At 38.5% G+C, this 72,089-nt stretch overlaps 1 protein-coding gene and 1 pseudogene across 4 annotated transcripts; one reads left to right on the top strand and one right to left on the bottom strand.

The window, feature by feature from the left end:
* Positions 1-13,655: 13,655 nt before the first annotated feature.
* Positions 13,656-14,240, bottom strand: LOC132430226 (small COPII coat GTPase SAR1B pseudogene; annotated as a pseudogene).
* Positions 14,241-33,182: 18,942 nt separating this feature from the next.
* Positions 33,183-49,954, top strand: BIRC3 (baculoviral IAP repeat containing 3). Of its 4 annotated transcripts, XM_060018049.1 has the most exons (10): positions 33,183-33,332; positions 34,107-34,209; positions 37,725-40,860; positions 40,972-41,071; positions 42,745-42,823; positions 43,616-43,664; positions 45,252-45,494; positions 48,616-48,870; positions 49,139-49,180; positions 49,297-49,954. In XM_060018049.1, exons 3-10 carry the CDS (start codon positions 40,008-40,010, stop codon positions 49,488-49,490), a joined length of 1,815 nt encoding a protein of 604 aa, XP_059874032.1. In that variant the 5' UTR covers positions 33,183-33,332; positions 34,107-34,209; positions 37,725-40,007; the 3' UTR covers positions 49,491-49,954. The 4 variants fall into 4 exon arrangements, with proteins under 4 accessions (XP_059874032.1, XP_059874031.1, XP_059874034.1 ...); XM_060018048.1 differs by lacking the exon at positions 34,107-34,209; XM_060018051.1 differs by lacking the exon at positions 34,107-34,209 and having other exon boundaries at positions 33,183-33,711.
* The last annotated feature ends 22,135 nt before the right edge of the window (positions 49,955-72,089 follow it).

Below are 72,089 nucleotides of genomic sequence, written 5' to 3'. Positions count from 1 at the left end.
GTCTCACTCTGTTGTTTCAGGTCTCAGCTCAAATGTCAGACATCCTCAGAGGGGCTTCCCTGACTATTTCTCTAGAATAATCACTGCAGTCTACCTCCCCTTCTGTCCTCTTTTCTTTCTGAGCACATCCACTACCTGTTTATTTGTGCATTGTCTGTCTCCCCAACTATAGTGTAAGTTCACTGAGGGCAGGACTTTGTCTGTCTTTTCATGGTAGCATCACCAGTCCTTAAAATAGAGCCCTTTGTAAACACTGTTGAATGAATAGATGAATATATGAGTTCCAGGACACAGAGAAAGGTACACAATACCAGTTATAAAAGTGAGCAACCTCTGCACAGCAACGACTGTCCTCTCTATCAAAAGCTCCTTCTAGAAAGGCAGGGGAAGATTGTACAGTCTCCTCCCGTACATGTAGCTGCCATGTTCTCTGCTGTGAAGGGCAGGTTTTGAGCCAACCATAGATGAACTTCTTATGTGTCCCACGGTAACTCTCACTGCCTCTCTGTGGTGTCAAGAAGAATGAGAGAGGTTGCTTGAGCTTCTGGTGGGGAGGAATGTGCTGGAAACAGAAAGGACACAGCTAGAGGCAGTTACAATTTATCTCATACTCAAATCACTCATGGTCATTGTCCTACTATAGTCTCAGATCCAGTTCTCAGAACAATAAAACCCTCTTATGACATTTTTAATATCCTAAGCAACGAGAAAAACTTAGGAAAATTTCCCATATGAGGGAAACGTTGGATTAATTATGTCCAGAGTTCTGAACCACGTCAAAAAGAAAATCTTCATAAATGGCATTTAAACTGTCTCACCATAATGCAAGGACAGACCTGCAGTGCTGTCCAGTGCAGGAAATGCTGTTGGGAGAAGCAGGAGAATTCTTCTTCAGTGCTTTTCAGTGTTAATAAGGGCAGATTTTCTTTCTTTTGTTACTAAATGTGCAATGCCACATCTTCTATTCTTGTTGCCAGATGGATGTGGTTTAGCACAATACTATCCCATCAGCATTTCTTTTCAAACATAAGTCAGTATAATGCTGAGCTGGAGGCTATATAAAAGTAATTAACCACAAAGACAAATACAGTTTAAGTAGCTGTTCAGAAATCTGAGACATTGTGAAAAGTTATCATTTAAAAAACAAAAACACCTAAAATTTCCTGAAACATCTTGACCTTTTATACCTAACCTACAATACATGATTTCACACTTATGATGAAATTATGTCCTGAATTGACTTCACACTATTTTAGTTTCTTTTTTTGGAGATTCACAGTCTTCGCAGTTATATGAAGAAAAGGAAAGAAAAGTAAAAATACCACGAAGCTATAGATTATGTTTGTGTGTGTGGTTTTTTTTACATTAAAAAAAAAAACCAAACCATCTTGGCCAGGTTTTGCTTTTTTACCACTAGAAGGTGCTAACATTACCATTAAAAAAAGTTCACTGTTTAATGTTCCAAGTGTGACAAACGTGTGTAGAAGCCTGGTGAGCCCACAGAGAAATGTATTATTGTGTTTATTTTTGAAGAATTAACTAATAATAGTTTGATTTGAAAAGACAACATATAAAGGCTTTTGTTTTCTTGTTTGTTTTTTTTTTGCTCAAATGGGAAAACACTTAATCATAAATGTTGTTATTAGTGTTCAATCTAAAAAATAATATAAAGAAGGAATACATACAATAAATAAATAAAATCATCTCTTAGTCTTTCAAATAAAGTAAACTGAAATGTATTCTTGGTATGTTGAGATGACTCAGTGACAATGCTTCTTGAATTTTGTATCAAGGTAAAATATCAGACCAAGTCAACAGAAAATGAATGAATAAGATGTTCATCTCAGAGCAGAAGCAAGAAGAACTACAATCCTGCAACCTGCAGAATGAAAACCACAATCACAGAAAGATAGACAAAATGAAAAGGCAGAGGACTATTTCCCAGATGAAGAAACAAGATAAAACCCTAGAAAAACAACTAGGTGAAGTAGAGATAGGCAACCTTCCAGAAAAAGAATTCAGAATAATGATAGTGAAGATGATCCAGTACCTTGGGAAAAGAATGGAGGCAGGGATCAAGAAGATGCAAGAAAAGTTTAACAAAGACCTAGAAGAACTGAAGAACAAACAAACAGAGATGAACAATACAATAACTGAAATGAAAAATACACTGGAAGGAATCAATAGCAGAATAACTGAGGCAGAGGAATGGTAAGTGACCTAGAAGAGAGAATGGTGGAAATCACTGCTGCGGGACAGAATAAAGAAAAAAAGAATGAAAAGAAATGAAGACAGCTTGAGAGACCTCTGGGACAATATTAAATGCACCAACATTTGAGTTATAGGGGTACCAGAAGGAGAAGAGAGAAAGAAAGGACCTGAGGAAATATTTGAAGAGATTATAATTGAAAACTTCCCTAACGTGGGAAAGGAAATGGCCACCCAAATCCAGGAAGCACAGAGAGTCCCAGGCAGGATAAACCCAAAGAGAACCAGGCCAAGACACATAGTAATCAAACTGACAAAAATTAAAGACAAAGAAAAATTATTAAAAGCAACAAGGGAAAAATGACAAATAACACGCAAGAGAACTCCCATAAGGTTAACAGCTGATTTCTCAGCAGAAACTCTGCGAGCCAGAAGGGAGTGGCACAGTATGTTTAAAGTGATGAAAGGAAAGAATGTACAACCAAGAATACTCTACCCAACAAGGATCTCATTCAGATTCGACGGAGAAATCAAAACCTTTACACACAGGCAAAAGCTAAGAGAATTCAGCACCACCAAACCAGCTCTACAACAAATGCTAAAGGAACTTCTCTAAGTGGGAAATACAAGAGAAGCAAAGGACCTACAAAAACAAACCCCCCAAAATTAAGAAAATAGTAATAGGAACATACATACCGATAATTACCTTAAATGTAAATGGATTAAATGCTCCAACTGAAAGACACAGGCTCGCTGAATGGATACAAAAACAAGACCTGTATATATGCTGTCTACAAGAGACCCACTTCAGACCTCGAGACACATACAGATTGAAAGTGAGGGGATGAAAAACATATTCTGTACAAATGGAAATCAAAAGAAAGCTGGAGTAGCAATACTCATATCAGATAAAATAAACTTTAAAATAAAGAATGTTACAAGAGACAAGGCAGGACACTACATAACACTCAAGGGATCAATCCAAGAAGATATAACAGTTATAAATATATATGCATCCAACATAGGAGCACTTCAATACATAAGGCAACTGCTAACAGCTATAAAAGAGGAAATTGACAGTAACACAATAATAGTGGGGGACTTTAACACCTCACTTACACCAATGGACAGATCAACCACACATAAAATTAATAAGGAAACACAAGCTTTAAATGACACAATAGACCATATAGATTTAATTGATATTTATAGGACTTTCCATCTGAAAACAGCAGATTACACTTTCTTTTCAAGTGCACACTGAACATTCTCCCAGATAGACCACATCTTGGGTCACAAATCAAGCCTTGGAAAACTTAAGAAAATCGAAATCATATCAAGCATCTTTTCTAACCACAATGCTATGAGATTAGAAATAAATTACAGGAAAAAAACTGTAAAAAACACAAACAAACACATATAAGCTAAATAATACGTTACTAAATAACCAAGAGATCACTGAAGAAATCAAAGAGGAAATCAAAAAATACCTGGAGACAAATGACAATGAAAACACGACGATCCAAAACCTATGGGATGCAACAAAAGCAGTTCTAGGAGGGAAGTTTATAACTATACAAACCTACTTCAAGAAACAAGAAAAATCTCAAATAAACAATCTAACCCTACACCTAAAGGAACTAGAGAAAGGGGAACAAACAAAACCCAAAGTTAGTAGAAGGAAAGAAATCATAAAAGAGCAGAAATAAATGAAATAGAAACAAAGAAAACAATAGCAAAGATCAATAAAACTAAAAGCTTGTTCTTTGAGAAGATAAAGAAAACTGATAAATCTTTAGCCAGACTCAACAAGAAAAAGAGGAAGAGGACTCAAAACAATTAGAAATGAAAAAGGAGAAGTTACAATGGACACCGCAGAAATACAGAGCATCATAAGAGACTATTACAAGCAACTCTATGCCAATAAAATGGACAACTTGAAAGAAATGGACAAATTGTTAGAAAGGTATAACCTTCTAAGACTGAGCCAGGAAGAACTAGAAAATATGAACAGACCAATCACAAGAAAAGAAATTGAAACTGTGATTAAAAATCTTCCAACAAACAAAGTCCAGGACCAGATGGCTTCACAGGTGAATTCTATCAAACATTTAAAGAAGAGCTAACACCCATCCTTCTCAAACTCTTCCAAAAAATTGCAGAAGAAGGAACACTCCCAAATTCTTTCTGTGAGGCCACAATCACCCTGATACCAAAACCAGACAAAGATCCTGCAAAAAAAGAAAATTACAGACCAATATCACTGACAAATATAGATGCAAAAATCCTCAACAAAATACTAGCAAACAGAATCCAACGACACATTAAAAGGATCATACACCATGATCAAATGGGATTTATCCCAGGGATGCAAGGATTCTTCAATATACTCAAATCAATCAATGTGATACACCATATTAACAAATTGAAGAATAAAAATCATATGATTGGGACTTCCCTGGTGGTGCAGTGGTTAAGAATCCACTTGCCAAGGCAGGGGACCTGGTTTCAAGCTCTGGTCCTGGAAGATCCCACATGCCACGGAGCAGCGAAGCCCATGCACCACAACTACTGGGCTTGCACTCTAGAGCCTGTGAGCCACAACTACTGAGCCCATGTGCCACGACTACTGAAGCCCGCATGCCTAGAGCCCATGCTCCACAACAAGAGAAGCCACCGCAATGAGAGGCCCGTGCACTACAACAAAGAGTAGCCCCTGCTTGCCACAACTAGAGAAAGCCCACATGCAGCAACAAAGACCCAACACAGCCACAAATACATAAATAAATAAATTTATTTTAAAAAATTTAAACTAACCCATTTGATCATCTTCATAGATGCAGAAAAATCTTTTAACAAAATTCAACACCCATTTATGATAAAAACTCTCCAGAAAGTGGGCATGAGGGAACTTACCTCAACATAATAAAGGCCATATATGACAAATCCACAGCAATAATCATTCTCAATGGTGAAAAACTGAAAGCATTTCCTCTAAAATCAGGAGGAAGACAAGGATGTCCACTCTCACCACTATTATTCAACATAGTTTTGGAAGTCCTAGTCATGGCAATCAGAGAAGAAAAAGAAATAAAAGGAATCCAAATTGGAAAAGAAGTAAAACTGTCACTGTTTGCAGATGACATGATACTACACATAGAAAATCCTAACAATGCCACCAGAAAACTACTAGTGATAAGCAATGAATTTGGTAACGTTGCAGGATACAAAATTAATGCATAGAAATCTCTTGCATTCCTATACACTAACAAGGAAAGATAACAAAGAGAAATTAAGGACTTGATCTCATTCACCACTGCAATGAAAAGAATAAAATACCTAGGAATAAACCTACCTAAGGAGGTAAAAGACCTATACTCAGAAAACTATAAGACACTGATGAAAGAAATCAAAGATGACACAAACAGATGAAGAGATATACCATGTTCTTGGATTGGAAGAATCAATATTGTGAAAATGACTATACTACCCAAAGCAATCTACAGATTCAGTGCAATCCCTATCACATTACCAATGGTATTTTTTACAGAACTCGAACAAAAAATCTTAAAATTTGTATGGAGACACAAAAGATCCCGAATAGCCAAAGCAACCTTGAGAGAAAAAAAAAAAAAAACCGAGCTGGAGAAATCAGACTCCCTGACTTCAGACTATACTACAAAGCTACAGTAATCAAGACAATATGGTACTGGCACAAAAACAGAAACATAGATCAATGGAACAGGATAGAAAGCCCAGAGATAAACCCATGCACATATGGTCAACTAAGCTCTGACAAAGGAGGCAAGGATATACCATGGAGAAAAGACAGCCTCTTCAATAAGTGGTGCTGGGAAAACTGGACAGCTACATGTAAAAGAATGAAATTAGAACACTACTTAACACCATACACAAAAATAAGCTCAGAATGGATTAAAGAACTAAATACAAGACTGGACACTATAAAACTCTTAGAAGAAAACATAGGCAGAACACTCTTTGACATAAATCACAGTAAGATCTTTTTTGATCCACCTCCTAGAGTAATGGAAATATAAACAAAAATAAACAAAGAGGACCTAATGAAATTTAAAAGCTTTTGCACAGCAAAGGAAACTATAAACAAGACGAAAAGACAACCCTCAGAATGTGAGAAAATATTTGCAAACAAATCAACGGACAAAGAATTAATCTCCAAAATATATAAACAGCTCATGCAGCTCAACATGAAATAAACCAAACAACCCAATCTAAAAATGGACGAAAGACCTAAATAGACATTTCTCTAAAGAAGACATACAGATGGCCAAGAGGCACAGGAAAAGCTGCTCAACATCACTAATTATTAGAGAAATGAAAATCAAAACTACAATAAGGAATCACCTCACACTTGTTACAATGGGCATCATCAAAAAATCTACAAACAATAAATGCTGGAGAGGGTGAGGAGAAAAGGGAACACTCTTGCACTGTTGGTGGGAATGTAAATTGATACAGCCACTATGGAGAACAGCATGGAGGTTCCTTAAAAAACTAAAGATAGAATTACCATGTGACCCAACAATCCCACTACTGGGCATATACCCAGAGAAAACCATAATTCAAAAAGACTCATGCACCCCAGTGTTCATTGCAGCACTATTTTCAATTGCCAGGTCATGGAATCAGCCTAAATGTCCATCAACAGACAACTGAATAAAGAAGATATGGTACATATATACAATGGAATATTACTCAGACATAAAAGGGAATGAAATTGGTTGGGTCATTTGTAGAGATGTGGATGGACCTGGAGACTGTCATACAGAGTGAAGTATGTCAGAAAGAGAAAAACAAATATCGTATATTAATGCATATATGTGGAATCTAGAAAAATGGTACAGATGAACTGGTTTGCAAGGCAGAAATAGAGACACAGATGGAGACAACAAACATATGGACACCAAGGGGGAACAGCAGGATGGGGGTGGGATGAACTGGGATATTGAGATTGACATATATACACTAATATGTATAAAATAGATAACTGATAAGAACCTGCTGTATAGCACAGAGAACTCTACTTCACTTCGCTGTACAGTAGAAACTAACACAACATTGTAAAACAACTATACCCCAATAAAAATAAATTAAAGAAAAAATAAATTTAAAAAAATTAAGAATTAAAATTAAAAATTATGAGTTGGACAGTTGTTAGAAAAAAAAGATGTTCATCTCAACGTTGTTTAAAATACTGTATAATGGCTATTTTTTTGTATCGTCACATAGTAGACCTGTGTAATCATAAAAATGGTATAGATGTTTATTGTCTTGGAAAGCTACCATGCAATTTATTAAGTTAAAAATGCATGTTATCACTAATCATTAGAGAAATGCAAATCAAAACCACAATGAGGTATCAGCTTACACCAGTCAGAATGCTCATCATCAAAACATCTACAAACAATAAATGCGGGAGAGGGTGTGGAGAAAAGGGAACCCTCTTGCACTGTTGGTGGGAAGGTAAATTGATACAGCCACTATGGAGAACAGTATAGAGGTTCCTTAAAATACTAAAAATAGAACTACCATATTACCCAGCAATCCTACTACTGGGCATATACCCTGAGAAAACCAAAATTTAAGAAGAGTCATGTACCACAATGTTCATTGCAACTCTGTTTACAATAGCCAGTACATGGAAGCAACCTAAGTGTCCATCAACAAATGAATGGATAAAGAAGATGTGGCACAGATATACAGTGGAATATTACTCAGCCATAAAAAAGCAAAACTGAGTTATTTGTAGTGAGGTTGATGGACCTATATTCTGTCATACAGAGTGAAGTAAGTCAGAAAGAGAAAAACAAACCGTATGCTAACACATATATATGGAATCTAAAAAAAATAAAAGGTTCTGAAGAACCTAGGGGCAGGATAGGAAGATGTAGAAAATGGACTTGAGGACACGGGGAGGGGGAAGGGTGAGCTGGGATGAAGTGAGAGAGTGGCATGGTTATACACTACCAAATGTAAAATAGCTAGTGGGAAGCAGCTGCATAGCACAGGGAGATCAGCTCCGTGCTTTGTGACCACCTAGAGCAGTGGGATAGGGAGGGTGGGAGGGAGGCACAAGAGGGAGGAGATATGGGGTTATATGTATATGTATAGCTGATTCACTTTGTTATACAGCAGAAACTAACACACCATTGTAAAGCAATTATCCTCCAATAAAGATGTTAAAAATGCATGTTAAAGTCGTTATGGGCAATCGGTGATAGGATGGACCCCGGTGATTCTTTAAAGTCTGTGTATTTTGGTTGGTGGAAAATGATGAAAAAGATAGAGTTCATGTCTATGTAGATGCTGGTTGGACAGAGATAGCGTGTGTAGATGCAGAATTTTGGGGTCATAAGGGGTCATGAGACTGCATAAATTTCCAGAAATTAATAGAAATCTTGGATAACCCTCGCCATGAAACTTGGCCTCAAGGCAACCTAGATCTCAAGGGACAAGGGAGTGAGGGCTCCAGGTAGCAGCATCCAGATTACGTAAAGATGTGTGTGTGTGTGTGTGTGTGTGTGTGTGTGTGTGTGTGAGAGAGAGAGAGAGAGAGAGCACCTGTAAGTGAGAGCAAGAGAGGGAGAGAAATTCACATATGGGAAGAGAATTGGGGAATGGAGAGAGAAATCAGTTGTGCTTATGAGAAACCCAACTACAGTTATATCTGTAATCCTGTAATAGTCACATTTCATGCAAATATAGACTCTCTTCTGGTTTCCTCCCTGCTTCTGATTAGAAGTTGAATGTATTGCTCAATATCTCTGACAACTAGATACATCAAGGCTTTTGGGAGAAGTCCTTTCCATTTTGAAAAACGTCTGTGATTAGAAAGTTCTTCGTATAAAACTGAAAATTTCATTCATTCATTCATCTAGCTAATGCTTATTAAGTGTGTACTACGTGCCAGGCATTGTTCTGTTTACTGGGGAGGCAGAGGAACTGTCGGGACAGCGCCCAGGCAGGAGTGGTGGCAACAGCTGCAACCTGCACCCACCAGCAGGGACAGAGGCCACAAGGCAGCCAGATCAGCACCAGCTACTGAGGAGACTTTTAGTGGCCACTGGGAGAAAGGGAAGCCACCCAGAAGCTGCCCGGGGGAAGGGATTTGCATGGGTCTAGAGCTCCAGCAACTACAATAACCAGAGGCTGCTGTTATCATGTCCCACTTTTCAGAAGCTATACACACTCCTTACATCCCATTCTATGCTGGTTTGGTCAGGTTAACACAGGTTACACTACAAATCACATCTCTGCAATTCTATTCTTGAGCTATTTTATGCCATGGTGGGTCAATTAACCTTACAAATCTCACCTGTCAAGATCTGAAGTTCTAAGACTATTATTTGCTGGTGTCAGTCCTAGATTTCTGCCGCTTTTAAAAGTGATGAGCAGTATCTTCATCCAATGTATTTTTCATTATATTCACTAAAATATTGCAAAAGAAGAATTTGAGATCAGACCCCGAGACATCATGAACATGTGCAGGGAGAAAAAAAGTCTGTTTGACAAAATTTGGATTAAACATCAGATACAAATTAACACCACATATGCCATCATCCAGCCAGTTTCATCATCCAGCCAGTTTGTGGCAAATGTGTTCATTTGCCACAAAGATATCATGAGAGACATTGCCAAGGGCTTTGATGAAATTACACATATGCAGTATTACCACCAGTCTCCAAAGCTTATCAAAACAGGAAGTGGGCCGGTCGGGCCCAGATCTTTCCTTGTGATTGCAGACTATCTCATGGTGATCACGTCTTCATTTTCTACAAGCTTACACACCACTCTTTGACTAATTCATAATAGAATTTTGCTTAAGATGGTTATTACATTTATTTACCCTGAACTGTCTGCAGAAGTTTCTTTCTTTTATGAAAATTAGAAATGTTAGCTCATTTTCAGTTCTTCCACTATTCTGTGTGATTTTCAAAAATAATTATGTCAATAGTTAAGTAATATGTTCTGCAAGTTTTTTAAGGTCATATATCTAAGATAAGAAATAAGAATTTAGAGTTGCTACTTGCTTTTTATAGACTCCTCATTATCTTGGCCTCTGTTTTCTTCTTACTAATGTTCAGCCCATCCTATTCCCACCCTCCTCCATGGGATTCAGGCTTGACTGGGAAAAACACTAACCAAGTAGATGCTGCCAGAGGATGGGACCAAAAAGCTGAAGCGAAGGCTTAATTGTCTGATTTAGATGAGAGCAGTGAAGGACAGTGAGATGAGGGCAAGCTAATTAGTGTCCATCAGGAAAGACAGAGCTAATGCATAGCAAATAGAAGGTCAAAGTTGGGGTTCAAAAACAAGCCAGGACTGGACTTCCCTGGCAGTCCAGTGGTTAGGATTCGGCACTTTCACTGCCCTGGGACCCAATTCAATCCCTGGTCGGGGAACTAAGATCCTGCCGCACAGCAGCCGCACAGCATGGTCCCCCCACAGAAAGCAAGCCAGGACCAGGAAAGAATGGTGTAAAGCTATTCTGTCAAATTCAGTGACCACTAATCACGTGGGCTCCTGAGCATTTGAAATGTGGCTAGCACCACTGAGGAACTGAATTGTTGATTTCAGTTTAGTTTAAACTAATTTACTTTGAAATTTAAAAATTGAACCAATGTAAAAATTTTTTCATTAAATACAACTCCATTGTTCTGAGAAGATTACATTGCACCTTAACCATCGAATCATGTAATGTTACTGTAATGGTGCAGTGTGCATGGTGGACCTGTGTCTTTTCTAGTATTACACATAAACACATTACCAATCTAGTTGGTGTCAACAAAATGATTTAAATGTTTTTCCCTACGCATCGATGTAACATTGTAACACAATTATTTGGATGTTTATACAGAAAGCACCAGTTACAGTGATTATGTAAATTGTAATTGGTAATCAAATGGAAATACTTATTATTTCAATTAAAACAGTTATATTATTGTTCTAATTTAAAAATTAAGTATGGACAAAATTTTAAGTTTAAAACTAGGGCATACTAGTGATTAGAATCAAATGGAGATGCAGAAGCCAGTCCTACAACTAGAGCAATAAAGGGAAAAAAAAAGACTAGGGGAAGATGTGTCTCAAATTTCACAAGTCATGGCGATTGCAGTTTTTTGTGGCCGAGCAAAATGAAAAAGCAGTTTGCTTGATGTATAAGTGTTCTTTAAGATAATAAAGCAGACAATATTAGAGACATTATCAGAAAATACATGGTTTATTTGATAAGTTTCCTCTCAACAGTCAAAAAGATTTGAAAAGAATAGACTAAATTAGTTGCCAGAAGTCAGAAATGAATATCCAACAGCAATTTTAAAAATTATGTCTAATAGGGTTTGAGCTTGTAACTTTAGCTAGATATTAAATGACTTAGATTCTTGCACAAAAGAGAAAATCATTTTTAGATGGAAACATGGTAGAAGAAATTATTATTTCATTTCTGGAAATATTATAAAATTATTAGGGAAAGAGTAAAAATCATATTTTATAAAAAATAAAATATCTTCAATGAAGTCACCAAACAATTGCCCATGGAATACAAGCCCTTCTTAAGAATATCAAAGATCGATTGATTCAGAATTGGAAAGACTGCAAGTACTTTTCTTTAACACATTTCAAGTGCTTAGGATGAGTCATGCCTAATTAATACTTTGGTTATGTTTAGTCTCAGAGGACTTCCAAACTTATGAAGAAGTGTTGTCAACTCATAGACTAAAAAGCAAAATCCGTGGCATAGATATATTTGAAATTTTTATGACTGTCAAAGAAGAATTTCAGCTAAATATGAAAAAAAGTTTTTTCTATCATGATGGAGGTGCTTCAGCTGTTACATCAAAAATCTGGATTTATAGGAATTTAAAAATAAGAAATTGATGTTTCCCTTATTGCTTTCTTCCACAAAATGATACATATTGAAAATATTTGTGCTCAGTTTTCTGAATCAGACTCATGGAAAGTGTCATGTATACAGTTATTAAAATTGTTCCATATATATATGCCAATACTATGAATCAGCACCAGTTTATGGCACTGTTGAAAGAAGTAGAAGACCCTGAATTTAATGATCTTGTGTTATTTACCAATGCTTATTGGTTGAGTTGTAAAAGAATTTTACCAAGATTTACTATGCTATTAACCCCAATTCAAGATTTTCTTGAAACAGAAGAATATTTGCCACATTTTCAATAATGACAGACAAAACTTGGCAGTTATGATTTACGTTTTCTCAGTCATATCACGCTGCATGTGAACAGGCAAAACTTTAGGCTCCAAGGAATAGAACAGCTTATTTGTAATCTAGATCTATAGATGTAAGAATTAATGTTGATATTGAAATTTTTCATAATACTAGTTAATAATGATTTTATACATTTTTCTAATATGAATTAATAGGCAGAATATTTTAATTATAACCAAGAGTGTTATGTAAATTGTCTGAAAAAAAATCCAAAAAAAATTGAAGAACATTTTGTTTGCTAATGATAAATTTGGAGTTTCTTTGCTTCCTCTCCCTCCAACTTTATTGAGATATAATTGACGTATAACATTGTGTAAGTTTAAGGTATACAATTTAAGGATTATGCAATGATTACCACAATAAGGTTAGTTAACACATCTATCACTTGACATAATTATCTTTTTTTTTCTTTTTGAGGAGGTGGTGTTGAGAACATTTAAGATCTAGTCTCTTAGCAACTTGCAAGTATACAATACAGTATTGTTAATGATAGTCACCACAATGTACATCAGATCCTCAGAACTTGTTCATTTTATAAGTGGAAGTTTTTACACTTTGACCAACAGAGTTGCTTTCAATTTATGCAGTACCCCCTTTGAATTTGAAATTAACACTGAATTGTCTTGTTAGTGAACTTACTAACCTTTGACATAGTTTTGAAATTGATACGCTTTTAAGGATGTCAAACCTTAGAGTTTGTTTTATTGCGTGATGTTTGTGTAAGAAACATTATTGAAAACTGTAAGACATCATCAATCAGCTAATTATTAACTGTACACTTAAACTAGGTGGACATATAATCTAAAATTTAAAAACTAGTTTCAAAAAGTAGACAAAAATTTAAGATCATGAGCTTTTCAATATGGCTTACATTTGTAGTTTCATATTGTTTAAAAGTGCTTCAAATGTACGGCTGGAAAGTTGCTCTTTATACTGTAAATATTGCTGGGGTAATATCAGATTGCAAACTGTAAAAACTAATTATTTTTAGAAAATGATAAAGTTAACATTGTGATAACCAGTTTTCAATTCTCACTCGAATTGTTGATATAATTTTAATAATCTAAATAATCTGTTTTATAACCAACATCATTTTACTGAATTCAAGTTATGAATGTTGCATGATCAGATCTCTGAGTGGGCCTGAATGGTGAGACCTGGAACCGATTCAGGTTGGTGTTAATGACCTGTACCTGCAGAGGACGCGTTCTCGGTAACCTAGTCTTTTGAGCACACTGCACATGAGAACTTAAAGGTCGGCATTCAGCTCCTTCCTGTTGTCTGACCGTGTAAACCAACATCTCTTGTAACCTCTCTTCACTGATGGCTTCAGGTCTGTTGATCTTATTCCCAAGAATCAGTATAGACACATTAGAAATGGTTTCAACTGTCATTAGTGAATCAAGTTCTTCTTTTGATTCTAACAGCCTTTTATGATCTGCACAATCCACCAGAACTGTAATGCCATTGATAGCAGGAAGGTAGTTTTTCCACACTCTTTGATCTTGAACATGTTTACCCAGATCAAAAGTTGCAAAGGTCATGCCAGTAATGGTTAGTTCTTTTGAAAGGGGAGATAACATTGGGACATGTGTCCAAGTCTGTCATCTTTTAGCATATATAGCAATGTTGTTTTTCCCACATTATCCAATCCAAGAAATACCAATTTGCCAGTTCTCTTATATAATCCTAAAAACTGTAGCATTCTGCTGAAACCACTGTATATCCAATCAAATATGAAGGACCGATCCATACCTTAGAGTCTGCGACTGAAGACAATGCTATTCCTTGCTTGGCATTGGCCCTACAGCCTCTGACACTGAACTGCAAATTGTGATGATTGCTTGATGTGCTTTTGCTTCAAAGTCAAATCAATTCTTCTTGGAAAAGATGAACAAGTTTTGTCAATGTGGATGCAAATTTTAAAAAAAAACTAAATTCTTTCAATTTAGTTATTTGAAAAAATTTAAGTATGTTTGGAACAACTTGGGTATGTGATACTACTTTCTCAACTTTGAATTTTTAAAGATCTTAAAATTTAAAAAAAATTTTTTAATCAGCTCAAGTATTTTGATGTAAATTTACATCTGAATTGAGATGTGTTCTATGTGTAAAATACATATGAAAATGTAGTACAAAATGTAATAAAAAACAGTAAAATATTTCTATATTGACTACATGTTGAAATGTTAATATTCTGGATATATTGAGTTATATAAAATAAGTGACAATTTCACTGCTTTTCACTTTTTAAAAAGTAAAAAAATTTAAATTACATATATGGCTCACATTATATTTCCACTGGACAGCATGAGTCTAAGGCTCTTGTCATGAACAGTGTAGGAGTGTCAAGAACTCACCTTTTCATACATATATGGGGATGTGCAGCTACTTCAAAGGACCAGAAGCAGAGTAGACAATTTTACACGTTTCCAGGTCTGTTGGATTGTCAGCTCAAAAGTGGGGTGCAGTTGGCACATGTTTAACGATTGGTTCTCTGGGGTAAAAAAATCCCTGTTTTTTACCATTATCTAGTTTCCATGGTATAAATACTCCCACCATGGTCCATTTCAAGCTACCAAGTGGACATCGCTGGGAGTTTGGAAGAAATACTGATAATTGGCTCTTGCCAGCAGGTAGCAGCCAGCTTCAGTACACCACTAGCTGGGACTATGTATCATTCTTCATTGTTTCTGCAGTATCTCGCATAGAGATCAACAAAGAGTAAGCCCATTTTAAGTATTTGTTGAATGAACAAATTCTTCTGCTGGCTACAAATCTCCTGTTGTTTCAGTTTTCCCCTGATCCTTTAACTTTTCTGAAATGTACATTCCTAAAGTTGAGGGTAGTTGTATGACTACAATAAGCATTCTCTTATTGAATGTGTTGTGCTGTCCAGATCTCCCTTAGCTCTGAGTCATTCATTATCCCGGCTGTTGGGAGTATTATGTGCTGATGTTGCTCAGCTGAAACTCTCCGAAGGAATTCTACAGATCTGAAAGAAGCTGCCTCCCCCATGGTTTCCCAGGCAGCTCTCTGCATCTAATGCCTTGTTAATGTGGGAGTCCAGGTCTGGCCCCTTCAGTTAGAGACATTTTTGAAGAACCATCCAAGTTTGAGAGTTTCCTGTGAGACCTGCTGCGACCTCTGTTGCAACCGTATTATGACTCAATTTATACCTCTGCTCAGTAGTGCTTCTTTCATTCCTTTGCGCGGGTGGTCTCTGAAAGCACTGCCCCATACCTCACCTGGACACCATCTCCAACTCAGGGTCTGTTTGCCAGAGAATGCAATCTACAACAGTCTTAACAAAAAACATCAAAGACAACTTTGCTCCTTTCACTCAGGGTCAGTGTTATTTTTAACTTAGTCAACCAGTTCTACCATGTTGGTTACAATGAGGGCCAGATCTTACCACTTCCTCTGTCTTATAGAGATGAAATTTACAAGCAAGGTAAGTTAAGAAGTTCTATTTGAGAAGATTTGTAAGAATTTTCATTGTGGATGAGTTTAAAAGCATGAGTTAGCCGTGGGGTGAGGGGGACCTTCAAGATGGCAGAGGAGTAAGACATGGAGGTCACCTTCCTCCCCACAAATACATCAAAAATACATCTACATGTGGAACAACTCCTACAGAACACCTACTGAATGCTGGCAGAAGACCTCAGACTTCTCAAAAGGCAAGAAACTCCCCACATACCTGGGTAGGGCAAAAGAAAAAGAAAAACAGAGACAAAAGAATAGGGACGGGACCTGCACCTCTGGGAGGGAGCTGTGAAGGAGGAAAGGTTTCCACACACTAGGAAGCCCCTTCGCGGGCGGAGACTGCGGGAGGTGGAGGGGGGAGCTTCGGAGCCGCGGAGGAGAGCACAGCAACAGGGGTGTGGAGGGCAAAATGCAGAGATTCCCACGCAGAGGATTGGTGCCGACCAGCACCCACCAGCCTGAGAGGCTTGTCTGCTCACCTGCCAGGGTGGGTGGGGGCTGGGAGCTGAGGCTTGGGCTTCACAGTTCAGATCCCAGGGAGAGAACTGGGGTTGGCTGCGTGAACACAGCCTGAGAGGGCTAGTGTGCCACAGCTAGCTGGGAGGTAGTCTGGGGAAAAGTCTGGAACTGCCTAAGAGGCAAGAGACCATTGTTTTGGGGTGCGCAAGGAGAGGGGATTCCCTCCTGTGTGCCCACAGAAGGCAGAACACCACCTAAGAAAGCTCCAGAGATGGGCGTGAGCCACGGCTGTCAGCTTGGAGCCGAGAGAGGGGCATGAAATGCTAACGCTGCTCCTGCTGCCACCAAGAAGCCTGTGTGCGAGCACAGGTCACTCTCCACACCTCCCCTCCCGGGAGCCTGTGCAGCCCACCACTGCCAGGGTCCTGTGATCCTGGGACGATTTCCCCGGGAGAACACAAGGCGTGCCTCAGGCTGTTGCAATGTCACGCTGGCCTCTGCCACTGCAGGCTCACCCCGCATTCCAATTATGACTACCGTACCCCTCCCTCCCCTGGCCTGAGTGAGCAAGAGTGCCCTAACCAGCCACTGCTTTAACTCCCTCCTGTCTGGGCGGGGAACAGATGCGTGAGGGTGACCTATATGCAGAGGTGGGGCCAAAACCAAAGCTGAACCAAAGGACCTGTGTGAACAAAGAAGAGAAATGGAAATTTCTCCATACAGCAACAGGAGCAGTGGATTAAATCCCCACAATCAACTTGATGAACCCTGCATCTGTGGAATACCTGAACAGAAAATGAATCATCCCAAAATTGAGGTGGTGGACTTTGGGAGCAAATGTAGACTTGGGGTTTCCTGTCTGTGACTGATTTGTTTCTGATTTTTCTGTTTATCTTAGTTTAGTTTTTAGCACTTGTTATAATTGGTGGATTTGTTTATTGGTTTGGTTGCTCTCTTCTTTTTATTATTATTAGTTAAATAATTTTTTTTCTTTCTTTTTTCTCCCTTTTCTTCTGAGCCGTGTGGCTGACAGGGGCTTGGTGCTCTAGCCTTCTATCAGGCCTGACCCTCCAAGGTGGGAGAATGAGTTCAGGATATTGGACTGCCAGAGACCTCCTGGCCCCACATGATATCAATCGGCGAGAGCTCTACCAGAGATCTCTGTCTCAACACTAAGACCCAGCTCCACCTGACAGCCAGCAAGCTCCAGTGCTGGACGCCACATGCCAAACAACTAGCAAGACAGGAGCACAACCCCACCCATTAGCAGAGAGGCTACCTAAAATCACACTAATTTCACAGACACCCCAAAACACACCATTGGACGTGGCCATGCCCCCCAGAAAGACAAGATGCAGCCCCACACACCAGAGCACAGGCACCAGTCCCTCTACCAGGAAGCCAACACAAGCCACTGCACCAACCTCACCCACTGGGGAGAGAACCAAAAACAAAGGGAACTACGAACCTGCAGCCTGTGAAAGTAGACCCCAAACACAGTAAGTTAAATGACATGAGAAGACAGAGAAATATGCAGCAGATGAAGGAGTAAGTTTAAAACCCACTAGATCAAACACATGAAAAGGATTTAGGCAGTCTACCTGAAAAAGAATTCAGAGTAATGATAGTAAACATGATCCAAAATCTTGGAAACAGAATGGAGAAAATACGAGAAACATTTAACATGGACCTAAAAGAACTAAAGAGCAAACAAACAACGATGAACAACACAATATATGAAATTAAAAATTTTCTAGAAGGTATCAATAGCAGAATAACTGAGGCAGAAGAACAGATAAGTGACCTGGAAGATAAAATAGTGGAAATAACTACCACAGAGCAGAAAAAAGAATGAAAAGAATTAAGGACAGTCTCAGAGACCTCTGGAACAACATTAAACTCGCCAACATTTGAATTATAGGGGTCCCAGAAGAAGAAGAGAAAAAGAAAGGGACTGAGAAAATATTTGAAGAGATTATCGTTGAAAACTTCCCTAATATGGGAAAGGAAACAGTTAATCAAGGCCAGGAAGCACAGAGAGCCGCATACAGGATAAATCCAAGGAGAAACACGCCAAGACACTTATTATTCAAAGTATCAAAAATTAAATACACAGAAAAAATATTAAAAGCAGCAAGGGAAAAGCAACAAATAACATACAAGGGAATCCTCATATGATTAACAGTTGATCTTTTAGCAGAAACTCTGCAAGCCAGAAAGAAGTGGCAGGACATATTCAAAGTGATGAAAGGGGAAAAACTACAACCAAGATTACTCTACCCAGCAAGGATCTCATTCAGATTTGATGGAGAAATTAAAACCTTTACAGATAAGCAAAAGTTAAGAAAATTCAGCACCACCAAACCAGCTTTACAACAAATCCCAAAGGAACTTCTCTAGGCAGGAAACACAAGAGAAGGAAAAGACCTACAAAAACAAACTCAAAACAATTAAGAAAGTGGTAATACGAACATACATATTGATAATTACCTTAAATGTAAATGGATTAAATGCTCCAACCAAAAGACACAGATTGGCTGAATGGGTACAAAAACAAGACCCATATATATGCTGTCTACAAGAGACCCACTTCAGACCTAGGGACACATACAGACTGAAAGTGAGGGGATGGAAAAAGATATTCCATGCAAATGGAAATCAAAAGAAAGCTGGAGTAGCAATTCTCATATCAGACAAAATAGACTTTAATAAAGACTGAAAATAAAGAGACAAAGGAGGACACTACACAGTGATCAAGGGATCAATCCAAGAAGAAGATATATCAATTGTAAATATTTATGCACCCAACATAGGAGCACCTCAATACATAAGGCAAAGGCTAACAGCCATAGAAGGGGAAACTGACAGTAACAAAATAATAGTAGGGGACTTTAACACCAGACTTTTACCAATGGACAGATCATCCAAAATGAAAATAAATAAGGAAACACAGCTTTAAATGACACATTAGACACAATGGACTTAATTGATATTTACAGAATGTTCCATCCAAAACCAACAGAATACACTTTCTTCTCAAGAGCTCATGGAACACTCTCCAGGATAGATCATATCTGGGTCACAAATCAAGCTTTGGTAAATTTAAGAAAATTGAAATCATATCAAGTATATTTTCTGACCACAACACTATGAGACTACATATAAATTACAGCAAAAAAACTAAAAAATACAAACACATAAAGCTAAACAATATGCTACTAAATAACTAAGAGACCACTGAAGAAATCAAAGAGGAAATCAAAAAATACTTAGAAACAAATGACACTGAAAACACGACCACCCAAAAGGTATGGGATGCAGCAAAAACAGTTCTAAGAGGGAAGTTTATAGCAATACAATCCTACCTCAGGAAACAAAAAAAATCTCAAATAAACATCATAACCTTACACCTAAAACACCTAGAGAAAGAAGAACAACAACAAAAAAAACCCAAAGTTAGCAGAAGGAAAGAAATCATAAAGGTCAGATCAGAAATAAGTGAAAAAGAAATGAAGGAAATGATAGCAAAGAATAAATCTAAAAGCTCGTACTTTGAGAAGATAAACAAAATTGATAAACCATTAGCCAGACTCATCAAGAAAAAATGGGAGAAGAATCAAATCAACAGAATTAGAAATGAAAAAGGAGAAGCAACAACTGACACTGCAGAAATACAAAGGATCATGAGAGATTACTACAAGCAACTATATGCCAGTACAATGGACAACCTGTAGGAAATGGACAACTTCTTACAAATGCACAACCTTCCGAGACTGAACCAGGAAGAAATAGAAAATATAAACAGACCAATCACAAGCACTGAAATTGAAACTGTGATAAAAAATCTTCCAACAAACAAAAGCCCAGGACCAGATGGCTTCACAGGCAAATTCTATCAAACATTTAGAGAAGAGCTAACACCTACTCTTCTCAAACTTTCTAAAATATAAGAGAGGGAAGAACACTCCCAAACTCATTCTACAAGGCCACCATGATCCTGATACCAAAACCAGACAAAGATGTCACAAAAAAAGGAAACTACAGGCCAATATCACTGATGAATATAGATGCAAAAATCCTCAACAAATTACTAGCAAACAGAATTCAGCAGCACATTAAAAGAATGATACACCATGATCAAGTGGGGTTACCCCAGGAATGCAAGGATTCTTCAGTATATGCAAATCAATCAATGTGATACACCATACTAACAAACTGAAGGATAAAAACCATATGATCTTCTCAATAGTGCAGAAAAAGATTTTGACAAAATTCAACAACCATTTATGATAAAAACTCTCCAGAAAGTAGGCATACAGGGAACCTACCTCAACATAATAAAGCCATGTATGACAAACCCACAGCCAACATCATTCTCAATGGTGAAAAACTGAAAGCATTTCCTCTAAGATCAGGAACAAGACAAGGTTGCCCACTCTCACCACTATTATTCAAAATAGTTTTGGAAGTTTTAGCCACGGCAATCAGAGAAGCAAAAGAAATAAAAGGAGTACAAATCAGAAAAGAAGAAGTAAAACTGTCAATGTTTGCAGATGACATGATACTATATATAGAGAATCCTAAAGATACCACCAGCAAACTACTAGAGGTAATCAGTGAATTTGGTAAAGTTGCAGGATACAAAAATAATGCACAGAAATCTCAAAAAATCTGAATGAGAAATTAAGGAAACAATCCCATTCACCATTGCACCAAAAGGAATAAAATATCTAGGAATAACCATACCTAAGGAGACAAAAGACCTGTAGGCAGAAAACTATAAGACACTGATGAAGGAAATTAAAGACAATACAAACAGATGGAGAGATATACCATGTTCTTGGATTGTAAGAATCAGCACTGTGAAAATGACTATACTACCGAAAGCAATCTACAGATTCAATGCAATTCCTTTCAAACTACCAATGGCATTTTTCACAGAAATAGAAGAAAATATTTTACAATTTTATGGAAACACAAAAGACCCTGAATAGCCAAAGCAATCTTGAGAAAGAGAAATGGAGCAGGAGGAATCAGGCTCCCTGGCTTCAGGCTATACTACAAAGCTACAGTAATCAAGACAGTATGATACTGGCACAAAAACAGAAATATAGGTCAATGGAACAGGATAGAAAGCCAGAGATAAACCCACACACCTATGGTCTCCTTATCTTTAATAAAAGAGGCAATAATATACAATGGAGAAAAGACATCCTCTTCAATAAGTGGTGCTGGGAAAACTGGACAGCTACATGTAAAACAATGAAATTAGAACACTCCCTAACACCATACACAAAAATAAACTCAAAATGGATTAAAGACCTAAATGTAAGGCCAGACACTATAAAACCCTTAGAGCAAAACATAGGCAGAACACTGTATGACATAAATCACAGCAAGATCCTTTTTGACCCATCTCCTAGAGAAATGGAAATAAAACAAAAATAAACAAATGGGACCTAATGAAACTTAAAAGCTTGTGCACACCAAAGGAAACCATAAACAAGACAAAAAGACAACCCTCAGAATGGGAGAAAATATTTGTAAACGAAGCAACTACCAAAGGATTAATCTCCAAAATATACAAGCAGCTCATGCAGCTCAATATTAAAAAAACAAACAACCCAATTCAAAAATGGGCAGAAGACCTAAATAGACATTTCTTCAAAGAAGATACACAGATTGCCAACAAAAATATGAAAAGATGCTCAACATCACTAATCATTAGAGAAATGCAAATCAAAACCACAATAAGGGGCTTCCCTGGTGGTGCAGTGGTTGAGAGTCCGCCTGCCAATGCAGGGGACACGGGTTCATGTCCTGGTCTGGGAAGATCCCACATACCACGGAGCGGCTGGGTCCGTGAGCCATGGCCGCAAAGCCTGCGCATCCGGAGCCTGTGCTCCACAACGGGAGAGGCCACAACAGTGAGAGGCCCGCATACCGCAAAAAAACAAACAAACAAACAAAAAAAAACACAATAAGGTATCACCTCACACTGGTGAGAATGGCCATCATCAAAAAATCTACAGACAATAAATGTTGGAGAGAGTGTGGAGAAAAGGGAACCCTGTTGCACTGTTGGTGGGAATGTAAATTGATACAGCCACTATGGAGAACAGTATGGAGGTTCCTTAAGAAACTGAAAATAGAACTACCATATGACCCAGCAATCCCACTACTGGGCATCTACCGTGAGAAACGATAGTTCAAAAAGAGTCATGTGCCACAATGCTCATTGCAGCTCTATTTACAATAGCCAGGACATGGAAGCAACCTAAGTGTCCACCAACAGATGAATGGATAAAGAAGACGTGGCACATATATACAATGGAATATTACTCAGCCATTAAAAGAAACGAAACTGAGTTATTTGTAGTGAGGTGGATGGACCTAGAATCTGTCATACAGAGTGAAGTAAGTTAGAAAGAGAAAAGCAAATACCATATGTTTACACATATATATGGAGTCTTAAAAAAAATGGTTCTGTTGAACCTAGGGGCAGGATAGGAATAAAGATGCAGACGTAGAGAATGGACTTGAGGACACAGGGTTGGGGCAAGGGTAAGCTGGGACGAAGTGAGACAGCGGCATTGACATATATACACCATCAAATGTAAAATAGATAGCTAGTGAGAAGCAGCTGCATAGCACAGGGAGATCAGCTTGGTGCTTTGTGACCACCTAGAGGTGTGGGATAGGGAGGGTGGGAGGGAGACGCAAGAGGGAGGGGATATGGGGATATATGTATACGTATAGCTGATTCACTTTGTTATACTGCAGCAACTAACACACCATGGTAAAGCAGTTATACTCCAATAAAGATGTTAAAAAGAAAAATAAATAAATAAATATAAGCATGAGTTTGCTGTCTGAATAGTTAGAATCCTCATAACTAATATGTCTTAAAATTTTTGATTTACTACTTGTAATGTTGCAATTTTTACTATGCCATTGTAGGAAATACCGACTTACTGCGATGATTGACCTCAGCCCCATTCAGCATTTTTGCACCTATCAGAACAGCATGAATAAATAATTGCCCAACGTTGAAGCGCTCCTAATCATATCAGAGGAGGGCTATTTTCAAAACTCCTTTACTGACACAACCTGACACCTCAAGTATTCTCAGTTTCTGAGTCAACATATTGTACTTTAATTTAATGCTTTTCATTTTATGAGAAAATGTTTCTCAATCTACCCAAAAAGCAAATTTATCTACTTTTTCCTTTCCAAATTCATGATTTTTCAAGTATAAAAATAGAATAACATAAAGTCAGGTAGTTCTATTCAATTATTGAATAAAATTCTATAGACCATTTTGGAGAAGCCCATTGCATGAGTCAGATTTTTTTTCTTTAACAATGCCCTTTGCCATATATTAGATTAAATTGTATTTTCCTAATTTGATCTGCAGACTAAAACAAAAGCAAGTTATATGAAATGAATAATAAGAATTTGGTTTATCTTGTAATTTCTGATCTTAATTAATCATAAATGAATATTACCTTCTAAACACTTAAAAGTCATTTTATCAACATATTTGCCAAACATCCAGAGGAGTAGTCTTTTATTTATTATAAGGTTTTTTCTATAGTACCTGATATGCAAATACAGTCTAGTAAAATATGTCAAAATGTTCTTCATAAACTCACTTTATCATCACAATAGCTCCCCATCTAATATTTATTCTCATTGTCATACTTCTAGAGAAATCAAAGTTTTTATTGGTAGTTGTAAATGACTTTTCAAATATGTCTAAGGGATAATCTGTGATTGAATAATCACTGGTGATTCCTATTTGGTTATAGGCACCTTAAATTACTGAATCTGAGGCTAGGTGTCTTTCAACATTTCTGGAAAAGTCTCAGCCACTACCTCTCTATTGGATTTTCCTGTCTCTTTATTATCTCTTTCTGGACCTTGAATTAGACAAACACAGGACCTGTCCTCCATGTTTAACAATATTTTCATTTTTCCACTTCTTCATCTCTATGCTACAATCTAGTAGTTTCTACAGGCTGCTTATCCAGTTCACTAATTATTTCTTCATTAGAAGTTTGAGTATTTCATTAAGTTTTTAATTTCAATGATTATTTTTCATCTTCTAGAAGTTCTATTTTGTTATTTTACAGATCTTCCTGTTTGTTTTCTTATAATTTCTTGCTCCTTACCCATGTTTTCAATTCCGTCTTTTATTTCTTTAAACATCTTAGATGTACTTCTTTTATATTTAGTGATTCTAATATGTCTTGTGACTTTTATGTGTAAGCTAATATTCGTTGGGGCTCCATCAATGGTTTTGTGAGACCTAGTATGAGGATGAATTCCTCCAGAGAGAAATTGAGTTTGCTCCTGCTTTGCAATTTATTATTTTTAAAATAGATATGTAATGTTTCATGGTTTTGACATATAATTTATTCATCACTTCTCTACTGACAGAGATCATGGGGTGGGGCATAAAAGTATTGTGTATTTCTTCTTCTTAGTATGGATTACATTTTGAGGGTTTTTTTTTTTCCCTCAGTTGAAATGTTAGATAACTGTGAAACACTGATACAACCTAACACATCCCTGTGACTAATGATGTAAGATACTATCTTAGCCTGAGAAGCATCATTCCCCAAACAACTGTACTAATTACCCATTCTGAAAATGTAAAGAACTGTCATATCTTTATATTAGACAGCATCAACCTCTCATAAGAGCTAAACTTACCAACTCTATGTATCAGAAATTTTTTGAAGTACCCATAAGTATCAAATCATTCAATCTTCACAACACTCTTAAAAAGTGTGTACAGCTGAGTTGTAATGGGTAATTTGCTCTAGACACTACTGTGTTAGGCTTTCTGGAAGCAGAAGCTAGCACAGGGATTCAGGAACATAATTTCCTGAGAGTGTACTTACCACTCTTCAAGAAAGCCTGTAGCAAATGCGGGCAGGGGGAATGAGCTGAGTCTAAGCGTGACCCACAGGCGAAGGGCAGGGGACGGTAATGGTGGCAGCTGTGGTAGTGGTCTCAGAGTCACGTCAACCAAGGGTAATGGTCTAAACTGGGTCACAGGTGTAAGCTGTTAGCAGCTCTGAACCATCTGGGGTTTAGGTGCAGAGGGACATAAGGGGAATCTGGGTTGAGTACCAGCAGTGTCTGCTGCAGTCACATAGCTGGGAAGGGGAAAGTGGGGCTCAAAGCCAGATCATCTGGCTCCAGTTTTGCACTATTGCTGCTACAGGGCCTCCTGCAAACTCTGCTTCTGCTGCCTTCAAACACCTCAATACTGTCTACCAAGAAGCCTCTGACTTGCCAAGCCAAGCACTGCCTCCAATTTCCTAGACAGATAAGAGCTTTTTGACTGGAGAAAATTTTGTGCCCATTTAATTCAGAGGTTTCAAGACCAATTCAACAAGAACTGTCTTGTTTCCATTGCTCCCAATTCAGAAAGGCCTATTAAATGCACATTTTGCACTTGCCCGGAGCCAGGACTAGGGTACACAAACCTGAGAGGAGTGCCTCCTTAAATTTTGTGTCCTACGTGCCTCTCTTGGCTTGCCCCAGTGCCATTGAGAAAGGAGCTATGATCCTACACCCTCTCTTCAGACAACAAAAAGTCTACTTGACCCTAAGTATCCTGGTACTTCCCTATGTTCCCTTCCTATACTTTATCCACGGGGAAAATGGTAGAATGAGGGAGGTAGGGATCTTGATCACTTCAGTTTTTAAAGCTTCTGGGACTTAGGAATGTACTCAAACTTACATATGTATGGAGTCAGCCATGGAAGGCTGGAAAGCTTTGAGAATGGGGAAACAAGGCAACACCAGAGTCCTCCTATATTACCTCTCTTTGGATATTATCTCTCTCCTGCAACCTCTTCTGGTCTTCTTAGGCTGGTTCCTTTGTGCTAACAAGCTCCCCCAGGTCTGAGAGTGCTATTTCCTAGCTACCATAGGGAACTGCCCGTCCCAACATTTTCACCCTCAGAGGGATCATGCATTCAGCTGGTTTGGCTCCTGTAATAATTGGTCAGGTTCTAGGGCAGACACCTAGTGGTTTTCAGCCTTTGATCATGAATTGGCCTGCTTTATCTCTCCATGCACCAAACCCCAAATGCTGTGGGAGCTGTGAAGTGCTTTTATACCTGTGACCTACTCCAGAGCTTGGCTGATGTGAGTCTGGGCCCACTACCACAGCTGCTATGGCTCTAAAACTCTGCTAGTAAGTAATATTTACTTCATGGGATCAAATGTAATAAGTACATATTATCATGTGTTTCTCTTCATTCAGCTACACAGTAATAGTAATTAAAATAAATTGTTGACTTTTAATTAGTTCTTATCTTCTCTACCAAATTTAAATATTTTGTTGAAGTTATAGCCTACGTTCTCTTGGTAACTCAATTATCTTATTTCCATTTTTTCCCCCTTATTGCTCTTCTTTTCTAGCCTCAACTCAAAAATCCTAAACAAAATACTAGGAAATTAAATCCAGGAATATATAATAAGGATATTACACCATGATCAAGTGGAGTTTATCTCAGAAGTGTAAGGCTTATGTAATACTTATAAATTAATGTATTTCTCCATATTAATGGAATAAAGGACAAAAATATATGGTCATATCTATAGATACAGCTTCCATTTATGATTTTAAAAGACTCTTAGTAAACTAAGAGTAGAAAAATACTTATCTATGAGAAATCTATGGTTAACGTCACTTTTTCCCTAAGATCAGGAATAAGGCAAGGAGGTTGACTCTAATCAAGTCTATTCTCCATTGTACTAGAGGTCTCAACTTGTACAATAAAGCAAGAAAAAAAAATAGGAATAAAAATAGGAAAGGAAGAAATATGATTGTTTCTATAGATGACATTATAATTTACTGAAGAAAATATAGAAGAATCTAAGAAATGACTACAGTATGTGAATTTAGCAAGGTAGATCCTGATACTAAAATCAATTTTATTTCTACATACTGACAACAAATAACTGAACATGGAATTTTAAAATACTATTAACAATTAAAAATCTAAATTTAAAAAATAGTATTTAAAATAACATCAAAAATATGAAACACTTAGGAGTAAACAACAAAAGATGAGAAGGATCTTTGTACTGAAAACAAAACAAAACAAAAAATTAAAGAAGACCAGATGGAGGGATATACCATGCTCATGGATTAGAAGACTCAATAACATTAAAATGTCACTAATATTCAAACTGATCTATAGATTAAATATAATGCTAATCAAATTCCCAGGAACTTTAAAAAAGATATTCACAAAATAATTCTAAAAATTATACGAAAATTTAAAGGGCTTAGAATAGCCAAGACAATTTTGAAAAACAAAGTTAGAGGACTTATTCTATCTGATATCAATGCTTACTATAAAGATACAGTAATCAATACAGTATGTTATTAGCATAAGGACAGATGGATTAATAGATCAGAATACAGAGTCCAGAAAGAAACCTCCACATGTAAGTTCAATTGATTTTTTTTTTTTTTTTTTTGCAGTACACGGGCCTCTCACTGTTCTGGCCTCTCCTGTTGCGGAGCACAGGCTCCGGACGCTCAGGCTTAGCGGCCATGGCTCATGGGCCCAACCGCTCCGCGGCATGGGGGATCTTTCCGGACCGGGGCACGAACCCGTGTCCCCTGCATCGGCTGGCGGACTCTCAACCACTGCTCCACCAGGGAAGCCCTCAATTGATTTTTGATAAAGACATTAAAGCAATTCAATGAGGAAGGGGGTCTTTTCAATAAATTTTGTTGGGACAAAATGAAACTTGCCCTCAACTCACACCACATGCAAAAACTAACTCGAGATAAATCATACTCCCAAGTGTAAAAGCTAGTATCACAAAGCTTCTAAAAGAAAACACAGAAGAAAATCTTTATGATCTTGGGATAGGTAAAGATTTCTTAAATGGGATATAAAATGCACTATACATAAAAGAAAAAATGTTAAATTAGATTTCATCAGACTTAAAATAGTCTACTCATTAAAAGAAAGTGGTAAAAAATGGCAAAAGGCAAGCCACCAGCTTGGAGAAAATATGCACAATGCACATATCAAAGGACTCATATTCAGAATATATAAAGAATTCCTTTAAATCAATAATAAAGTCAATTGATTCAATTGTAAAATGTACAGAAGATTTGAACAGGCATTTCACAAATGATGATGTCTAAATCATCAAAAACATATGAAAATATATTCAAAATCATTAATCACCAGGGAAATGAAAATTAAAAGTATAGTGAGATACCGCTACATACACAAAAGAAGAGGTCAAATTTCAAAGGTTGGCAATGGTAAGTCTTAGAAAGGATGTTCAGCAACTAGAATTCTTATATATTGCTGGTGGGAGTGTAAAATGGTGCAAACACTTTGTAAAAGTTTTTGGTAGTTTCTAATAAAAATAAATATACACCTACCCAATGGCAATTACACGTCCAGATATTTATGCAACAGAAATGAATCCACAGATTCACATAACTTCACTCATCATAAGGAATCAAACCAGGAAATAACTCAAATGTTTATCAGCAGGACAATGGATAAACAAACCATAGTATATTCAGCCAGTGGAATAATATTTGGCAATAAAAAGAACAAATTACTGGTACACGCTACAATGTGGATGAAACTAAAAATAAGTAAGTAAGCCACCATTTAAAAAGGGGTAAACTTCATCACATTGAGAACAGGCCTGTCTATATTAAATGATATTTCTTTGTAAATTTCTTCATTAGGACTTTTGCAAGGATGATCTAATTGTATTTTATTTGCAAGAAATGAAGTTGTCAACAGTCTAAGAAATTCCCAGAATTTACAATGACTCTCATATTTACTTTGGAATTAGAATGGCATGTTCCCTTTGTTGGATTTCACTTTTACTTTCAGTTCTAGGTTCCTGGTTAGAAGCTTTATGTATTTCTTTAATTAAAAATGTAAAAACTTACAATAGCAGTAGGCTGGAACTGAAGTTGTTACAATAGTATTATGTGGAATTCCTTTCAGAGGAAGAATGTTTTTTATCATGATTACCCTCAAGGAAAAAATACTTTAAAGCTGATTATTTAACAATAGGATATTGAGAACACACCACTGTTAAGAACTATCAAAGTTCCAAACCAGGAATGGGATGGAAACTCTTTCATACACTTCTCATACCTTGCTTGCACAATGCAAATAGAAGAAAACTGGCAAACAAGAGATAGTAATAGCCATATGTCTGTCTACCTTGTCACTTTCCTCAAATATTTTCTTGCTTATTTCTGTCTCTAAAGAGTATTTGGAGAGAAAATATATTTAGGAAAGTTGGATGTTGGGAGGAAAAGGGGAGTTTTTACATAAAATATTTGGGAGAGTCAAAGGGTTACAGGGAAAAAGTAAGATATTAAAAATTTGGGTGCAGGTTTAGGCTAGAGAAGGCCCAAGCAGCTAGACTGACTGCATTTTTGTCAGTCGGTCAACAAAGATTTATTGAGCACCTTCTGTTTGCAGGTTCCCCACTAGTGCTAGAATAATGTGGTTAATGAAATACATAGAGTCCTTGATCATATGCAACTCAGAATTACTACAGGAAAACAATTACTTTTAAAAAATCCGGGACTTCCTGGTTGCACAGTGGTTAGAATCCACCTGCCGATGCAGGGGACACGGGTTCAATCCCTCGTCCGGGAAGATCCCACACGCTGTGGAGCAACTAAGCCGAGCACCACAGCTACTGAAGTCTACGCGCCTAGAGCACGTGCTCCGCAACAAGAGAAGCCTCCACAATGAGAAGCCCGTGCACCGCAACGAAGAGTAGCCCTCACTCATGGCAACTAGAGAAAACCAGGGAGCAGCAATGAAAACCCAACTCAGCGAAAAAACAAAAGAATCAATAACTGAAGTTGTGCAAAATTTTGCAAAGGAGACATATTGATCCACTTTAGGCCCTGACAGGTCTGATCCCAACTTTTATTACTAGTTTGAAGAATGCGGGAATCCTAGTTAGTTCAGGGTTTCTTAGGCCATGGTCTTTAAATTGGGATAAGTGATCCCTTGGGTAAACTTACCAAGTATTTACAAGAATTTAGCATTGGGTAAGTGGGAACTCAAATAGTTTTAAGGGAATTAACAACCTGATCCTCAGTTTCTACAATGTAGTTTTTCCTAAAACTGATCTGAGTGAAAACAAGAGCTGTCACAGCTTCCAGGCTTGTTCTGTCTTCTCAATAGTTCTTTCTTCTTAAAAAAGACAGGCCCACCTCTCACCCATCTTGGGTTTTCAAATGGTATAGTATTGGCCATGGGTATAAAATATTCCTGGACAATTAGAAATAACTGGTGTTAACGTTGAGAAAATGAATGACTCTAATATCTCGGTATAGAGTTATCAGATAAAATATAGGTCACCCATGGGCTTCCCTGGTGGCGCAGTGGTTGAGAGTCCACCTGCCAAGGCAGGGGATGCGGGTTCGTGCCCCGGTCCGGGAGGATCCCACATGCCGCGGAGCGGCTGGGCCCGTGAGCCATGGCCGCTGAGCCTGCGCGTCCGGAGCCTGTGCTCCGCAACGGGAGAGGCCACAGCAGTGAGAGGCCCGCGTACCACAAAAAAAAAAAAAAAAAAAAGTCACCCAGTTAAATTTGAATTCTAGCTAATCAATGATTAACGTATTCAATGAATAATATATTGCATGGAACATACTTATACTAAAAAATTATTTGTTGTTTATCTCAAATTTAACTAGGTATCCTGTATTTTAATTGCTAACTCTGGCTACCCTATCTGGATAAAATTCCTGTGGTTTCTAAGTCACTGATTTCAACAAAATTGAGTTGTCTACTGATAACTAATTACATTTGAGGATTAAAGATCACTAAAGAATTTTGGGGCTATAAAACAGATGTTAAAAAATTGTGAAAAAAAATCGATATAATAACATTTCTTCTGGGCCTCTCTACTTATTTATGTGAAAAAGATTTTTCAACACTTACAATCTTTAGAAACTAAAAAAAAGGAAGAGAATCTATGCTGAACCCTATAATATTCTAGTAATAGGTAATATTCATGAACACACACTTGAACAAATTGTTCAAATTTAAGCTGCCCCACTGAAATTGCATTTGTTAAAGAATTTTACTTTTTATCTTGAGTAATCATTAACATTTATATTTAGATGTTTTGACCAACTGACTTTCAATATACGTACTGAAAGTAATATATGATAATGCAATCAAGGAGAAATTTTTCTTTAAGTTACAGCCTTATGATCACAGGAAAAAAGTTAAATTTCTATTTATACATATGTTTGTTTCAGAAATATGTGCCAGAGGGATCATAAAGATGTCCATTATAAACATATATTAAAATTCTGTGGGAGAAGTAGAATGTTCAAGGACAAAAAGCATTGATATAATATTTCTGATGATTAAAACTGATATATAAGGATGAGCTGATATATAATGATGGGGGGTATCAAATGGCTATGGTATTTGTAGTCCATTGAATACATTTAAAAGACTGCTGATCAATATTATTCTAAAACATCTATGTCTACATTTTGTAGTTCCTTAGCAACTACAGCAACTTTTTTGTTTTAATCTTAAGTTAAAAATATGCAGAGGAATATAGTTTTTCAAAATTATTTTGGTAGGTACATGATCATAAGTATATAAGGATCACAAAATTTCTTCCACCATCTCAAGGGTGAGTTGAAAATGGCTTATAAAGTTTTGAACTAAGCAGGCTCAAAAATGAATTGAAATCTCCACATAAGTAAACTTAATCTTTTTGATGTATTTCCAATTGGAACTCTAACTGCTATGGGCAGCCAAATCCCCCTAATCCAGAAGATACCCCAGCTCATCCTGACTGTACTGCGTTCTTGTTTCCATAGGATGTTGAAGTACTGAGTAATATTATGGGTTCTGCCTTTAGTGCTTGATATCTTTGATTTACTGGAAGGCAGGAAAATCAGATGAGCTCTCCCAAGCCATCTGTTACCCTGGCATGCACTGTCTTTAGATAATTGTGCTTAAATTTACTGCTTAGGCAAGAAATGTTGAGGAAAATATGGCAGTGCAGTTAGACTCTGACTTCAGGTTTCTATGAGACTGTCATGGTAATTTAGACATCTCCCTTGTGAGACAAAAGACTAAAAGGCGGAATTTGTTTTATAGCCAACTCCACCCTAGTTATAAAAAAAAACAACGAACCAAAAAAAAAAAAAAAAGATTTCAATATAGCAAACTAAGATGGTAATCTCAATCTTTTAAAACACTAAAAATAAACTGAAAAGGAGAATCTTGTGATTTTTTTTTTACAAACCCCTACATTTCCGTTCATGCTTTACAATTATAACAGAATTAGAACAAAAAGTAAAACTTATCAGAAAGAGTTCATAAAGTTTCGCGGTTTTTTTTTTATTATGTGGGAGATGGACCTTTTCCAGTCAGGCTGACCAATGCTCATCTTCCCCCTTACAGATTATCAAGATTTCCTCTGACCCACGAACAAAGAAGCAAAGGTATTTCAGTAAATGCCACGCCGATACGCCCCGGTTAAGAAACAGTCACGCTTTTCGGGTCATGGAAATCCCCGAGTGGGTCTGCCAGGCCACTGATTAAGGGGAAGTGTGTGTGGTTATTACCGCTGGAGTTCCCCTAAATCTTCAGAGGAAAGCACCAGCGAACAAGCAAACCGCTGGGAGGAGTGCGGGACAAATGGAGTGGGGTGGGGGTGGGGAAGGGGAGGAGCGGGGGTGGGGGGAGACGTTTAAAAGGCAGCGTGAGACTCCAACCCGCACCGAACAGCGGGCCGACGGCTGTCACCCGCCAAGACTCGGCCGGCACAACCCGACTGCCGCGCACCTGCCGGGGTCGGCAGGCCGGCCGGTAGAGCTGAGGTGAGTGAGCGAGCGTGCGCGTGCGCGCGACCGTTTGTGTCTGTGCGCGTGTCCGTGTGCGCGCGACCCCCAACGTCTCCGCACTGCGTCCCGCGTGGGCGGGGGCCACGGCTGCCGCTCGTCTAGGGGCGCACGGTAATCAGACCTGCTGCAGGGCCCAGAGGTCGGCTCCAGGCCGGCTCTCGAGCCGACCAGGGACGGCAAGAGAGTGGGAGCCCGGGCGGCCCTTCCCGGCGGGGCCGTGCTGGTCCGGCCGGTCTTCGCCGCCGCCCAGACTTGCCCTCCAGCCCGTGGGGCCTCCGGGTCCGGCGCTGCCTCGCTGACACTCACTTTCCGTCCGCCTTCCTGCCGGGTGTGCAGTTCCTGTTTTCCTTTTGCAGTGAGTCAGTGGAATGGGGAAGCTTTGACAGTTTGTTTAACTCGATTGCCAAGAGATATCACCGGGCCTTAGACGGTGCCAGATGAGCTTCAGCACAGAGCCTAAAGCAGAGCTTGGGCATAGAAAGGACTCAGTAAAATCTTTTTTTAATGGACAGACGGAGGAGTGTTCCCAAGTGGTGGCAGAAAAAGCAGATTTTTGGTGGTTTTCCTGGTGATCAGCATGGAAACCCTGTAGTGCTCTTAATCTAGTTAGTAAAGTGCCGGAGGTATTTATCCGATCCTAAACTAACAGTAATGTTAACTTTGTTTGCCATTATTTGTTGCTAACATTAGGTGTTTCTAATATCCACTGTATTCAACGACTCCCTTAGAAGACTTTACATGTGTTTTCAGGTTTAATTCTCACAGTCCTAAGAAGCACTTGCCCAGGATCACACCCCTGGTATGCGGAGACTGAATGATATTGGAAACTCGAGATGTCTGACTCCAAAGCCTGGTATTAAACCATCACTGAGCAGACTTTGTAGTCATTAATGTAAAATTGATATCCTTAATACCATGCAAATGAGGGCGCTGTGGTCCTGGGGGGCTCAGTCAAGTTAGTGAAATTCACTTCTCAGCAAAAAGTCTTAAGTGTCTACAATATATGCCAGGCTGAATGGATGGTGGGAGTGGGAGGGCTGGTACAGAGCTGAAACAGTTATGCTGTGAAGGAGCTCACAGACTAGGGGGAGGCAGAGAGAAAAGGCACACTTAAACTCCAGTGTCTGAGACATGGATGTGCTAAGTGCCCAAGAGGATAGACACACCCAACATCGCTGGCATCAGGGAGGTTGCCCACTGGAAATGATGGAGTAGGAAGTGATGAGGTTGGGGACTTGAGCCAATCTGAGAAGGAGCCACAAGAAAGGAAAGAGGAATCCCAAGAGAGTGGTATCAGAAGCCAAGGGACTAGAATATTTCATAGAGGAAGTGGACCCCAGTGTCAGGTGTGAAAAATTCCACTGGTTTTGGGAAAGAAAAGATTGGTGTTACTCATACTGAGAGTGGTTTTCCACAGACACAGAAAACAAACGTGGTTACCAAAGGGAAGGGCAGGGGATGGATAAATTAGGAGGATGGGATTGACATATACACACTACTATATATAAAATAGATAACCAACAAGGACCTACTGTGCAGCATAGGAACTATACTCACTATCTTGTAATAACCTATAAGGGAAAAGAATCTGAAAAAGAATATATATATATATATATATATATATATATATATATATATATATAAAATTGAATCATTGTGCTGTACACCTGAAGCTAACACATTGTAAATCAACTATACTTCAAATAAATAAAAGAAAAAGAGAGTGGTTTTAAGTGGTGCCGGCTAAAGCCGGTTGTATTGGGAGACCTTCACCATAGACAGTTGTTCATTTCATTTGGCTGTGAAGCGAAGGTGAGATACAGGGTAGTTGCTAGAGTGAAAAGTAGGGTTGAAAGAGGGTTTTTTGGTTTTGTTTTCATTTGAAAGCTGAGACAGAATTAAGCATGCTTGTTATATTGAAGGAAAAGACCCAGTAGAGAGAGTAGAAGAAATGAGGAGGATGGGGTTAAGAGCAAGGTTTCTGAGGCCAGTGGGGGAGGATGGGATTCTTTTAAGTGAGGCAGTAAGTGGGTTGTGAGCAAAAAGGGCATGGATTTGAGAATGTGAAAGGATTACTACTCAATGATGTCTCTTTGAGAAATCGAAGTCAAAACAATCTACTGAAAGTGAGATGAGGAGTTGTGGAGGAGAAATTTGAGGAAGGTATTGAAGGTTTAGAAGAGTTGCATAGGCCAGTGGGCTAGGCTTAAGAAGAATTGATGAGAGATAGTGAAGGGCCAGCCAAGGTGAAGCCTGACGTCATGCTGGTTTCTGTCTACAAGGTTGTAGATCTTCCCCAGCAGCATTTAGAATTCTAGGTGTTGCATATATATGGAATTTAAGAAAAAAGATGTCATGAAGAACCTAGGGGTAAGACAGGAATAAAGACGCAGACCTACTGGAGAACGGACTTGAGGATATGGGGAGGGGGAAGGGTGAGCTGTGACAGGGCGAGAGAGCGTCATGGACATATACACACTAACAAACGTAAGGTAGATAGCTAGTGGGAAGCAGCCGCATGGCACAGGGATATTGGCTCAGTGCTTTGTGACAGCCTGGAGGGGTGGGATAGGGAGGGTGGGAGGGAGGGAGACGCAAGAGGGAAGACATATGGGAGCATAGGTATATGTATAACTGATTCACTTTGTTATAAAGCAGAAACTAACACACCATTGTAAAGCAATTATACCCCAATAAAGATGTAAAAAGAATTCTAGGTGTTGGAAATGGATAGGACAGAGGTTGAATGGATCCAGGGTTGGCATCTTGGCATATTTTTGTATACTTATTGTATAACTGTTGCCTAAATGTCCACAGACATGCCTTGTTTCCACATCAAAGCTTCTTTAGGGCAAGATCTGTGTAAGGGGTTTGAAATCTTAACTGCATAGGGGCCAGGCAGGTGATATAAATGAACGAAACTAGGGGTGTCTTTTTTAAACAAAAGCACACTTTGCTTACATATTTAACATGTAGGAATAGTCTTCCTTTCCACAAAGAAATATGTTACTCTCATTTTTCTCAAAAAATGTCCCTCTTTGTCTACCTTTCATTTTTGTTACTTTTGATAGACACAGGTATTAGAACAATTCCACTTTCTTCATAATTCTACTGTGAGAAAAACAACAGTGCCAGCTCAGTGACAAAAAGCAACTGACAGTCTCCGTATCAGAGTGCCAAAGGGGAGAGCGTGTGCCTTCCCTAAAGGGTGCAGCCGCTGCTCGGCACTAGCTGATTCTTGCCATGCAGGAATAAATGCCCAGTGTAGCCAGGTCTTCTGATTTTTCAGGATAAGGTTGGGATCTAGAATGTCCTGGGAAATTTCTTACTTTTTTTTTTTTTTGGCCCCTCCATGTGTGGCATGTGGGATCTTAGTTCACTGTCCAGGGATTGAACCCGCGTCCCCTGCAGTAGAAGCACGGAGTCTCAACCACTGGACCACTAGGGAAGTCCAGAAATCTTACTTTTATTTTATTTATTACTTTTTTTTTTACAGAAATCCTTTTAAAAATTTTTTATTTATTTTATTTTAATTTATTTTTGGCCACATTGGGTCTTTGTTGCTGCGCGGGGGGCTTTCTGTAGTTCCGGCGAGCGGGAGCTACTCTTTGTTGCAGTGCGCGGGCTTCTCCTTGCAGTGACTTCTCTTGTTGCGGATCACGGGCTCTAGGCGCGCGGGCTTCAGTAGTTGTGGCACATGGGCTCAGTAGTTGTGGCTCGCGAGCTCTAGAGCACAGGCTCAGTAGTTGTGGCGCACAGGCTTAGTTGCTCCACGGCATGTGGGACCTTCCTGGACCAGGGCTCAAACCCGTGTCCCCTGCATTGACAGGCGGATTCTTAACCACTGAGCCACCAGGGAAGCCCAGATATCTCTTACTTTTAAAAAATGTTGGTAATTAACTAAAACATTTAAACGTACTGTGGTATTTTTCTAAGAAAAATCTTACTTGGAAAACTGGTGAAATTCAAATAAGGCATATAGATTAACAGCATTGTATCAGTGTTACTTTCCTGGTTTCTATGGTTATACGAGGATATGTAAATGCAGGATATGTGAGAACTCTTATTTTTATGTTTTCTCTATGTATAAATTAATTGCAAAATAAAAGGTTAAAAGAATTAGTGAAATGCTGGAGTCCAATTCTGTGCAAGCCAAACATAATACCTCTGCTGGCCACCAATTTGAGCCTTCTGGTTTTCATCTGGGATTTCTTGGCCTCTGCAGTACCTAATACTACAGCACCTTGTATGTCACAGACATTCAGTAAATACTAGTGCTCTGCTTTGGAAAAAATGTTTAAAAAGAGATCATGGTGTTACATCTATGAATTATTTGACTTTTAATATTGTCTTTTTTTTTTTTAACAGGTTTTACAAAAGAGACGAACTGTTCTACTTCTAGGTTTATTCCAGTTTTTTCTATAAATCAAAACATCTCAAAATGGAGGCCTAAAACTCTTAAAAGGGACTTAGTCTAATCTCCGGGAGGTAGTTTTGTGCATGAATAAACAAAGTAGTTAACAGGAGTTTTTGGTATCGAAAGAATGTTAATTTTAAAAATATGATTTGATTATAAGAGGTATAACTATAAAGTAATAATAAGTTTGATTCTGATGTTGATTTGTGGATATAAAGAAATGATTGTAGCTGGGACATATTGTTGAACTACTTTTCTCAAAGTTGGCCAGGCAGTCTCCCACTGGCTGCTGTGTAGAATAGAAAAAAGTACCTGTGTTTGGTAAAGATTTTAAAATGAGTGACAGTTATCTAGAACAAAGAGTTAATATTCAACCCTCTGCTAAATTAGAGAAACATGCATATAAAATCTTTGGCATGTTAAAAGATTTCTGCAATGACAAAGAAATGTCAAGAATAAAACTTTTTGATAGGTGCAACAAATTTAGAGCAAGTATGAAAGATAAACGTGATGATTGGTAAAGAAATTAACCATTTGTAAGACTGTTGATATTTTGAAAGTCAAAACTTTAGTTTGTTCAAATGGGCTGTTATTTCTGAGAAAAATTAGAATGAGAATGATGACTGGATGGTTACATTTTGGTAAATGAACAAACTTATTCCAAAAGAAAATTCACACAGAGACAGTAGTAATACCAAGAATGAAAGGAATACTGAAGTCAGACATAATAATTCACCTCTGAGGGCAATTATCACTAGTATTTAGATATATTTCTTCTCCCACCTGGAAATAAAGCATTGAAGTCTGCAGTAAAAAGCCCCAACATATGTGGGACCCAGGAAGCATGCTTGCAAAACACTTCTAGAAAAAAAAACCATGTTGACTTGTTTATTGGTTATTACTGACATTATTGACACAGAACCTACTGACTAATAGCTACTTATAATTGAGAAATTCTGAATTTTGAGATCTCTGCTGTTCAAAAGAAGTAGATTGTGACAAAATAAATTTATTTTTGTCATAATAAATTCTGGTTCAAGGTATGCTATCTGTGAAATAATTTCTGACCAAAGCCAGATTTTTTTATCCATCTTTTTTTTTTTTGATTATTTATCTTAGCTTGCAGACTCAGCACTCTGACTGTTGACTGTTTTTAAAAGTAAATCCATTATCAGGAGATTTGATTTTGGTTCTCAACAGCATGAAGCTGAGTCTAAAAGACCAAGTGAGCAAATGTATTCATCTCTGATAATTTATTTGAAATGCAATGTTTAATTTGCTAAGATCTAGTGGTATTGCTATGACTAAGCAATCAGGTACCTATCTATGGGAAGTAATTATTATTTAATAAATCTTGAAACCAGGTCTTGAGATGTAGGAACCAATTCTGTTATTACTTAAGCTCTTTATTTGGAAGAAAATTTTGAATTGTTTTGTTCTCCCTAATAAAATGGTTGTAGGAAGAAAAATTAATTTGAGCAAGATTTTGGATAGACTGTATTTCATTGAATCTAAGATGTCATCATTTGTAAAGCACACCATTATTTTATGTACCTCTAAGAAATAAAAATGCTGTTAATTAAAATGTGACATGCCATTCATTAATTGTAAGATACCTCTCCATAGCAGAGATATTAAAACATGCATCTTAGAATCAGTGAAATATGATAGTCCATTCTTTTCCTCTTTCGAGGTAGGTCTTATGCTTTTTTTTTCTTCTGGCTACAAAATTTCACAATTTAAAAACAAAATAAACATACTTTGAATATTTTTGTGTGTATAGAATGCTTACACAGCATAGCTTTCTGCCAAAACAAACTAGCTATGTGAGACATTTTATCTTCAGGCTGACTGGATGTCACTGAAGCATACTAGTGGAGAGGGTGACCTACCTGTGGAGATATCTGACACTAAATGGCATCTTGATGACCTAAAGCACTCTACACTTTTATGAAGGGTTTTAATTTTCATCACAAGGTACTGTGTAGCATCATGTTTACATTGTATGCAAGAGTATACAGAGGTGCAGGTACATAATTGGCCCTTAAACTGTATCAATATAGGATTTAGAATCTTGCCATGCTATAACCCTAAATGCATAGAAGAAAAAAGAATGAAAGATTTCCTGTTCTAAGTGTTCAGTCTAGTACTAAAATTAATAAAAATCAAAACCCATGCACAAAACTACCTCCCCAGAGAAAGGCTAGTCCCTTTTCCTCCCCATCCATTTCATTATGAACATAGTAGAAAATAGCGTATTCTTATCAAATTTGATGAAAAGTGCCAACATATTTGAATTGAAGTATGACTTTTCGTGTGAGCTGTACCGAATGTCCACCTATTCGGCTTTCCCCGCCGGTGTTCCTGTCTCAGAAAGGAGTCTTGCTCGTGCTGGTTTTTATTATACTGGTGTGAATGACAAGGTCAAATGCTTCTGTTGCGGACTGATGCTGGATAACTGGAAACAAGGAGATAATCCTATTGAAAAGCATAAAAAGTTGTATCCTAGCTGTAGCTTTGTTCAGAATCTAAATTCAGTTAACATCTCGGGAGCCACTTCTCAGCCTACTTTTCCTTCTTCAGTAACAAATTCCACGCACTCATTACTTCCAAGTTTGGAAAACAGTGGCTGTTTCAGTGGCTCTTATTCAAGCTTTCCATCAAATCTTTTAAACTCTGGACCAAATCAAGATTTTTCTGCCTTGAGGATAAGTCCCTACCGTTGTGCAATGAATACCGAAAAAGCCAGATTACTTACTTTCCAGATGTGGCCATTGACTTTTCTGTCACCAACGGATCTGGCAAAAGCAGGCTTTTACTACATAGGACCTGGAGATAGAGTGGCCTGCTTTGCCTGTGGTGGAAAATTGAGCAACTGGGAACCAAAGGATGATGCTATGTCAGAACACCTGAGACATTTCCCCAACTGCCCATTTTTAGGAAGTCAGCTTCAAGGCACTTCAAGATACACTGTTTCTAATCTGAGCATGCAGACATATGCAGCCCGCTTCAAAACATTCTGTAACTGGCCCTCTAGTGTTCCAGTTCATCCTGAGCAGCTTGCAAGTGCAGGTTTTTATTATATGGGTAAGAAACTTAATCTGATAATAAAAAACAAATATTCAACATGTGTTATCTCATACATTTTAGTGGTCAAATTATATGTATTCATAAGTTTTGGTCCAAAATTAATTTTAGGTCACAGTGATGATGTGAAATGCTTTTGCTGTGATGGTGGGCTGAGGTGTTGGGAATCTGGAGATGATCCATGGGTGGAACATGCCAAGTGGTTTCCAAGGTAATTATTGTGAAATTTTCTTTGCAAATGTGTGTGATTATTGTGAGAGGAGTTATATGTGTTTACCTTACAATCAACTGTTGCTTTATTCTGTCTTTGTTTCAAAAATACATTTATGAATAAATTTAGGAGGGATTACGTAGAAAAATAATTACTTAAAAGGTTTCGATGGAAAGTTAAGATAAAGAGGAAATAATTTAGGGTTTCTTTGTGTGTGTAATTAATATATATACATGTATATTAAAATAACATATGCTCATTATAAAACCAAAGTTACACATTGTAGGAAAGTAGGAAAGTACAGAGACAAAAAAAAATTTAAATGTCCAGAAACCTCACCACCTAAAGTTGACCACAGTCACCATTTTAGTTAACATCCCTCCAGAGACATCTCTTTATGCATATGTACATATATACATAAATGTATACAATTTTACATGAATTAGATATATTTACTGTTTTGAAACTTTTTTCAGTCAACATGTTTTGAACATATTTCCATTTATTCAACACTCAATAATATTAACTGATTACCTATTATCAAGCACTATTGTAGATGCTTAATATACTCAGTTGAACAAAACCAAGACTCCTGGTCTCATATGCTAGACTTACAGCAGGAGAGGACAGACAATGAATAAAAACTTAATAAATAAGTTATATAGCATGTTGGAAGATAATAAGTGCTATGGATAAAAAGAAAAAAGGGAGCTTGGGTAAGGGAGATCAGAGGCACCAGACTGGTTACAATATTAAGTAGGGTCATCAGAGTAAATATAGACCCATCTCATCTGTTTTGATCACTACATAGCATTTTGTTGTCATGTCTTACACTTTTGATTATTCTATACTTGTTTACACTCTCCCTTTTTTACTAAAATCAGGTAGCCTATAATTTTTCATGGTCAACACTTTTAGTATTTTTAGTGTTGATTACTAAACTTAGTATCCTAACATTTGCATTATATAATTTTTTATATGATACTATGTCTTCATTTATAGCAACTTTGCACTCCCCAAATATTTCAAATTTCAAAAATTATGAAGATTAAAAAGAACACCTTACATAGACATTTTTAAAAAGTGCTGCTAGCTTTCTATTGTGGTAATTTTGTGAATATATAAAAAGAACAGTAAATTTGCTTTGGTAGTGTCATGAATTCATTTTGTACTTAAATTTGACCATGGATATATAGTATCTAGAAACTACCAAACTTGTGAATGTCTGACTTCTTAGAAAATGTGTTAAGCTTCCTCATTCTTTCTATGTATATTTTCAGCTTTTAAACATACAAAGCTTATGTATGAACAGTATCATTTATTAGGGAACTTTCTACCTGTCTCCTTGGCTCATGAATGTTCAGAATGTTTTTAGGAATCTTAGAATAGTTGAAGAGAGCAGCAAGAACCTTGGGGTGGAGACAGCCTTACTTATCTCAGTAGACTGAGAGCCTCACAATCCTTATCCACATCAGCCTTGGCCGGGTACCAGTTACAGCCTTCCTCTTGCTTATATCATCTTACCTTTGAGTGCAGTATCTCTTATCACTTCCTATATGCTAAATGAATAGTCAAGTGGTTATAATTATGTTTATGTTCACTTGAAAGATTTAGCAGTCTACAAATGACCAGATTAAAATAACCCCCCAGATTTAATTTTCCTTACATTTTAGGTGTGAGTACTTGATACGAATTAAAGGACAAGAATTCATCAGTCGAGTTCAAGCCAGTTACCCTCATCTACTTGAACAGGTAGGGACAGTTTTTTTGTTGTTTAAATCATTCATTAAATTGATTTTCTGATAAATTATTTTCTGATAATTACAGAGAGTAGTATTTTAGTGAAAAGACAAGTCAATTTAAAAATACATTTTCTTTTTTCAACACCCAGCATGATCTTAGAGAGTGCTATTCTTTGGATAACAGCAGATCCATAATTAGAAACCTTCTGAAAAATAATATTTAAGTTATGTTTCTGAGTATTTCTCCAACAAAGTTGCAATAAATTAAATTATTTGAGGAAAAAATTGACTGGATAGTAGCATTTAATAATTTTACTATATAAATTTTTCTTAAAAGGATTTGAGGAAGATAATTGTATTGCTCTTTCTAATCTTCCCAGAAAAGCAAGTAAGAACTTAGAGAATAGTTTGAGGGTCAAACACTTCCTAGCCACAGTCAATGGAAATAAAGGGTCCAGCTTATCCCAAAGGAACACCCAGAAAATGGAAGATCTTTGGGATGATAGGCAAACAGTGATTGTCTTACAGGTCACTGAAAAGGTGTAGCCCTTTTCCTGCCTTAATGAAAATGGATTTTATTTGTTAATACACACATACACACGCACACACGAAGAAACTCTATTAGTTTATGGCCTACAGAATTGCTGTTGAATGTAAATGAAATTTTGCTTTTGACATAAAAAATTATGTTACCAGTAAACAAGTTAGTTTGCAATAAATTGAATAAATTAGGTCTCTTGATTAATTTTTATTGCAATGAACAAGATAAGATTTACATTTTAATTTATATACATTTTTTTAGCTGTTATCTACTTCAGACAATCCAGAAGATGAAAATGCAGAGTCACCAAGTATGTATACTAATAATAATTACTGCATTTAAATGTTAGAACCATTTGATACTGTTAAGATTGAAAGTTGATAATTATAATAATATACATTTATATTATGAGTTATAATTTACAGTGAATTTTCAAATACATTATTGGTATTTTTCAAATTTTAGTGCATCTCATAATTGCCTGAGGAGCTCTAAAAAATATTACAGATTTCTAGTCTCCACTTTAACCCTACTGAATTGAATCATAGTATCTGAAGGTGGGGCTTGAGCATCTATAGTTTTAACAAGCTTCAGACATCCAGCCTAACCCTTGTTCTCAGACCAGTGTGGGAACAGGTGCACTATGACATTAGATTGCATACATATTCTTTCTATGAAATGGAGAGAGCAGAAAATAATATTCTCATTTTTCAATAGGTACTCAGAGGCTCAGAGAGGTTAAGTGACTTGTCCACCACCTTAAACTTGAAAGGTGATAGAGCCAATATTTGAACAAGCTCTTCTCCCTTATCTAGTGTTAAATTCAGTTCAATAAATATTTGTTGTGCTTCTGCTATTCTGGGGAAAGAATAGACAACAGGATAAACATAACACCTGCTCTCATGAGCTAGTGGTCTAAGGAATACAGGCAAATACACAGATAGGAGAACAGTGTGGAAAGTAAAGTGTTCTCTGAGAGCACATGCGGGACAATTAGCCCAGACTTGGAAGATCAGAAAAGGCTTTCCAGAGGAAGTATTTGTCTTAGCACAGAATCAAAGGGAAGAATAGTAGTTAACCAAATAACAACGGGAGGAAAAGAATATTCTTGGCAGAGAGAACAGCACATGAAAGATTTAAGTAACAAAAGAGAACAGGAACACTTGAAGAACTGAACAAAATTCTGTATCGCTAGAAGTAGGATTTGCAAACAGGTAAATGAATGAAGCAGGCTAGCTTAAGAGTGGTCAGCACTGTAGGCAGAATTTGACCCAAGAGCCATCAGTTTGTGGCTTCTGGGATAGAAGGCGAATGAGTAAGTGGCAAGAGATGAGGCTGAAGGGGTAAACAGGGTCCAGATTGCATAAGATATTGTAAGGCACAGTTGAATGTTATCCTAAAAGCAAAGGAATCGTTGTTGGAATTTAAGAAGGAATGTGACACATTCAGATTTTTGTTTTTAAAAAGTCATTCTGGTTACAATGTTGAGAATGAATTAGACAGGAGCAATAGTTTAGGAGGCCATTGCAGTAATAGATATGAGTGATTACAATTGGCCTCTTTCAAAATTATGTTAAACATATTTGATTTAGAAAGCTCATTTGTTCATTCAACATGGGGAAAAAGGAATCTCAGTGCTGGTGGGGATGATCCCAACATTGTTTCTTTCTCCCACTCATATTTATGCCAGATAATGCATATTTTGAATCTGAATACAATATTCCATATTCCTATTTTAGTGACTGAACAGGTATATCGTTATTTTAAATCTAAGAAAGGTAATACAAAATAGTACCTACACATTTTCTGGGCCTTATGTTTTTGATATTGTAATAACTCGCAATTTAGAAAATATACAGACTATCCCAATATGTGTTAAATTCTTTATTCCGTATAGTTATTCATTTTGGACCTGGAGAAAACCATTCAGAAGATGCAGTCATGATGAATACACCTGTTGTTAAAGCTGCTTTGGAAATGGGCTTTAGTAGAAGGCTGATAAAGCAGACAGTTCAGAGTAAAATCCTAACAACTGGAGAGAATTACAAAACTGTCAGTGATCTTGTATTAGATTTACTTAATGCAGAAGATGAAATGAGGGAAGAGGAGAAAGAAAGAGCAACTGAGGAAGAAGAATCAGGTACACATATTTACTTACAGTCTCCATTTCCATAAGGATGTCACTGCACATAAGTTATTGAAAATATAGTCAATGCAATTGGATTTTAAGTTCAACGTTCTGCATTTGAATTATGAAAACTTTCTTCACATTAAAATATATTTGAATTTCTTGTTAGTAAATTGAAAATATAAGTACATATATTGAGTGAAAGCATTTCACAGGAAACCAAAAGTTTCCTGCTTTTTCTTAATTTCTATTTTTATTCTGGGTAATTGACTGTGTAATTATTCATGGCACATTTTTGATCCCAGACTAGTTGCTCACTCCTCTTTGCTATAAATTGGGGTGGGATCAGGAACAATAATTAATTTTAATATTAGTGTAACAGTGTGTCTCAGCCTGTGACTGTAAATTAATGTACAAATTATGATTACATTTCCTATTTGCCCACACAAGAACTGAATTCCCCTTTGGAGTGTCCCTGTGTTATTTAGGGGAGCTCTAAGACACTGTTTCACATTCTCCCAAGACAAGTTATCCATGCCCTTCCATGCTAGCCTTGTCTGCTCCCTGTTGCCTCTACTGTGTTGAGGCTCATCCCCTCCTCTGGATGAGCATGTTCATTCTAATCTGGTTGCTCCACTGCTATCATCACTCTGGCCTGGACAAAGAGAAATGTTGGTCTCTCCTTTGCCACTCCTTCCAAAGCATGGACCAGATCCAAGAGTCCTTTCAACACAACTGAAAACAGATTACAATTTTTAACAAGCTCTTACTGGAGATTTAGGGATAACAGAAGGACATTACATCACAGATGGCAGTTGACAGCTATAACTGTATGTGGCCTCTCTTGGTGCCCCTAAGCCCATCCTCATGAATCTCTTGGCCCAGCTCCTGATTCATCTCTGTGTAGCTCTGGCCAGTTTTAACAAATGACTAGGAAAGTCCCAAGCGGAGCTCAGGCCCCCAAATATCCACAAAGCCCAGAATGAGAAAGGTTTGCCCCATATCCTTGTCCAAGGCCATCTGGGACCTCTTCCTTCCCAGGATGTTGACGGTGAGATTGTTCACTCCATTCCCGGAAAAATCTACCCTTGGCCAACCCAGACAAAAATATCAGATCACAGTAATACAGCATCCTCTATTTACCAAAGTGTGAATTATTCAGTTCTACATGTCACCAGTACAGCAGCAACATAGTCCAAGTTCATCTTTGCCCAGCCAAGTTCTCCTTTTCATTGTGAAGTGAAGATAGGGCTGCATGTCCTTCCTGTAGTCCTCTCAGTCTTAACCACTGGTCATCAGTGAACAACTGCTCAAAGAAGAGAACACCCATTTCCACAATTGTTTATAGACCCTATGAAGTCTAAAGTCTAAAGAAAAATACTTATTTTTCTTCCAAAAAAAAAAATCAACAGTTTCCAGAGTTGACTCCAAGTCAACAGTATACAATAACTTGCATTGTCAAAAATATCCGTTAGCTTCTCAGCTCACTGTTATATCCATACTACCTAGCGCAGTATCTGTATATAGTCTGTGCTCAAGAAATATTTTTTTGAATGACAATGAAAATACTTAAAGTTTACGTTACTGATTACTTTATAGTTTCCCAGAACAGTAGGTGAGTGATTTCTTGACAGATGTGTAAATAAAGAGGCAACTTAGAGAATATGCTTCAAAGGTTTATTCAAGTCTTTACCTCTTATAAACCGGAATACAGTCTATGACTTTGAAGTGAGACTATTTTCTGCAGCTACTAGCAATCCAGTTTTAGAAATCTTAAGAATTTCAGAGAACTTCTTACATTAGTTTAAGTAAAATGTAATTAGAAAAATTAAAAATTAAAAAATTAATATACTTTAACATCAAGTATAAATTATATTTTAATTTCCTAAAATATCACTACTTCTTAACCATAGATTACTTAACAATATGTTAAGTTCTAATTCTTCCATCCCTCTGGCTGTTAATTCTTTGTTCCTACTGCTGTTTAAGTTGCCGAGGCCTGATGGTTCATTTGTTCAACAGGTATTTGTGGAACATTGACTTTGTGCCAGACACTGTTCTAGGTCCTGATCCTTTTCTCATTTATTCTCAGAGCTTCAATTCTCTTCAAAATGTGTATCTAGAGCCTGGACTTTCTGACTAAGCACTGTTTTTTATTTCTTATTAAACAGTTCTATTTATATGTCCTATTATTTGACAAAGTCAGAGTTTCTAAAATCTAATGATCATCTCCCCTCAAATAATTCTTTAAACAGCCCAACTTCTCTTTTTATTTTATAGAAAAGCTTTATGGATCATGGTAAAACTATATGATAGTTAATTAATAAACTTGGAATCATAAGTCATATTCCAAAGAGATAATAAAATTGCAGAGTTTCAAATATAAAATATTTTACCACTAGATACAAAATCTAGATCTGGAAGAAGAATACGGAGATCCTATAGGACAGGAAGGTATTGACAAGTAGGATTTATTTTTCAAAATGCTGTTAGTGCCTTTCCCCCCTTACTATAAAACCTTGAGGTAATAGCAATATCATGTCTAATTTTGGGAAATAATAATTAATTAATAATTTCATCTTAAAATGGAATTTTAAAGAAGTTTTATGGGTGACTGATAATTTAAGAAATGTTCTGTCATTTTAATTCCCTTGATTTTGCCTTTCCCCACTTTGACTAGAGTAGATTAAAATTTCAATTTTATTTGGTTCTAAGTTTTATTGGTTAAAGGATTGGCAGTATTGCAGAATGGTAGAGAGCATAGATTATGAAACCAAATTGCCTCAGTTTGACTTTTGCTAGTTGTGTGTCCTTCAGCAATTTACTTGCCTCACTGTACCTCTATTTTCTTACCTGCTAAATGAGGGTACTAGTACCTACCTCAAAGGGCTGTTGTGAAGATGAAATGAGTTAGTGCATGGAAAGTGCCTACCACAGTGCTCAGTGTTAGTTCTTATTATAAGTAGAATTACTATCAAGCACAGGGCATCAGGTACCCCCAAAGCTAGCAATCAACTTCAGTGCCAACTGATTATGAATTATGGTTGTTTTCATTCAGTTATATGTGTATATGTGGAAGGAAGTTTGTGGGCAGAGTTTGAACGTGATTGTGTTTGTGTTCTTTTCTATAAAGATGACCTATCATTAATCCGGAAGAATAGAATGGCACTTTTTCAACGTTTGACTTGTGCGCTTCCAATCCTGGATAGTCTACTAACTGCCAGAGTGATTACCGAGCAAGAATGTGATGTTATTAAACAAAAAACACAGACATCCTTACAAGCAAGAGAACTGATTGATACTATCTTAGTAAAAGGAAATTTTGCAGCCACCATATTCAAAAACTCTCTACAAGAAATTGACCCCATGTTATACCAGCATTTATTTGGTGAGTGCTGGAAAATTACTTTTGGAACTTCCTAGGTCAATTGAAAATACGCTTTTATTAATGATTTGTGATTATTGAAAATAATTCAACCTAATTTATAAACTATTAATTGTACAAAAAGATTGAAGGCTTTCATTGCCTTGACATTATGAAAATTATCTATAGTATTTGGGCAGAGTCTAAACTGTTAGTTTAAAAATATATATTCTGTGACTAAATATTGTTAACCTTATTTGTCATAGTAATGCTTTTGCTTTTTCTCCCTTAGTGCAACAAGACATAAAATACATTCCCACAGAAAATGTTTCAGGTAAAATAGTATTAATAATTTAAATAAGTAGAAAACATTGTTTTTTATTTTCTTGGCTTTTCATTGGAGGAGAAGCAGCAAATTGCCTTTTATTAAAATTTTTTTTCTCTTCTTAGATTTACCAATGGAAGAACAATTGAGGAGACTACAAGAAGAAAGAACATGTAAAGTGTGTATGGACAAAGAAGTGTCCATAGTGTTTATTCCTTGCGGTCATCTAGTAGTTTGCAAAGATTGTGCCCCTTCTCTAAGAAAATGCCCTATTTGTAGAGGTACAATCAAGGGTACAGTTCGTACGTTTCTTTCATGAAGAAGATCTAAAACTTTGTCTAAACTTTAGAATTAGTGGATTACATATATTGTAATTTTAACTTTGATACTGATTTGGTTTCTTTAAGATTTCTTATTTATTTACAACAATTTTGTTTTATATAAATATCTAAAACATAAACATACATATTTTATGTAGCATGGGAATGATAGGCTTTTGTTTTTGTGAACAAAAAACAGGAATAGGACTATAAGCACAATACTAAATGAAAATTTCAGCACTATTGAAATTGTAAGTGAAGTAAAATTTAAGATTTTGAACTGAAGTTTCATAGTTTTAAATATTTTGGAGTTGTATTCAGGATCAGTAACATGGATTCTCTTGCTTTTTCCCTCAATGTCCTATACACAGAAGGTCTTGATGTTTGTTGAATGACTTTTTTGGGACATGATGTTTTTGTAAAGAATTCTGTGAGGAACATTTTAATAAATCAATCAAAATTACGCTTGTTCTTAATACCTTCATTTCTATGATAATCGGATAGTTTACTAACTCCCAGCCTCCTTCCATACCTCCCTAAGACCTCTTGAATATTGAACTACAGTTTAGATCCCTTTCTGTAAGATGCTTCTTCATTTATACTTGTAGAGCACAGAGGTCAACCACACCTGGCTTTAATCTATAGGATTTTATAGGATGTCTGAGTCAAAATGAAATAATCTTCCCAGTAAATTTCTTTATTCATTTGTCTGTTGATTCATTCAAGGAAGTCTCATGCCTGCCCTACCCATTGGGAAAAGCCCCTAGTTTTATTCTCACCACTTTGGTATTAATTCTGGGACTTGAAAAGTACACTGGTTAGCAGCGTTTGGAACAAACAGCTTGTTCTCGTAAATCAATTTGTTCTGTACTGCCAGTGCAGAAAAATTTCCTCCTTTGCATTACTTTTTGGTACTCAACATGTCCAATTCATAATTCTCTATCCTTTGCTTCCTGTAGAGTTTTTAGGGCTTTAAAACCAGAAGTGACACTATAGTTGGGAATAGACTGGAGAGACAAGCAAAGGCCAGTCATCTAAACCAGTTCTAGATGTCTGCTGGAGTTCTACAGAAAGATTAGGAACCAAGCAAGAGGGGAGATTCCATCTCTTCATTCTGATGCTGGGAGACTACTTAGGATGCAACTGATTTTGCCTCTTTGTTAGAAAATTCAGTTGGCTAGCCTCATGCTAACCATAGTGTCCTGCTGGAGTGCAAGGCTGAATCCATTGTATTATTGCTTAGGTGATTAGTAACTCAGCTTTAAGATAAATACTTAGTATATACCCTTCTTGCAGCAGCTATTTTTTATCTGGTTCTTAGTTCATACTACACTTAATATTTGAACTTTGCCATCTCCACTGTGAAACTCTTGCTCATTTCTCATTTTGGTAATATATGTATAGCTAACATAACCAACTTATTTATCCAAATATTTTGTTATTTGCCTAAGTGTTAGTTAAATTGAAATTTTGTTTTGGAAAAAGAAAGTCACTGTAGATAATAATGGTAGCTTCACTTGCTGATGTGATGTCAGGCATTAGGCATGTTTTTAGGTGCTTGACATGCATTCATTCATTTGATTCTCTCCAACTTCATCCACCATCCAACCTGGCCTTCAGTCCCCAGAATTGGGTAGATAATTTAAACCTCAATATACAATATATAATAAGTGTTATAATTCAGAACTTTGCAGTGGGCTTAACTTCATACTTAGGTTATGCTCCTTATAACTTCCATTCATTCTTTTTATCCATTTCCTTATATTACTTGATACTATTAGCCATTAAATTCCTTTGCAGTCACAGGCAATGTCATTCAAACATCTTTACCTCTTTTTGATGTCTTGCACATCATAGTAGATAGTGTGGATGTTTACCATGTAAGTTCCAGTCAAAACTATCAGATGGAATGTTTAAGAGATTCACTATTTTAGAAGCAACACTATAGTACGCTTGAAACAAAGAGTATTAGTAGGTCAGGATTACTCATTCTTTTAAAAACTGTGCCGACCCCTACCCTTCTAGTAAAGAAGAGATAGGCAAGGTCTAACCTCTGGAGTTTGTACCGTGCAAATACAATAATAGGTATTTTGCTCTTTATCAGATTCTGACACGGCCCTGTATAGTTTTCAGCCTCATTTTCTACCACTTTCCTCTTGTTCACTATATCTCAGCTACCTTGGCTTTCTTCAGTGTCTAAATAAACATGGCAAGCTCTTTTGCTTCAGGGTCTTTGACTGGACTGTTCTTTCATTCACTCTTTCCCTGACAAATTTCTACTCATTCTTCAGGTCTTACTTAGCTTAGATGTTACTTCTTCAGAGAGGCCTTCTCTGACTTCCTCCATCTAAATTATACCCCTTAGACTGTCTTTCTGATGGCCTATTTGTTCTTTTTCTTCATGACATTTACTACAATTTGTATTTATACAATTATTTGTTTAATGTCATGTTCTATTGTCAAAATTTCCGTGAGAAAAGGAACTATGTGTTTTGTTCACCAGTACGTGTCTAGCACCTAGCTCAGAGCCTGACATAGAATAGGCCCTTACTGAAAAAAAATGAGTGAATAAATGACTTTCTATGAGTGGGGGTGGGATGTGAGAGGGAATTTCTTCCTCCTTAATTACCACTGTTGTTAAAGTAATAAGGCATAATCATTGGTGGAGAATCATGGGCCAAATTCTGCACTTCTTTAAATATCAAAGGGAATTTTTAGCAAAGAGCAATCAACTTAGTTAAAAAAAGATTTATGGGGGCTTCCCTGGTGGAGCAGTTGTTGAGAGTCCGCCTGCCGATGCAGGGGACACAGGTTCGTGCCCCAGTCCGGGAGGATCCCACATGCCGCGGAGCGGCTGGGCCCGTGAGCCATGGCCGCTGAGCCTGCGCGTCCGGAGGCTGTGCTCCTCAATGGGAGAGGCCACAGCAGTGAGAGACCTGTGCACCGAAAAAAAAAAAAAAAAGATTTATGTAGGAGGTGGGACTTGGAATTATTTTCAGAATGATGAAGCAAGGCATTTCCAGTTAGGAAAGAGCATTTTAAAAAGGTACAAATATGGGCATCAGAATCTTAATAATAACAATAATAAACTGACACTGAACTTGCATGTACTAAGTGTCTGTGTGTATTATCTCATTTGAGAATCACTGTAATTTAAGAAAGACAGTATATAGCACGGGGATTAAAATTGCAGGTTTTGGGTTCAAATTACAGCTGAGTAATCTTGGACAAATTATTTAACGTCGCTGTGCCTCTGCGTGCATCTGTGTGGAATGGGGATAATATAGCAACATCTCATGGGATTGCGGTGAGGATTTAAAGAGCTGGTGCATGTAAGATGCCTAGAGTGCTCAACAAATATTAAGCAGATACTGTTCTTGTTTTTTAAAGATGAAAAAACAAAGGTTTAGAAAGGTTTAGTATGTTGCCTAAGGTCTCACAGCTGGTAAGTAAGAGAGTTGGGAGGAGAACCCATATTAAATACTACCATCAACTGGAAGAGACCTTAGGAATTCTTTAACAATCATCTTGCTACCAGGATATTTGAATCATATCTATAAGGAACCTCTCAAAAAGTGCTCATCTGTCAGCTTTATTGATCTTACTGTAATAGGGGTGGATACAATAGAACTTAGGTGATGCCTAAAAATAGTGATCTATATGTTCTGTCAGGCCAAAATCCAATTCAAATTAGCTTAAGCATATTATGTGATATCATACTATGATATGGGATGATATATAATATCATATCTTAGGGTACCATTTTTCAAACACATGTAGACCCTGTTATACAAAATCAACATACATGGAAAAGCATTGTTAAATTTGCTCAAAAGAGCTTTTTCAATAAGATTTATCAATTGATGGATATTAAAAGTGTCAAACTATAATGTGGATATCCTCAAAGTATTTTGAGAGGTCTTCATACTTTAAGATATTGGGAACCATTAGTTCAAAATAGATCTGTGTTAGCTGATACATTAGTCCCATGTCAGGCCATTGAGCACTTGAAATGTGGCTTAGTTTGAATTGAGATGTGTGGTAAGTATAAAATACAAAATAAATATAGAAAACCTAGAAGAATGTAAAATATCTCAATAATTTATACCGATTACATGTTGAAATAATATTTTAGATATTTAGATATGCTGTGTTATATAAATATATTATTAAAATAAATTTCACTTGTTTCTTTTTACTTTATTAATATGGTTACTAGAAAATTTTAAATTATGTTTATCACATTACATTTCTGTTGGACAGTACTGATCTAGATAATATAATTGCTCTTAATTTTATCAGACATTAGAGACTCATCAGAAATTATTAAAAGGTAATATGTAACTATAAAATATCTTCTCTAGAAAGCTACTCTCTCCATGCACCATCCACCCCCTTTTCTCTGGGCTGAGTTAAAAGTTTTCTTCATGCTCCATATTTTAAAATTTTTCATTTTATTGAAGTATAGTTGATTTTCCTTCATGATCATTTATTGCCCCTGTACTTGACTTTATGCTAGCGCTTATCACATTGTACAGGGGTCATTTATTGGTCTCTTTTGCTAGTTTGTGAGCTCTTGGGAAGGGACTGTTTTTTATTTGCACTGTCCTTAGAATTTGTGCACATGGTATGTACTCCACGATTCTTCTTTTTTTCCAGGTTTATTGAGATATAATTGATATACAATACTATATAAGTTTAAGATATCCAGCATAATGATTTGCTTTACATACATCATGAAGTGACTATGACAAGTTTAATAAACATCCATCATCTCCCATAGGTGCACAATTAAAGGAATAGAAAAAAATGTTTCTTCTTATGAAGAGAACTCCAGGAATTTACTCTAACTTTCATATATAACATACAACAGTATTGATTATATTTATCATGTTGTATGTTACATCCCTAGTACTTAGGTATAATACATTTAATACCCATGACTCATTTATTTTGCAACTAGAAATTTGTGTTTCTTAACTTCCCTCACCTAGTTCTTTCCTCCCCCTGCCCTCCTCCCCTCTGGCATATACCTCCTTGTTCTCTGTACTATAACTCTGTTTATGTTTTGTTATGTTTGTTCATTTGTTTTGTGTTTTTAGATTACACATATAAGTGAAATCATATGGTATTTGTCTTTGTCTGTCTAAATTTTTTCACTTAGCATAATACCCTCTAGGTCCATCCATGTTGTCACAAATAACAAGATTTCCTTCTTTTTTATGGCTTAGTAATATTCCATTGTATGTATATATAGCATATCTTCTTTATCCAGTCATCTCTTGATGGACACTCAGGTTGCTTCCATATCTCGACTACTGTAAGTAATACTGCAATGAACATAGGAGTGCATATATATTCTAGTGTTTTTGTTTTCTTCGGATAAATGTCCAGAAGTGCTGTTGCTGGATCATATGGTAGTTCTATTCTTAATTTTTTGAGGAATCTCCATACTGTTTTCTATAATAGCTGTACCAATTTACATTGCCACCAACAGTGTACAGGATTCCTTTTTCTCCAAATTCTCACCAACATTTATTTGTGGCTGTTTTGATGACAGCCATTCTGACAGGTGTGAGGTGATATTTCATTGTTGTTTTGATTTGCATTTCACTAATAATTGGCAATGTTGAACATTTTTTCATATGCTTGTTGGCCATCTGTATGTCTTCCTTGGAAAAATGTTTATTCAGATCCTCTGCCCATTTTTAAATGGATTGTTTGTTGGCTTTTGTTTTTTTTTTTTTTTGATGTTTAGTTGTATGAGTTATTTGCATATTTTGCATAGTAACCCCTTATCAGTATATCATTTGCAAATATTTTCTCCCATTCAGTAAGTGGGCTTTTTGTTTTCTTGATTGTTTCCTTTGCTGTGCAAAGGCTTTTTAATTTGATGTAGTGCCATTTGTTTCTTTTGCCTGAGGAGACAGATCCAAAAAATATTACAAAGACCATTGTCAAAGAGTGTACTGCCTATGTTTTCTTCTAGAAGTTTTATGATTTCAAGTCTTACATTTAAGTCTTTAATCCATTTTGAATTTATTTTTGTGCATAGAGTGAGACAGTAGTCCAGTTTGATTCTTTTGCATGTAGCAATCCAGTTTTCACAAATGTATTGAAGAGGCTGTCTTTTCCCCATTGTATATTCTTGCCTCCTTTGTCATACATTAATTGCCCATATAAGTTTGGGTTCATTTCTGAGTTCTCTATTTTGTTCCATTGATCTGTGTCTGTTTTTGTGCTAGTGCCATACTGTTTTGATGACTGTAGCTTTGTAGTGTAGTTTGAAATCAGGGAGCGTGATACCTTAGATTTGTTCTTTCTTAAGATTGTTTTAGCTATTTGAAGTCTTCTGTGTTTTCATACACATTTTAGATTTATTTGTTTTAGTTCTGTGAAAATGCTATTGGTATTTTGATAGTTATTGCATTGAATCTGTAGATTGCCTTGGATAGTATGGGCATTTTAACAATATTAATTCTTCCAATCCATGAACATAGTATATCTTTCCATTTGGTGTCATTTTCAATTTCTCTCATCAGTGTCTTATACTTTTCCAAGCACAGGTCTTTATTTCCTTAGTTAGATTAGTTAGACTTATTCCTAGGTATTTTATTCTTTTTAATGTGATGGTAAGTGGGATTGTTTTCTTAACTTCTCTTGTTCATTGTTAGTGTAAAGAAATGCAACAGATTTCTATTTGTTAATTTTGGATCCTACAATTTCACCAAATTGTTGATGAGCTCAAGTAGTTTTTGGGGGTGTCTTTAGAATTTTCTATGTATAGTATCATATCATCTGCAAACAGTGACAGTTTCACTTCCTTCGACTTGGACTCCTTTTATTTATTTTTCTTCTCTGACTGCTATGGCTAGGACTTCTATTGATAATACTATGTTGAATAAAAGTGGTGAGAGTGAGCATCCTTGTCATGTTCCTGTTCTTAGAGGAAATGCTTTCAGCTTTTCACCATTGAGTATGATGTTAGCTGTCAGTTTGTTATATATGGCCTTTATTATGTTGAGCTATGTTCCATCTATACCCACTTTCTGGAGAGTTTTTATTGTAAATTGATGTTGAATTTTGTCAAAAGCTTTTTCTGCATCTATTGAGATGATCATATGATTTTTTATTCTTCAGTTTGTTAATGTGATCTGTCACATTGATTTGTGGATATTGAATCATCCTTGCATTTGTGATATAAATCTCACTTGATAATGATCTTTTTAATGTATTGTTAGATTTGGTTTGCTAGTATTTTGTTGAGGATTTTTGCACCTATGTTCATCAGTGCTATTGGCCTGTAATTTTCTTTTTTTGTAATATCTTTGTCTGGTTTGATATCAGGGTGATGCTGGCCTCATAAATTAGTTGGAAAGTGTCCCTGCCTCTGCAAGTTTTTGGAATAGTTTGAGAAGGATAGGTGTTAATTCTTCTTTAAACGTTTGGTAGAATTCACATATGAAGTCATCTGGTCCTGGACTTTTGTTTGTTGGGAGCTTTTTTTTTCTTTAATTACTGATTCAATTTCCTTACTAGTAATTGGTCCATCCTTATTTTCTACTTTTTCCTGATTCAGTGCTGGGAGATTATGGGTTTCTAGGAATTTGTCCATTTCTTCTAGGTTGTCCATTTTATTGGTGTATAATTCTTCATAGTAATCTCTTACAATCTTTTGTATTTCTGTGGTATCATTTGTAACTTCTCTCTTGTTTCTGATTTTATTGATTTGGGTCCTCTCTTTGTTTCTTGCAAGTCTGGCTAACAGTTTATCAATTTCATTTATCTTTTCAAGGAACGAGCTCTTAGTTTTACTGATCTTTTCTATTGTTTTTTCCATCTCTATTTACTTTATTTATACTCTGATCTTTATGATTTCTTTCCTTATATTAACTTTGGATTTTGTTTGTTCTTCTTTTTCTAGTTCTTTTAGGTATAAGATTAGGTAGTTTATTTGAGATTTTTCTTGTTTCCTGAGGTAGGCTTTTATCGAGGTAAACTTCCTTCTTAGAAATGTTTTTCCTACATGCCATAGATTTTGGATCATCATGTTTTTTTCATTTGTCTCCAGGTATTTTTAATTTTTTTTCTCTTATCCTTTCATTGTTTAGTAGCATGCTGTTTAATCTCCACATATTTGTGGGGGTTTTTTGCAGTTTTTTGTCTTGTAGTTGATATCTAGTCTTATAGAATTGTGGTTGGAAAAGATCCTTGATATAATTTCAGTTTTTTTAAATTTATTGAGACTTGTTTTGTGGCCTGGCATGTGATCTATCCTGGAGAATGTCCCATGTGCACTTGAAGAGAATGTGTATTCTGCCATTGTTGGGTAGAGTGTTCTGTATATATCTATTAAGTCAATTTGGTCTAATGTGTCATTTAAGGCCAGTGTTTCCTTATTGATTTTGTGTCTGGATGATCTGTTGATTGATGTAAATGGGGTGTTAAAGTCCCCTACTAATATTGTGTTACTGTCAGTATGTCTCTTTTTGTCTGTTAATATTTTCTTTATGTATTTAGGTGCTCCTACGTTGGATACATATGTATTTACAATTGTTATATCTTCTTCTTGTATTGGTCCCTTGAACATTATGTAATGTCCTTCTTTGTCTCTTGTTACACTCTTTATTTTAAAGTCCATTTTGTCTGACATAAATATTGCTTCCCCAGCTTTCTTTCCATTTCCATTTGCATGGAATACCTTTTTCCATCCTCTCATTTTCAGACTGTGACTTTAGATCTGAAATGTGTCTCTTGTAGACCACATAAATATAGGTTTTGTTTTTGTGTCTATTCAGCCACTCTATGTCTTTTGATTGAAGTATTTAGTCCATTTACATTTAACGTAATTATTGATAGGCATGTACTTCTTGCCATTTTGTTAATTTTGGGGGGTTGTTTTTGTAGTTTTTCTTGTTGTTGTTCTTTCTTCTTCTTTTGTTCTCTTTCTTTGTGATTTGATGACTATCTTTAGTGCTATGTTTGGATTCCTTTCTTTTGTGTGTGTATATCTATTATAGATTTTTGGTTTGTGGTTACCATGAGGTTTATATGTAGCAATCTATCTATCTATCTATCTATACATATGTATATATATATATAATCATATATATGTTTATATTAAGTTGTGATCTCTTAATTTCAAATGCATTTTAACAACCCTGCATTTTTACTCCTCTTTCCCCCATTTACTCTTTTTGACATATTTTATATATTTTTATTTTGTGTATCCCTTAACCACTTATTACAGATATAGATGACTTTACTATTTTTGTCTTTTAGTCTTCCTACTAACTTTATACATGGTTGATTTCCTACATTTACTGTATATTTGCCTTTACCAATGAGATTTTTTATTTCATAATTTTCATGTTTCTAGTTGTGGCCTTTTCTTTTTCACTTAGAGAAGTCCTTTTAACATTTCTTGTAAAGCTGGTTTGGTGGTGCTGAACTCTTAGCTTTTGCTTGTCTGTAAAGATTTTGATCTTTCCATCAAATCTGAATGAGAGCCTTGAGGGGTAGAGTATTCTTGGTTGTAGGTTTCTCCCTTTCATCACTTTAAATATATCATGCCAGGGACTTCCCTGATGGTCCAGTGGTTAAGAATCCATGCTTCCAATGCAGGGGTCATGGGTTTGATCCCTGGTTGGGTAAATAAGATCCCACAAGCTGTGCAGCACAACCAAATAAATAAATGAATAAATAAATAAATAAATAAATCATGCCACTCCATTCTGGCCTGCAGGGTTTCTGCTGAAAAGTCAGCTGATAGCCTTAGGGTAGTTCCTTTGTATTGTTGCTTTTCCCTTGCTTCTTTTAATATTCTTTCTTTAATTTTTGACATTTTAATTATGTCTTGGTGTGGTCCTCTTTGGATTAATCCTGTTTGTGACTATCTGTGCTTCTTGGATCTGTGTGCCTGTTTCCTTTCCCAGGTTGGGGAATTTTTCAGCTATTATGTCTTCAAATATGCTTTCTGCCCCTTTCTCTCTCTTTTCCTTCTGGGACCCCTGTAATGTGAATATTAGTGCACTTGATGTTGTCTTAGAGATCTCTTAAACTGTCCTCATTTCTTTTTATTGTTTTCTTTTTTCTTTTCAGCATCAGTGATTTCCATTATTCTGTCTTCCAGCTCACTGATTTGTTCCTCTATTGCATCTAATCTACTCTTGATTCCTTCTATTATATTTTTCATTTCAGTTTTTGTATTCATCTCTGGTTCTTCTTTATATTTTCTAACTAACTCTTTGTTAAAAACGTCTAACATCTCTGTCCATTCTATCTTCTCCTGAGTTCTTTGATCATTTTTATGTTCCTCTGTCACCTCATTTTGCCTAATTTGCTGTTTTTATTTCTGTGTATCTGATAGGTTGGTTATGTTTCCTAACCTTGGAGAAGTGGCCTTTTGTAGGAGCCATCTTACACATCCCAGCAGCACACTCCCCTCTGGTCACGAGAGCTATGCGCTCTAGGGGTGCCCCCAATGTGGACTGCATTGGTCCTCTGTTGTGGCGGGCTGACTACTTTGTGTGATCTAGTAGGTGTGGCTGGCCCCCAGTTTGGTTGGTTGCCAAGTTCTTCCCAGTGTGTAGACTGCTGGCCACTGGTTGGTGGGGCTGGGTCATGGGGCGGCTGGCTGCAGAGCCTCATGGGGCTCCCAGGGCTAGTACAGGCTCACTGGTGGGTAGAACCAGGTTACAGGGCCAGGGTTTCTAGATCTAGTGTCAGCCTGCTGGTGGGTGAGGCCAGTTCCTGACATGGCTTGCTGCAAGCTCTATGGGCTGCTGGCCCACCTGTGAGTGGGGCTGGATCCCAGAGTGGCTGGCTGAGGGGTTCAAAGTCTCTTGTAGCTGGTGTTGGCCTGCTGGTGGGCAGAGCCTGGGCTCAGGATGTCCTGGGACTTGTGCTGCTCACTGGTAGTCAGAGCCATGTCCTGGGTTCTCTGGGTGCAAAACCCTGGGGTCCTGAAACTAGTGTCAGCCTCCTGGTAGGTGGGGCCAGATCCTGGGGCCACTGGATGATAGGCCCAAGGTTCCCAGAATTGGTGTTGACCTGATGGTGGGCAGGGCCAGGGCACCAGGGGTCCTGGGGCTGGGGCAAGTCTGCTGGTGGGTTGGCTGGGTGCTGACAAGGCAGTATGTGTGTTGTTGTATTCCTGGGACTAGTGCCGGCCCACTGGCGGGCAGAGCAGTGTCCTGGGATTATTGGCTGTAGGGCCCTAGGGGTTCTGGAGCTTGTTTGGTCTGCTGGTGGGTGGATGCTGCCTGTGGGGTCTGGGGTGCCCTGAAGGCTTGTGTCAGCCCACTGGTGGATGGGGCCAGATCCTGGGGCAGCTGGCTAATTGGCCCAATGTGTCTCAGAGCTGGTGTTGGCTTGTTGGTGGATGGGCTGGGTCCTGTTACGGCAGGCTGTGGGGCTGCAGTGGTCCTAGGGCTTGTACCCACCTACTCGTGGGTAAGGCCAAGGCCCAGGGGTTCCTGGGGCTGGTTCTGGCCTGGTAGATGGAGCTTGGTTCTGGCATCTCTGGCTGCAGGGCACTGGGGTTCTGAAGTTGGTATATTGACCCACTGATGGGTGGAGCCGGGTCCCAGGGGGTCCTGGGGCTGGTGTCTGCTCACTGGTGGGTGGCTGGTTCCAAGGCTAGTGCCAGCTCCCTGGTGGGCAGGCTTGGAGATCCTGGGACTGATGCCTGCCCACTGGTGGGTGAGGCTGGTCCCAAGGCTAGTACAGGCCCACTGGTGGGTGAAGCTGTGTCCCAAGGTCTCTAGCTGCAGGGTCCTGGGGTTCTTGGGGCTAGTGCTGGCTCACTGGTGTGTGGAGCCAGGTCCTGGACCCTCTGTTGGATATGACCATATCCCAGGATGTCTGTGGGCTCAGTGGTCTTAAGGCAGCCTGCCTCATTAGTCCTGATGCTAAGAAGCTAGAGTGAGGATTCCAAAATGGCACTTGCCAGCACCAGTGTCCTAGGAGTAGAATGAGCTGCCAAAAGTGGTTGTCTATGTCTCAAGGGTGAGCTCCATTTGCCTCCTGCCTCTCCAGGAGGCTCTCCAAGATCATCAGGTGGCTCTGACCCAGGCTCCTTTCAAATTACTGCTTCTGCCCTGGGTCCTGGAACATGTAAGATTTTGTATGTGCCCTTTAAGTGTGGAGTCTCTATTTGCCACAACCCTCTGGCTGTCCCCAGAGTAAGCCCCACTAGCCTTCAAAGCCAAATATTCTGGAGGTTCATCTTCCAGGTATAGGACCCCTGGGATGGGGAGCCCTATGTGGGGTTCAGACCCCTTGTTCCTTGGGGAGAACCTCTGTAATTGTAATCATCCTCCCCTTTGTGGATCACCCACCAGGGGGTATGGGTCATGATTATACTGTGTCTCCTCCCATGCTACCCATCTCATTGTGGTTCCTTCTTTATAACTTTAGTTGTACACAATCTTTTCTTCTAGATTCCAGTCTTTCTTATCAATAGTTGCTCTGTAAATAGTTGTAATTTTGGTTTGCCCATGGGACGAGATGAGCTCAGGGTCTTCCTACTCTGTTATCTTGGCCACTCATCTCCATGATTCTTAAATGAATGAAAGAGTTAAATAATTTATTCAAAGGCATGTTACTCAAGGAGAAACAGCAGAGATTAAAGCAAAATCTGTTTCACTGTAATGCCCAAGTTTTTGTGACATATTGCACATATTTCAAAGATTAGAATGATTTTGCACTGTCATCTATAAAAGGGTATGTTTTCACTAACATAGTTTACCTATGTTGTGAAGAGAGCTCAAATTTCTAAGTCACCTGAAGTTTTATTTATTTATCGCACTTTACTAAGGCTTTCAAATAATTCTACTACAGATTCAACTTCTCAGTTTCTCTCACATGATTATTTTCAGGAAAACCACAGGAAAAACTTTCTCGAGATCTGCATCAGCTATTTGGATCCTAGAGGTCTTTTATCTTCTCCTCCCTTGACAGGAAATATGCATAGAAAGAACAAGGTCCTCTATGCCTTGCGTTTGCCAACATGACTTCTTGTGACTATTTTTCTCCAATCCTAAGGCTTTTCCTTTTGTTATGAGTTCGAGGATTTCGGGACTTATTAAAGAAAAGACCACCAGGTGGCAGTAGCACACAACAAGCTTCATTTTGGTGTGCTTGGCAGGTTCAGACAAGGGGAAATCCCTCACAACAGGCGACCTTCCAGAGTCAGGTGTGGGGCCACCACCATAAGGGGAAGAGGACAAGGGAACTCCCAGGCAAGAGGGGTACCAGAGAGGAGGCTTACATAGCTAGGTGATGCTGCAGACAGCTTAGTCATGGATCTCGGAAGGGTAGCAGTGACTTGGGTTCTTAAGCTGAGGTTTGTCCTGCGGATGCTGGACATGCAAAACAGGCAGGCTCTAAATGGCTTAAAATATGGTTATTTAGGATATAGTTAAAGCAATTAGATGTGTAAAAATTTGAATTTGGCAGAGGCAAGCTTTTGAGCTAGTGGTCCCAATCTGCTATGAAGTAAAAAATATAGAGCCAATATGCAGGGGCCATTTTTAATCCATTTATGTAAACCTTTATCATCCTAACTTTTAACTCATTGATTTTTTTCAATTAGAGCTGCTGAGATTCTACTTTATATTAAAAAAGTTCACTAATTAAGCTTTTAAATATTTCTGATATTTAAGAATTTTGACTTTTGCTACAGACAACAAAATTTTAAAGCTGTCATGACTAAGATAGATATATAGTGTTTTTTTTCAACAGATAGAAAGGTAATGCTTGGGATGTTTGAAGTGTGGGACTCGAGGGACATTGTTCCAGCTAATGATTAAGAACTCTCCAGACAATAGGGGCTTCTTAGACAATGGGTAAATTTCCAGGATGTCCGGCCCCCTTCCGAGAAGGAGGGAGATAAACAAAATGTAAAAAAGGTATCTGTCAAAGACCAATCAGGAAGCTGGGGACAAGTTCCCTCTCTGGTCCGAGCCTAAGCCGGGACCAATCAGCAGGAAAACACAACCAAATCTATAATTTACATACGGGGAAGTGGGAACCTATAAAACTGACATATTCGCGCCCAAAAGGGGTTCCTTCTTCGACCTCCTGCGTGAGGACCAAGGAACCCCGGTGCACCGGCCTTCAATAAACCTCTTGCGTTTTGCATCGACTTCCGACTCTTGTTGTTTCCTGGGCGAGTCGAAACTCCTAGGAGACCGCGCAGGTCTAACATTTGGGGGCTCGTCCGGGATTCCACTCGCCCCGGACCACAAGAACATCGGGAGTTGGAGGTACCAGGTAAGCTCGAGCTTGATTGTCTGTTTGTCCCTTGTTCTTTGTGGGCCATTATCGGAGGAAAGCCGTAAGAATCGGCTTATTATGGAATCTGTATCGGACCTCTGGCTAGGCAGACGTGCTAATAGCCGGCATCCATGAGCCCTAGGGGACGCCCTGGTGGCTCATCTGGAAGGAGAGGCAAACTCTGTCTCCCCTTCACTCGGTTTCGGCAGTTCCCTTGGTGATAACTGCCATCTGAAGAAGTTTCGGTTTTGAAGCGAGCTCGCGGTGACCCATGCGTATATGTGTTTCGTGGAGTTTTAACTGTTTCTGTATTGTGGTCTATTCTTCTTCTCTGACGGACGACAATGGGACAAACTATGACGACTCCTCTTTCCCTTACCCTAAGCCATTGGACCGAAGTTCGGGCCAGAGCCCATAATTTTTCGGTAGAGGTAAAGAAAGGAAAGTGGCAGACTTTGTGTGCCTCTGAATGGCCAACATTTCAGATAGGATGGCCCCCCGAAGGATCCTTTTTATTAGACAAGATTAAGCTGCTGAAGTCTAAGATATTTAATATAGATCCCCACGGACATCCAGACCAAGTACCATATGTCTTGGTCTGGGAAGATTTAATTCTCTCCCCACCTCCGTGGGTCCGGCCCTTTGTTTCCTCAACAGGTACGTCCGCGCATACATCAGCAGCGTCGGAGATATTAGCCTTAAAGAAAAACCCCAACACGGAGAAGCTACCCGACGCCCCGGATCCACCGAAGGCGATTTATCCTGACCCGCAGTCCGATTTGCTTCTTTTGGATTCCCCACCCCCTTATCCTCCGGCCCCGAATCCCCTTCCACCTAGAGGACCCCCAGCTCCACTGCCCTCGGCACCAAGGGAACCATCCATGATGGAAGAAGAAAGGGGTCCATCAGCGGGCACTAGGAGCCGGAGGGCTATCTCCCCGGAATCCACTGCCCTACCTCTTAGAGAATATGGCCCCCCCGACGGCCAAGGGAATAAACCTCTCCAATATTGGCCCTTTCCCTCTGCAGATCTTTATAATTGGAAAATGCATAACCCAACTTTTTCCGAAAATCCACAGGCCCTTACCGCTTTAATAGAATCTCTTGTTTTCTCCCACCAGCCCACATGGGATGATTGTCAGCAGCTGCTCCAGACTCTTCTAACGACTGAGGAGAGGCAACAGGTTCTTTTAGAAGCCAGAAAAAATGTATTAGGCGCCAATGGGCAACCTACCCAGCTGGCTAACGAGATTGATGCTGGTTTCCCACTCGTCAGGCCAAACTGGGATTTCAATGCCCCGGAAGGTAGGGAGCGCCTGAAAATGTATCGCCAGGCTCTGGTGGCGGGTCTCCATGGAGCGGCCAGATGGCCCACTAATTTGGCTAAGGTAAGGGAAGTAACTCAGGGGCCCCAGGAATCGCCAACTGTGTTCCTGGAACGTTTAATGGAAGCCTTTAGACGCTTTACCCCTTATGATCCAACTTCGGAGGGACATAGGGCTACTATAGCAATGGCTTTCATAGATCAAGCGGCCCCTGATATTAAGAAGAAATTACAGAGGCTAGATGGCTTGCAGGGATTTTCGCTTCAGGAGTTAGTAAAAGAGGCAGATAAAGTATATAACAAAAGAGAAACAGAGGAAGAGAAGGAAGAAAGAAAGCAGAAAGAGCAGGAAGCCCGTGAAATAAGACGGGATAAGAGACAGGAGAGGAATTTAAGTAAAATACTGGCCACTGTGGTTGGAGGAAGAAATATAGGGGATAGAAATAGGCAGGAAGGGCGAACGGCAGACAGAAGGCGGCCATTAGACAAGGACCAATGTGCCTACTGTAAAGAAAAAGGACATTGGGCGAGAGAATGCCCTAAAAAAAAGAATGGAGGAAGGCCAACCAAAAACAAAATCTTAACATTGGAAGAAGATTAGGAAAGTCAGGGCTCGAACCCTCTCCCCGAGCCCCGGGTAACTCTTAAAGTGGAGGGGGAACCTGTTCAATTTTTGGTAGATACCGGAGCCCAGCACTCCGTCCTTCTCCACTCAAAAGGTCCTATCTCAGCTAAAAGGTCATGGGTACAAGGAGCCACTGGGAATAAACAATATTCATGGACCACACGAAGGACAGTAGATCTTGGGATTGGATGAGTAACCCATTCATTTTTGATTATTCCGGAATGCCCCTATCCTTTGCTGGGAAGAGATTTACTCTCCAAAGTAGGGGCTCAAATCCACTTTCAGCCAGAAGGTCCCACCATAACTGATAATAAGGGAAGGTTACTTCAAATATTGACTATGAAATTAGAAGATGAATATAAATTATACGAGCAGCCTTCATCCTCACGAGTTAATGTTACTGATTGGGTAACTCGGTTCCCTCAAGCCTGGGCAGAAACTGCCGGTATGGGGATGGCCAAAAATCGGCCCCCGGTGCTAGTGGAACTCAAGGCAACTGCCACCCCAATAACGGTCCGTCAATACCCCATGAGTAGAGAAGCCAAAGACGGTATCCATCCCCATATACAGAGGCTACTAGACTTGGGCATCTTAATAAGATGTCAATCAGCATGGAACACCCCTCTCCTGCCGGTAAAAAAACCAGGAACAAATGATTATCGGCCGGTGCAGGATCTACGAGAGGTAAACAAACGGGTGGCAGACCTCCACCCCACAGTTCCAAACCCTTACAACCTCCTGAGCACTCTTCCACCTCAACATACGTGGTATACTGTTTTGGACCTTAAAGATGCTTTTTTCTGTTTAAGACTCTCTCCCCTGAGCCAACCCTACTTTGCCTTCGAATGGAAAGATCCAACATCGGGAATGTCTGGTCAGCTGACATGGACACGGCTACCTCAGGGATTTAAGAACTCCCCGACCATCTTTGATGAAGCCTTCCATCAGGATTTGGCATTATATAGAGAATCAAATCCCCAGGTAACATTACTCCAATACGTTGATGATATTTTATTAGCTGCTGAGACCCAAGAAGATTGTATCAAGGGTACTGAAAAACTGTTAACGGAACTTGGAACCCTGGGATATAGAGCCTCAGCCAAGAAACACAAATATGCCAACAACAGGTCAGTTACCTGGGGTATCTATTAAAAGGGGGGCAAAGATGGCTCACGGAGAGCAGAAAGGATACGGTGGCCCAAATTCTGGCTCCCCAAAACGCCAGGCAGGTTAGAGAATTTTTGGGGACGGCGGGATTCTGTAGACTATGGATTCCAGGGTTTGCTGAGCTGGCAGCCCCATTGTACCCCCTAACCAAAAACAGCACTCCTTTCGTTTGGGGCGATAAGGAACAACGGGCTTTTGACCAAATCAAACGAGCTTTACTTTCAGCTCCAGCCCTAGGACTGCCAGATGTAACCAAACCTTTTCATTTATATGTGGCCGAAAATAAGGGCATTGCAAAAGGAGTATTGACTCAGAAATTGGGGCCCTGGAATCGCCCAGTTGCTTATTTGTCAAAAAAATTGGACCCTGTGGCATCAGGATGGCCCACCTGTTTAAAGATAATCGCTGCAGTAGCCGTTCTAGTCAAAGATGCTGACAAACTAACTTTAGGACAAAATCTAACGACAACAGCTCCTCATGCCCTGGAAAATGTAGTCCGTCAACCACCGGATAGGTGGCTAACTAATGCCAGGATGACCCATTACCAAACCCTGTTGCTAAACTCAGATCGCATCAAGTTTGCTCCAGCCACAGGACTCAATCCAGCCACCTTGCTACCTGATCCTGACTTGGAAGGCTCCACCATCATACATGATTGTCAGGAAGTACTAGCTGCAGCACACGGCAGTAGGCCAGATCTGATGGACCTGCCCCTCCCTGATGCTGATTTCACCTGGTTCACGGATGGGAGCAGTTTCCTGGAGGAAGGTAAGCGTCGAACTGGGGCAGCCGTGGTAGACGGAAAACAAGTCATATGGGCAGCGGCGCTACCACAAGGGACCTCAGCCCAACGAGCTGAATTAATTGCCCTGACGAGGGCATTAGAGATGGCAGAGAATAAAAAAGTAAACATCTACACAGACAGTAGATATGCGTTTGCTACCGCTCATATCCACGGTGCCATTTACCAACAGAGAGGGCTACTAACTTCAGGTGGCAAAGAAATTAAAAACAAAGACGAAATCGTGGCTTTGTTGACTGCACTCATGCTTCCTACTAAAGTCAGTATCATCCACTGCCCTGGACATCAAAAAGGAAATACCCCAATAATTAGGGGAAATAATATGGCTGACCAAGTGGCCCGAGAAATAGCATCGGGAGAAGTCATTTTAGGACTGTCAGATAAAGTTCCTGAAAAACCAGGTCGCGATGAAGAAATCATCCCGGCCACAACAAAAGGAACTTTGTCCCCTCAGCAAGCAGAATCCATGTTACAACAGGTGCACAGATGGACATATTTGGGGACTAAAAAGATGGTAGCCTTGTTACAAAAAGCCGGGTACAAAACCCCTGGAATGACAAAATTAGCTGAACAAATTGTGCAGGAATGCGTCCCATGTGAACAGGTAAATGCTCACAAAGGGAAACTTGAAACTGGAAAGAGACTCAGGGGGGACCGCCCAGGAACTTACTGGGAAGTGGACTTTACCGAAGTGCGTCCTGGAAGGTACGGTAATAAATACCTTTTAGTTTTTGTAGACACTTTTTCAGGATAGATAGAGGCTTTCCCAACAAAGAAAGAAACAGCTGCTGTAGTAGCCAAGAAGATTTTAGAAGAAATTTTTCCTCGATTTGGAGCACCAAAGGTAATAGGGTCTGATAATGGTCCAGCCTTCGTCGCCCAGGTAAGTCAGGATGTGGCCAGATATTTGGGGACTGATTGGAAATTACATTGTGCCTATAGACCCCAAAGTTCAGGTCAGGTAGAAAAAATAAATAGGACTCTAAAAGAGACCCTAACTAAATTGTCCTTGGAGACTGGCGGTACCGATTGGACGGTGCTCCTTCCTTTGGCCCTATTCCGGGTTAGAAATACACCTTCCCGATACCATCTTACTCCTTTTGAAATATTATATGGTGCCCCGCCTCCCCTCCTCACTTTAGGAAAAGAAATAAAACCTGATTGTCAAAATAACACTGACTTATATGCTAGGCTACTGGGACTCCAATTGGTCCAGAAAAAAATATGGTCCCAACTCGCCGAGGCCTACCAACCGGGAACACCGGGAGAAACTCATCCTTTCCAAGTCGGAAACTCCGTATACGTCCGTCGGCATCAAACCCAGACGTTGGAACCTCGATGGAAAGGACCATACACCGTCCTCCTCACCACACCAACGGCCATAAAAGTGGACGGCATCGCTGCCTGGATCCATGCTTCACATGTGAAGGCTGCACCAGCGACGGCATCATCAGGATGGCGGGCCCAAAGAACCGACAACCCGCTCAAACTCAAGCTTCTACGAACCTAAGACTTATAATTTTGGTTTTACTGCCTTTACTGACTGTAAGTGATTTTAGCCCTCACCTCCCCCAACGTTTAACTTGGCAGGTAATTTCTCAGACTGGAGATGTAACCTGGTCCATTAGTCATACTGCACCCCCCTGGACCTGGTGGCCAGATCTTTTTCCTGATGTTTGTAAATTGGCTATAGGAGCACCTTATTGGGATACAGAAGATTCTCATGATATGAACACTGCCCTTTCCAAAGTTTCGGAAACTGATTGGTTTGGGCCGGGTTGCAAAAATGCAGGCAAAAGAATGATGCTTGGTATCCTCACTTTCTACGTATGCCCCGGGTTCCACCGCCCTTGATCTCTAAATTATAAATGTGGTGGAACTGAAAACTTTTATTGCAAAAGCTGGGGTTGTGAAACTACCGGGGATACTAATTGGAAACCCACCTCAACTTGGGATTTTATTACTGTAACGGCTAATTATTCTCATAATGAGGATACCGGACACCGGAGTAAATGTTCAGGATGGTGTCATCCCCTTAAAATTTCCTTTAGTAATCCCGGAAAAAGAGATAAAAAATGGATAAATGGTCATTCTTGGGGTGTTAGATTTTACATGAGGGGATATGATTTAGGAATATTAATGACCCTTAAGCTAAAGATTGAGACTCCTGCTCCTATATCAATAGGCCCAAATCCCGTACTTGGCCCCCCTTTGCTTCCCCCGGCCCCTTCAACTACGTCAACAAAAAATGAGACTAATGAAACCTCTAGATCCAAAGAACCCACAGTTAAGCCTGGGACTCCTCAGGATAGGATGCTTTCTTTGGTGCAGGCAGCCTTTACGGTTCTCAATGCTACAAACCCAGAGGCTACAAAATCATGTTGGCTTTGCTATGCTGCCCCTCCCCCTTATTATGATGCTATAGGATATAGCTCCAACTATACTAATTCTACCTCCTCAGACCAATGTCGATGGAAGCAAGAAGGGAACAGTAAATTAACCCTGTCCTCGGTTTTTGGAAATGGTACTTGTATAGGAACACCTCCCCAGTCCCATAGACACCTTTGTCATGATTTTAGCCTCCCTTCAGGCTCAGGATATCTTGTACCTCCTCAAGATGGATGGTGGACATGTAACACGGGGCTCACCCCTTGTGTCTCTTTAGAGGTTCTTAATACTTCAGCTGACTTTTGTGTGTTAGTGCAATTAGTCCCTAGACTTATCTACCATTCAGACTCATCCTTTTTAGATGAATATGCAGAAAAAACAAAAAACAAAAGAGAACCTGTAACCCTCACATTGGCTGTCCTTCTAGGACTAGGAATATCTGCCGGGATAGGAACAGGAACCACAGCCCTCATACAACAACCCCAGTATTATGCAAGTTTAAGACAGGCTGTAGACATCGACCTTCGAGCATTAGAAAGTTCCATAACTCAACTAAAGGAATCACTCACCTCACTTTCAGAAATGGTGTTGCAGAATAAAAGAGGCCTAGATTTGCTGTTTCTTAAGGAAGGGGGATTATGCGCCGCTCTAAAAGAAGAATGTTGCTTTTATATTGATCATTCAGGAACCATTACCAAAACCATGGATAAACTAAGGGAACGCTTAGATAAAAGGCTAAGGGAGAGAGAGAACAAAAAAGGATGGTTTCAATCATGGTTTGATAAGTCCCCCTGGTTTACCACCTTAATCTCTACTCTGTTGGGACCTCTTATTGTTTTATTGTTGATTTTAACTTTTGGACCATGTATTCTAAATCGCTTGATAGCATTTATTAGAGAACGTATCAGTACTGTACAAGTTCTAATGTTAAAACAACAGTACCAAAGTTTACGAACAGAAGGTTGAGATTCCATGATTGGAATCAATAGTCACAAGAAAAAGGGGGAAATGTGGGACTCGAGGGACATTGTTCCAGCTAATGATTAAGAACTCTCCAGACAATAGGGGCTTCTTAGACAATGGGTAAATTTCCAGGATGTCCGGCCCCCTTCCGAGAAGGAGGGAGATAAACAAAATGTAAAAAAGGTATCTGTCAAAGACCAATCAGGAAGCTGGGGACAAGTTCCCTCTCTGGTCCGAGCCTAAGCCGGGACCAATCAGCAGGAAAACACAACCAAATCTATAATTTACATACGGGGAAGTGGGAACCTATAAAACTGACATATTCGCGCCCAAAAGGGGTTCCTTCTTCGACCTCCTGCGTGAGGACCAAGGAACCCCGGTGCACCGGCCTTCAATAAACCTCTTGCGTTTTGCATCGACTTCCGACTCTTGTTGTTTCCTGGGCGAGTCGAAACTCCTAGGAGACCGCGCAGGTCTAACAGAAGTAACTAGATGTTCGGGAAGAAAACTGTGATGTGGCCAAAATTTCCAAGTTCTTAATGTGTTGGGTTTTGTTTATTGAATTTTTTAAATAAAATACTTCAAAAATTCAGGGAAGTATACATTTCATTTATGTACTGAGGGGTAACAGAGTATGCCACCCCAAAATGTACTTTTGGCAAATGGATTATTTTGAGCTAAAGGGTATTGAGATCTATCATGAAAAGCTCTAAAGTAAATTTCCATTTGTAGAGGTGTCTCCCTCTTCAGTATCTGAAAGAGAAGTATTCTTAAAACTCTTATCAAAGGAGAAGGCAAGGACGCAAATCTGCATAACAAACCTCACTAAACAGCTCTTGTTTACCATGCTTTTCTTGGTGACCTTCCTATAACTTGCCTCTCTCACCCAGAAGCTCCAAACCTCTTTTCCTTTGTTGGTATTAAAACCCAAGTTCTAACCCTCTCTTTAAGGTTTCTCATCACTGAGGGTTCTTATTGTTACATGTGCAATGCACATGTTAATTAGCTTGTTTTCCTCTTGCTAATATATTTTTGGCTAGTCTAGTTTA

Source organism: Delphinus delphis, chromosome 8 (assembly GCF_949987515.2).
Source record: "Delphinus delphis chromosome 8, mDelDel1.2, whole genome shotgun sequence".
In the NCBI taxonomy this organism is placed as follows: domain Eukaryota; kingdom Metazoa; phylum Chordata; class Mammalia; order Artiodactyla; family Delphinidae; genus Delphinus; species Delphinus delphis.
Note: the sequence above shows the minus strand (reverse complement) of the source record. Positions and strands in the feature narration are given on the sequence as shown.

Coding starts and splice junctions, on each gene's coding strand:
- BIRC3 (XM_060018048.1), top strand. CDS start 40,008: ATGAACATAGTAGAAAATAGCGTATTCTTATCAAATTTGATGAAAAGT. Junction 43,665..45,251: donor TGAAAATGCAGAGTCACCAA/GTATGTATACTA, acceptor TATTCCGTATAG/TTATTCATTTTGGACCTGGA. Junction 49,181..49,296: donor TCCCACAGAAAATGTTTCAG/GTAAAATAGTAT, acceptor TTCTCTTCTTAG/ATTTACCAATGGAAGAACAA.